This window comes from Oncorhynchus nerka, linkage group LG13, assembly GCF_034236695.1.
Source record: "Oncorhynchus nerka isolate Pitt River linkage group LG13, Oner_Uvic_2.0, whole genome shotgun sequence".
NCBI lineage: Eukaryota > Metazoa > Chordata > Actinopteri > Salmoniformes > Salmonidae > Oncorhynchus > Oncorhynchus nerka.
This window is the reverse complement of record NC_088408.1, coordinates 28,191,677-28,263,765: the sequence shown is the minus strand read 5'-3', so window position 1 is coordinate 28,263,765 and position 72,089 is coordinate 28,191,677. Positions and strand designations below refer to the sequence as shown.

At 42.8% G+C, this 72,089-nt stretch overlaps 3 protein-coding genes across 4 annotated transcripts; 1 reads left to right on the top strand and 2 right to left on the bottom strand.

Moving 5' to 3' along the window:
* Positions 1-10,048: 10,048 nt before the first annotated feature.
* fam110c (family with sequence similarity 110 member C) lies at positions 10,049-11,993 on the bottom strand. The gene has a single exon (XM_029678792.2). The coding sequence runs from the start codon at positions 11,796-11,798 to the stop codon at positions 10,737-10,739; it is 1,062 nt and encodes a 353-aa protein (XP_029534652.1). The 5' UTR covers positions 11,799-11,993; the 3' UTR covers positions 10,049-10,736.
* A 34,031-nt stretch (positions 11,994-46,024) lies between these two features.
* acp1 (acid phosphatase 1) lies at positions 46,025-58,812 on the top strand. 2 transcript variants are annotated; one of them, XM_029676425.2, is made up of 6 exons: positions 46,025-46,288; positions 47,387-47,460; positions 48,516-48,629; positions 51,856-51,917; positions 53,887-53,992; positions 58,515-58,812. In XM_029676425.2, exons 1-6 carry the CDS (start codon positions 46,246-46,248, stop codon positions 58,590-58,592), a joined length of 477 nt encoding a protein of 158 aa, XP_029532285.1. In that variant the 5' UTR covers positions 46,025-46,245; the 3' UTR covers positions 58,593-58,812. The 2 variants fall into 2 exon arrangements, with proteins under 2 accessions (XP_029532285.1, XP_029532284.1); XM_029676424.2 differs by lacking the exon at positions 48,516-48,629 and adding an exon at positions 48,698-48,811 and having other exon boundaries at positions 46,026-46,288.
* A 3,009-nt stretch (positions 58,813-61,821) lies between these two features.
* On the bottom strand, positions 61,822-65,991 carry LOC115140464 (ALK and LTK ligand 2b-like). Its single transcript, XM_065026308.1, has 6 exons — positions 65,103-65,991; positions 64,230-64,572; positions 63,881-63,934; positions 63,564-63,644; positions 63,335-63,409; positions 61,822-62,758 (listed from the first exon to the last, which is right to left on the bottom strand). The coding sequence occupies exons 2-5, from the start codon at positions 64,507-64,509 to the stop codon at positions 63,345-63,347; spliced, it is 480 nt and encodes a 159-aa protein (XP_064882380.1). The 5' UTR covers positions 64,510-64,572; positions 65,103-65,991; the 3' UTR covers positions 61,822-62,758; positions 63,335-63,344.
* Between the last annotated feature and the right edge of the window lie 6,098 nt (positions 65,992-72,089).

Genomic DNA, 72,089 nt, shown 5'->3' with positions numbered 1-72,089 from the left:
CGATGGCGGTTATGATATCGTTTAGTACCTTGAGCGTGGCTGTGACCAGCTCAGAAACCAGATTGCGCAGCGGAGAAGGTACGGTGGGATTCGAAATGGTCAGTGATCTGTTTATTAACTTGGCTTTCGAAGACTTTAGAAAGGCAGGGCAGGATGGATATAGGTCTATAACAGTTTGGGTCTAGAATGTCACCCCCTTTGAAGAGGGGGATGACCGCGGCAGTTTTCCAATCTTTAGGGATCTCGGATGATACGAAAGAACAGACTGGTAATAGGGGTTGCAACAATGCCGACGGATAATTTTAGAAAGAGACGGTCCAGATTGTCTAGCCCAGCTTATTTGTACGGGTCCAGGTTTTGCAGCTCTTTCAGAACATCTGCTATCTGGATTTGGGTGAAGGAGAAGCGGGCGAGACTTGGGCAAGTAGCTGCGGGGGGTGCGGAGCTGTTGGCTGGGGTTGGGGTAGCCAATGCTTCTTGAAATTCTTGATTATCGTGGATTTATTGGTGGTGACAGTGTTACCTAGCCTCAGTGCAGTGGGCAGCTGGGAGGAGGTCCTCTTATTCTCCATGGACTTTACAGTGTTCCAAAACGGAGTTAGAGCTACAGGATGCAAATTTCGGTTTGAAAAAGCTAGTCTTTGCTTTCCTGACTGACTGCGTGTATTGGTTCCTGACTTCCCTGAAAAGTTGCATATCGCAGTGGACTATTCAATGCTAGTGCAGTTCGCCACAGGATGTTGTTGTGCTGGTCAAGGACAGTCAGGTCTGGAGTGAACCAAGGGCTAGATCTGTTCATAGTCTACATTTTTTGAAAGTGGCATGCTTATTTAAGATGGTGAGGAAATTACTTTTAAAGAACGACCAGGCATCCTCGTCTGACGGGATTTGGTCAATGTCCTTCCAGGATACCTGGGCCAGGTAGATTAGAAAGGCCTGCTCGCAGAAGTGTTTAAGGAAGCGTTTGACAGTGATGAGGGGTGGTTGTTTGACCGTGGACCCATAGAGGATGCAGGCAATGAGGCAGTGATCGCTGAGATCCTGATTGAAAACAGTATTTGAAGTTGGTCACGATAATATCTATGAGGTTGCCCATGTTTACGGATTTAGGGTTGTACCTGGTGGGTTCCTTGATCATTTGTGTGAGATTGAGGGCATCTAGCTTAGATTGTAGGACTGCCGGGGTGTTAAGCATATAACAGTTTAGGTCACCTAACAGTACAAACTCTGAAGATAGATGGGGGGGCAATCAATTCACATATGGTGTCCAGAGCACAGCTGGGAGTTGAGGGGGGTCTATAACAGGCGGCAAAGTGAGAGACTTGTTTCTGGAGAGATTCATTTTTAAAATTAGAAGCTCGAACTGTTTGGGCATAGACCTGGATATTATGACAGAACTTTGCAGGCTATCTCTGGAGTAGATTGCAACTCCTCCCCCTTTGGCAGTTCTTTTGGACGGAAAATGTTGTAGTTAGTTATGGAAATCTCCACATTTTTGGTGGCCTTCCTAAACCAGAATTCAGACACAGCAAGGACATCAGGGTTGGCGGAGTGTCATAAAGCATTGAGTAAAATAAACTTAGGGAGGAGGCTTCTGATGTTAACATGCATGAAACAAACGCTTTTTCGGGTTACAGAAGTGAACAAATGAGAGTACCTGGGGACACGCAGGGCCTGGGTTAACCTCCACATCACCCGAGGAACAGAGGAGGAGTAGGATGAGGGTACGGCTAAAGGCTATCAAAACTGGTCGTCTAGTGAGGTTGGGGACAGAGAATAAAATGAGCAGATTTCTGGGCGTGGTAGAATAGATTCAGGGCATAATGTACAGACAGGGGTACGGTGGGGTGCTGGTACAGTGGAGGGAAGTGGGATTGGTTTTTACAGTAGTGTTGCAGTCCTCTGAATGCTTGGGAGTGTAGAGGCAGGATGATACTTGTCCCTGTGCTGCTGTCAGCCCCTTCTAGGGAACTCTGGAGGAGACATGGGTGTGCCCATAACATAGGTGAGGCTGAAAAGTGTGTACCTGCCTACAACAGACAGGAAACAGCACGTTTGTGAGTGGAGGGGGCGTTAATGATCGCCTGATTAGGACAATTGGCAAATAAACGTGTGTAATAACATCCCACTTGGCACACCACTTTATTTTAAAGTGAAAATGTGTGTCATTTGTGGTTGAGATGTTGATCAATAAGATTTAAACCTTTATTCACTCACTTAAAAAGACTGAAGTTTTTAAAATTCCCAATGTGTTATCACTAGGTTTACAACACAACCAAATATCAACATTTAAAGGCGATGTATCTAATGCTTGAATAGTTTCATCAGAACCACTGGCCTAATTCTATTCTTTAACTTTTATTTTTGGTTTAGTTGGAGACCGTTAATCCAACATATTATTTGATAAATTCTTGACAAGTTAATAAACTATTTACTGAATTGCAAAAGTGATATTGAATTGGGTTTGGTTGTCAACGCAACCAAATATCAACATAAGAAGAAGATGTATATTATGTGCCACTGACTTAGTCTGACTTTAATTCCAGTTTGTTTACAAAATAATATTTGATAAATTGGATTCTCCATTTCAACCAAAAATCTAAGTTAAAGAATAGGAATAAATCAAATCAAACTTTAACTGCATTTTAAATAAAGTTTGATTGATTTAGTCCTATTCTTTAACTTAGATTTTTGGTTGAAATGGAGATGTGAATCCAACATATTCATTATTAACATGAGGATTACATTTGACATCAATCAAAGCATGAAAACCCTAGGCTTACAGTGCATTCAGAAAGTATTCAAACCTCTTGATCTTTTCCACATTACAGCCTTATTCTAAAATTGATTAAATAAAATTCAATCTTCATCAATCAACAGCACTGCACCCCCAACAGCAACTCGCCCAAGCCTTCCCCATTTCTCCTTCTCCCAAATCCATTCAGCTGAAGTTCTGAAAGAGCTGAAAAATCTGGACCCCTACAAATCAGCCGGGCTAGACAATCTGGACCCTTTCTTTCTAAAATTATCTGCCGAAATTGTTGCCACCCCTATTACTAGCCTGTTCAACCTCTCTTTCGTGTCATCTGAGATTCCCAAAGATTGGAAAGCAGCTGCGGTCATCCCCCTCTTCAAAGGGGGGGACACTCTTGACCCAAACTGCTACAGACCTATATCTATCCTACCATGCCTTTCTAAGGTCTTCGAAAGCCAAGTCAACAAACAGATTACCGACCATTTCGAATCTCACCATACCTTCTCTGCTATGCAATCTGGTTTCAGAGCTGGTCATGGGTGCACCTCAGCCACGCTCAAGGTCCTAAACGATATCTTAACCGCCATCGATAAGAAACATTACTGTGCAGCCGTATTCATTGATCTGGCCAAGGCTTCCGGCGCCGACTGAGATGGCCGCCTCGCTTCGCGTTCCTAGGAAACTATGCAGTTTTTTGTTTTTTTACGTGTTATTTCTTACATTAGTACCCCAGGTCATCTTAGGTTTCATTACATACAGTCGAGAAGAACTACTGAATATAAGATCAGCGCCAACTCACCATCAGTACGACCAAGAATATGTTTTCCGCGACGCGGATCCGGTGTTCTGCCTTACAAACAGGACAACGGAATGGATCGCATGCAGCGACCCAAGGAAACGACTCCGAAAAAGAGGGAAACGAGGCGGTGTTCTGGTCAGACTCCGAAAAAGGGCACATCGCGCACCACTCCCCAGCATTCTTCTTGCCAATGTCCAGTCTCTTGACAACAAGGTTGACGAAATCCGAGCAAGAATAGCATTCCAGAGGGACATCAGAGACTGCAACGTTCTCTGCTTCACAGAAACATGGCTTACTGGGAAGACGCTATCCGAGGCGGTGCAGCCAACGGGTTTCTCCACGCATCGCGCCGACAGAAACAAACATCTTTCTGGTAAGAAGAGTGGCGGGGCGTATGCCTCATGACTAACGAGACATGGTGTGATGAAGGAAACATACAGGAACTCAAATCCTTCTGTTCACCTGATTTAGAATTCCTCACAATCAAATGTAGACCGCATTATCTTCCAAGAGAATTCTCCTCGATTATAATCACAGCCGTATATATCCCCCCCAAGCAGACACATCGATGGCTCTGAACGAACTTTATTTAACTCTTTGCAAACTGGAAACCATTTATCCGGAGGCTGCATTCATTGTAGCTGGGGATTTTAACAAAGCTAATCTGAAAACAAGACTCCCTAAATTTTACCAGCATATCGATTGCGCAACCAGGGGTGGTAAAACCTTGGATCATTGTTACTCTAACTTCCGCGACGCATATAAGGCCCTGCCCCGCCCCCTTCGGAAAAGCTGACCACGACTCCATTTTGCTGATCCCTGCCTACAGGCAGAAACTAAAACAAGAGGCTCCCACGCTGAGGTCTGTCCAACGCTGGTCAGACCAAGCTGACTCCACACTCCAAGACTGCTTCCATCACGTGGACTGGGACATGTTTCGTATTGCGTCAGATGGAAATATTGACGAATACGCTGATTCGGTGTGCGAGTTCATTAGAACGTGCGTCGAAGATGTCGTTCCCATAGCAACGATAAAAACATTCCCAAACCAGAAACCGTGGATTGATGGCAGCATTCGCGTGAAACTGAAAGCGCGAACCACTGCTTTTAATCAGGGCAAGGTGTCTGGTAATATGTCCGAATATAAACAATGCAGCTATTCCCTCCGCAAGGCTATTAAACAAGCTAAGCGTCAGTACAGAGACAAAGTGGAATCTCAATTCAATGGCTCAGACACAAGAGGCATGTGGCAGGGTCTACAGTCAATCACGGACTACAAGAAGAAACCCAGCCCAGTCACGGACCAGGATGTCTTGCTCCCAGGCAGACTAAATCACTTTTTGCCCGCTTTGAGGACAATACAGTGCCACTGACACGGCCTGCAACGAAAACATGCGGTCTCTCCTTCACTGCAGCCGAGGTGAGTAAGACATTTAAACGTGTTAACCCTCGCAAGGCTGCAGGCCCAGACGGCATCCCCAGCCGCGCCTCAGAGCATGCGCAGACCAGCTGGCCGGTGTGTTTACGGACATATTCAATCAATCCCTATACCAGTCTGCTGTTCCCACATGCTTCAAGAGGGCCACCATTGTTCCTGTTCCCAAGAAAGCTAAGGTAACTGAGCTAAACGACTACCGCCCCGTAGCACTCACTTCCGTCATCATGAAGTGCTTTGAGAGACTAGTCAAGGACCATATCACCTCCACCCTACCTGACACCCTAGACCCACTCCAATTTGCTTACCGCCCAAATAGGTCCACAGACGATGCAATCTCAACCACACTGCACACTGCCCTAACCCACCTGGACAAGAGGAATACCTATGTGAGAATGCTGTTCATCGACTACAGCTCGGCATTCAATACCATAGTACCCTCCAAGCTCGTCATCAAGCTCGAGACCCTGGGTCTCGACCCCGCCCTGTGCAACTGGGTACTGGACTTCCTGACGGGCCGCCCACAGGTGGTGAGGGTAGGCAACAACATCTCCTCCCCGCTGATCCTCAACACGGGGGCCCCACAAGGGTGCGTTCTGAGCCCTCTCCTGTACTCCCTGTTCACCCACGACTGCGTGGCCATGCACGCCTCCAACTCAATCATCAAGTTTGCGGACGACACAACAGTGGTAGGCTTGATTACCAACAACGACGAGACGGCCTACAGGGAGGAGGTGAGGGCCCTCGGAGTGTGGTGTCAGGAAAATAACCTCACACTCAACGTCAACAAAACTAAGGAGATGATTGTGGACTTCAGGAAACAGCAGAGGGAACACCCCTATCCACATCGATGGATCAGTAGTGGAGAGGGTAGCAAGTTTTAAGTTCCTCGGCATACACATCACAGACAAACTGAATTGGTCCACTCACACTGACAGCGTCGTGAAGAAGGCGCAGCAGCGCCTCTTCAACCTCAGGAGGCTGAAGAAATTCGGCTTGTCACCAAAAGCACTCACAAACTTCTACAGATGCACAATCGAGAGCATCCTGGCGGGCTGTATCACCGCCTGGTACGGCAACTGCTCCGCCCTCAACCGTAAGGCTCTCCAGAGGGTAGTGAGGTCTGCACAACGCATCACCGGGGCAAACTACCTGCCCTCCAGGACACCTACACCACCCGATGTTACAGGAAGGCCATAAAGATCATCAAGGACATCAACCACCCGAACCACTGCCTGTTCACCCCGCTATCATCCAGAAGGCGAGGTCAGTACAGGTGCATCAAAGCTGGGACCGAGAGACTGAAAAACAGCTTCTATCTCAAGGCCATCAGACTGTTAAACAGCAATCACTAACATTGAGTGGCTGCTGCCAACACACTGTCATTGACACTGACCCAACTCCAGCCACTTTAATAATGGGAATCGATGGGAAATGATGTAAATATATCACTAGCCACTTTAAACAATGCTACCTTATATAATGTTACTTACCCTACACTATTCATCTCATATGCATATGTATATACTGTACTCTAGATCATCGACTGCATTCTTATGTCACTAGCCACTTTAACTATGCCACTTTGTTTACTTTGTCTACATACTCATCTCATATGTATATACTGTACTCGATACCATCTACTGTATGCTGCTCTGTACCATCACTCATTCATATATCCTTATGTACATATTCCTTATCCCCTTACACTGTGTATAAGACAGTAGTTTTGGAATTGTTAGTTAGATTACTTGTTGGTTATCACTGCATTGTCGGAACTAGAAGCACAAGCATTTCGCTACACTCGCATTAACATCTGCTAACCATGTGTATGTGACAAATAAAATTTGATTTGATTTGATTTGGCTTTCGACTCTGTCAACCACCACATCCTCATCGGCAGACTCGACAGCCTTGGTTTCTCAAATGATTGCCTCGCCTGGTTCACCAACTACTTCTCTGATAGAGTTCAGTGTGTCAAATCGGAGGGTCTGCTGTCCGGACCTCTGGCAGTCTCTATGGGGGTGCCACAGGGTTCAATTCTTGGACCGACTCTCTTCTCTGTATACATCAATGAGGTCGCTCTTGCTGCTGGTGAGTCTCTGATTCACCTCTACGCAGACGACACCATTCTGTATACTTCCGGCTCTTCTTTGGACACTGTGTTAACAACCCTCCAGGCAAGCTTCAATGCCATACAACTCTCCTTCCGTGGCCTCCAATTGCTCTTAAATACAAGTAAAACTAAATGCATGCTCTTCAACCGATCGCTACCTGCACCTACCCGCCTGTCCAACATCACTACTCTGGACGGCTCTGACTTAGAATACGTGGACAACTACAAATACTTAGGTGTCTGGTTAGACTGTAAACTCTCCTTCCAGACCCATATCAAACATCTCCAATCCAAAGTTAAATCTAGAATTGGCTTCCTATTTCGCAACAAAGCATCCTTCACTCATGCTGCCAAACATACCCTTGTAAAATTGACCATCCTACCAATCCTCGACTTTGGCGATGTCATTTACAAAATAGCCTCCAATACCCTACTCAACAAATTGGATGCAGTCTATCACAGTGCAATCCGTTTTGTCACCAAAGCCCCATGTACTACCCACCATTGCGACCTGTACGCTCTCGTTGGCTGGCCCTCGCTTCATACTCGTCGCCAAACCCACTGGCTCCATGTCATCTACAAGACCCTGCTAGGTAAAGTCCCCCCTTATCTCAGCTCGCTGGTCACCATAGCATCTCCCACCTTTAGCACACGCTCCAGCAGGTATATCTCTCTAGTCACCCCCAAAACCAATTCTTTCTTTGGCCGCCTCTCCTTCCAGTTCTCTGCTGCCAATGACTGGAACGAACTACAAAAATCTCTTAAATTGGAAACACTTATCTCCCTCACTATCTTTAAGCACCAACTGTCAGAGCATCTTACAGATTACTGCACCTGTACATAGCCCACCTATAATTTAGCCCAAACAACTACCTCTTTCCCAACTGTATTTAATTAATTTATTTATTTTGCTCCTTTGCACCCCATTATTTTTATTTCTACTTTGCACATTCTTCCATTGCAAAACTACCATTCCAGTGTTTTACTTGCTATATTGTATTTACTTTGCCACCATGGCCTTTTTTGCCTTTACCTCCCTTCTCACCTAATTTGCTCACATTGTATATAGACTTGTTTTTTTTTACTGTATTATTGACTGTATGTTTGTTTTACTCCATTTGTAACTCTGTGTCGTTGTATGTGTCGAACTGCTTTGCTTTATCTTGGCCAGGTCGCAATTGTAAATGAGAACTTGTTCTCAACTTGCCTACCTGGTTAAATAAATGTGAAATAAAAAAATAAAAAAAATAAAAAAATCTACACACAATACACCATAATTAAAAAACGAAACAGGTTTTTAGAAATGTTAGCAAATCTATTACAAGAAAACCCCCAGAAATACTTTATTTACATAAGTATTCAGACTGTTTGCTATGAGAAACTGATGGAAGCCACTCCTCAGTAAAAGGCACATGACAGCCCGTTTGACAACGCAGGAGTGACAAGTCTCTGAATGTCCTTGAGTGGCCCAGCCAGAGATCTTGGGTGTTTCAACAAAGTACAAAGAAAAGGGTAAATGTGATATGTAAATGTGTTACTTTTCATTTGTAATAAATTTGCTAAAATGTCTAACCCTGTTTTTGCTTGGTCATTATGTGTGTGTAGATTGATGAGGAAAAAACCCAATTGAATCCATTTTAGAATAAGGCTGTAACGTAACAAAAATGTGGAAAAAGTCAAGGGGTCTGAATACTTTCCAAATGCACTGTATATGTATTGTCTATTTTTAGTTGAACCCTGGGGTTAAATGTAAAACAAGATCTGTTGATGACTTTGCAAATGCTACAGTATATAGGCCAAAATAGTATCATTGATGAAATACTGGATGATTTGTAAAGTCTGCTTACACTTCATTTGCTCTGTTAAGCCTTCCCTTTAGAATGACTCTGATAGCTACAGTGAATCTAGTCACTATATTTACATTTTAGTCCTTTAACAGGCACATTGACAGTTTTCACCTGGTGTATTGGAACCAGCAACCTTTCAGTTTCTGGCCCAACGTTCTTAACCGATAGGCTACCTGTTGCCCACTTATTAAGAGATCTCTCAATAATCATTCTCACGATAGCACATTGGTAGTAGTGGGTGACAAATATCAAAGATAAGTGGGGCAGGGCTTGGTTAAAACCCTGGAGGGGGGGGACATAATGGATAGATGTAGATAGCTCAATTCTCCAGTAGGAGGTACTGCTCAGCCTATTGTTTAGTTTTTTGATAGTGGATATAATGTTGAAGATCTGATGTTGTTTCAAATGTACAACTTCAACATATTTAATACAAGGTTTGTCTATGTTAAAAATTGGTTACCATGATGACATAATTCTGGGGTTGAAATGTCACCCTCAAAACAACAGTTAACGTTGATTACTTTTTTCAAATCAAATGTATTTCCCACATGGATTCCACATCACAAAACATTGACAAATGACATTGAAACAACATTGATTCAACCAGCTTGTGCCCAGTGGGATGTGTGTGCTAACAGATGGACATGTGTATAAAGAATGTATAATCCATATACACACAGGAGTGTGTGATTCTGTGTTCTCTCTCCCCCTCACTTGTCTTCCTGTCATGTTACTGCCTGTGACCTGTAATTACAGGGAGTGAAGAAGGTAGGGTTGAGGGGAGAACAGAGAGAGAGGGAAATTGAGACGAGTGCTAGTGACGGAATGTGCAAGGAAAAAAAAGGAAGAGATATTCAGTTACATTCCATCATTGACCTTTAACCTAATACATTTTCAAATGACCAGGTGCACTCTCTCATGGCTGCTTCATGACTACCTGCCCGAGAGACAAGAAACTTTTGTTCCGGTTGCCTCGAGCTCAGACAATGATATTTATCCCCAGTATTGAGTGACCTGTTTAATGATTCTACAATGTGGCAGTAACTAGATGTGCTTTGGCATTCCAATAGAACTGTTCATGAAATTGTACTCCGGAAGAGGTTAACGGTTTAATTGACATAAGAACACATACTGTACAAAGGTCTATTTCCACCAGAAATACAGGTCATTGTCTATAGAAAAATAACAGCAATAATAAAACCTAGTCCAAAGATAGACCTCACAGATTGTCTTGGTTGACTATTTGGACTTGTAACATTTGTACTAACACATAAGCATTCACACACAACCAATAAACGTGTTTTATCAGCGAAGTAGTGATCAGTGAAATCACACACACATGTTTGTTTTTACTATCCTTGTTGGGACCAAACAATTGATTCTCATTCAAAATCATATTTTCCCTAACCCTAATTGTAACCCAAACACCTGTGTCTAAAATGGCCTTTTTTCTTGTGGGAACAAGCAACATTTCCTCCACTTACCTGAATTGTCCTTATTTTACTATCCTTGTGAGGACTTCTGTTCCGCACAAGGATAGTAAAACAAACACACACACACACAAACATATAACCTATTGTGCAATAGCCAAGAAAACATTGTGTGAAGGCCAGGAATGTCATGTAGTATTTCAGAGGCAGACGCAGTTTAACATTTTAGTGGGTAAGGAATAGCTAAGGTTATGTTGTAGGACTAGGCCTAAAACAGGCAGCCTATAGGCAGAACCTAATAGAGAGGCCTACACTGCTAAATAAGCCTATATGTAGGCGTTGAATACAGAAATGTCAGTTTAGATCTCGTAATTTCTTCCCAGACTCTTTGGCATTTTTACAGCTGTACAGCCATTTTATAATCCTGGCATTGCGCTCAATGACCGATGTCCCCTGTCGAACAGTTTCATGCATCTCCTCTTCCAGTAATCCTTCGTTACTGTCCTCGCCACTATTCCGTGTGAACCCGTCATCTGACGTCGAGATGCTGACGCTTCGGATTTTATTGACACGTTCATCCGAACATGCGGAAAAGTTATCTTTGCCCAGGGATTCTATGACTTCGCCATTCAGTCCGCAGTATTTGAAGAAGGCATCAAAGTCGGCAAAGTTTTTGGAATATCTTGAGCTGATGTCAGAGTGAGAACGGCCGACCCCTTTGCGAGTCCTCTGAACTTCCGCTACTCTTTTGTGAGTGGGTCTCTGCATCACACCTGGGGACACTTTTATGTCCGTCCATTCTTCATCTGTGGATAGAGATTGTGTTTCTGGCTGTATGGGTTTCGAATAGCCAGCCTTTGAATCACATTCCTTGGCAAGTCCTTCGGGTGTCGTAAATTTGGTATACATTTCCTCTGCCTCACATTCCTTACCTGATGCCTCAGGTAGTAAACTTGCCTTATCCAGAGAGCTGAGCAACAACCTGCGCCCCAAATTCAGTTTATTTTTTTCACGCGTCGATGCTTTCACAAGTTCACATTTCTGTCGGTACAGTAAAAGTGAGTCTCTTCTTTTGGAGCTCGTCCGATGCACCGCATTTTTGTCCACTGGCGGCGAAGGCCCTCCTTGCACACTGCTTGTACCCGCAGGCGAATTCCTCCCACTGTTCCTACAGTTCATGTTGGAGCTCCGATTAGACGATCCGTTACTACTAACAGAGGCAGATCCAAAACTAACCACGGGCTCCTGTATCGAGTTGAACACCTGTTGACTTTTGACATACTGTTTTTTACTTGCGGCAAGCATCTCCACTGCGCTCATGCGTCCCGTCTCTTCGCTCTCCAGTTCCATCTGTTTCCGAAGGTATTCCGGACCCTTCTCTAGAATTCTAGTGGCATCTACACCTTTGTTAGTCATATTGTTGGTTTTTGCTTTCAAAACACTACCCTAGCAGGCATTCCAAAACTGTATTCAGGATGTAAAGGGGTCCCACGTTACCAATCCATGTTCGCGCAGTGCTCAAATGTCCAGAAGCTCGAAGTAAGAACAATTCAATGTTCTACTGTACAAACAAGCTCGTGCCTTGTCCAAGCACGTACTAAAGCGGGAGTGTTCACCTTTCTGCTTAAACACATTGCACAACCCCTTCCCGTCTTGCGCAAGACCAGGTTGAACCAAACAAGTGGTATGCAAAGTACACCTGATCATCACCACAGTTTTTGATATGCACCCCCCAACATTTTTTCAACTGGTTACAAGTAAATAAGTTATTTTTTGTTGTTGAGTAAACCTAACTACATTTGTTGAAACCAAATTTATGATTGAATGCCAACTGTTATATTTTATTATTAACAAATCTATATTTCATGTCAACACTCAACTTGCTTTCCCATTTGGTTAAACCTAACAAACAACATTGATACAAACTAATATTTAATGTTAATACAACCCATTTAAAAAAATATTTTTTAAATGTATTTTTATTTTTTATCTCCGCAGGAGGCCTTTTACCTGTTGGTAGGCCGTCATTGTCAATAAGAATTTGTTCTTAACTGACTTGCCTAGTTAAATAACGGTTAATAAATAAAAGTAGATTTTTCACTTTGGAGTTACCTATCCACATTTCTTTAATTGGGTTACAAGCAATTAGATACATTTCCTGTAAATAAAGATATTAAGTTGGTTCCATAACATGAACTAATTTCACGATTTACCAAATACATTCTTTATAATAGTTCAAATTTACTGGCTACAATATTGTAACCAAATGGTGGCAATCTCGACAAATGGAAACCTTTCCATGGTCTTTCATATCACATGCACTTATACAAATATAATTTGTGATTCAGTGCTGGCAGAGTATAGGTATAAGCTTGATAATATTAAAACATAACACTTTAACTGTAATGACATTCACACACTGAAAGCCACGCCTCCAACTCTTCTAATAGGATGCCTCTGCTTTATTGCCCCCACTGCTACGCAATGCAAATTAGCATGAGGTATTGAAAGCAATGTCACTCTTTCTGTGAAAATGTTATCACCTACATTGCCATTGGATGCAATGAAACCACCCGACTTTATATCCGGCAAATCCCATGCAGCGACATTAGAAGTTCCTGCAGCCATGTTACAAGTACAAACACTTGAAGGCGTGATGTTCTGTTGTAGGCTATAGACCCTAGATTGACAGATTTTAAATCCCCCCCATATCATCGTTTTGAACTTCTAACTTGGTAGGAATAATAACTCATTGGGCACAGACCTCAATTCAACGTCTATTCCACATTGGTTCAACGTCATTTCATTGAATTGATGTGGACACAATGTTGATTCAACCAGTGTGTGCCAAGTGGGAAGGAAGGGAGTGGTTTGTGACACACAAGAGCAACCGCGGGGTAACGCTCAATCTGATTGAATCAAGACCCTAATTTTAGAAAGATTAAAAGGGCTGGAGTACAGCAGAGTCTATCTGGAAACTAGTGACGCGTTGCCACTGATCAAACCAATCAAGTTTTTTGCATGGGTGTACTTGACTGGCAGCAGACTGGGCTGTGGGGGAAGTAGGCCAGGTACTGGTGGCAGCAGACTGGGCTGTGGGGGAAGTAGGCCAGGTACTGGTGGCAGCAGACTGGGCTGTGGGGGAAGTAGGCCAGGTACTGGTGGCAGCAGACTGGGCTGTGGGGGAAGTAGGCCAGGTACTGGTGGCAGCAGACTGGGCTGTGGGGGAAGTAGGCCAGGTACTAGTGGCAGCAGACTGGGCTGTGGGGGAAGTAGGCCAGGTACTGGTGGCAGCAGACTGGGCTGTGGGGGAAGTAGGCCAGGTACTAGTGGCAGCAGACTGGGCTGTGGGGGAAGTAGGCCAGGTACTGGTGGCAGCAGACTGGGCTGTGGGGGAAGTAGGCCAGGTACTGGTGGCAGCAGACTGGGCTGTGGGGAAGTAGGCCAGGTACTAGTGGCAGCAGACTGGGCTGTGGGGGAAGTAGGCCAGGTACTGGTGGCAGCAGACTGGGCTGTGGGGGAAGTAGGCCAGGTACTGGTGGCAGCAGACTGGGCTGTGGGGGAAGTAGGCCAGGTACTAGTGGCAGCAGACTGGGCTGTGGGGGATGTAGGCCAGGTACTGGTGGCAGCAGACTGGGCTGTGGGGGAAGTAGGCCAGGTACTGGTGGCAGCAGACTGGGCTGTGGGGGAAGTAGGCCAGGTACTGGTGGCAGCAGACTGGGCTGTGGGGGAAGTAGGCCAGGTACTGGTGGCAGCAGACTGGGCTGTGGGGGATGTAGGCCAGGTACTGGTGGCAGCAGACTGGGCTGTGGGGGATGTAGGCCAGGTACTGGTGGCAGCAGACTGGGTTGTGGGGGAAGTAGGCCAGGTGTGGTGGCAGCAGACTGGGCTGTGGAGGAAGTAGGCCAGGTACTGGTGGCAGCAGACTGGGCTGTGGGGGAAGTAGGCCAGGTACTGGTGGCAGCAGACTGGGCTGTGGGGGAAGTAGGCCAGGTACTGGTGGCAGCAGACTGGGCTGTGGGGGAAGTAGGCCAGGTACTGGTGGCAGCAGACTGGGCTGTGGGGGATGTAGGCCAGGTACTGGTGGCAGCAGACTGGGCTGTGGGGGAAGTAGGCCAGGTACTGGTGGCAGCAGACTGGGCTGTGGGGGAAGTAGGCCAGGTACTGGTGGCAGCAGACTGGGCTGTGGGGGAAGTAGGCCAGGTACTGGTGGCAGCAGACTTGGCACTGGAGGAAGCAGGTTGGACTGCAGTGGGAGCAGCCTGGGTGGGGATTGCAGCAGAGAAGTCGGCAGTAGTGGTGGTGAAGTCATCCAGAAGACTACCAACTGTGGGGTCCATTGCATAGTCCTCAAAATCAGTCTCCTCCGATTCAGGGTCCATGTCCTGCATGGCCTTCTCAGTCTGCCTGAGCAGATAGTCCATACACCAATTAGCTCTCCTGAAAATGAAAAAGACAACAGAATGCAAAACGAGACAAAAATAAATGAATATGATTACAATATCTTCATCAAAACACTGACACATAGTTTTGTTTCTGCCATGTTTTAATGGATGTAATGCTATTCGTTAAGAAATGACAGTGTGTTATGTACTGAGGTTCCTCTTCAAGGCTATAGCAGAAGAGAGCACTTACAGAAGCTCTACTAGAGCTGTTGGTGCCCTGAGAGACAGCAGAGACAGTGGTGGTCTTCACAAAGGCTGTAGCAGAGGGGGTCTGGGAGAAAGGTGAGGTGGTCTTCACAAAGGCTGTAACAGAGGAGGTCTGGGAGAAAGGTGAGGTGGTCTTCTCAAAGGCTGTAACAGAGGGGGTCTGGGAGAATGGTGAGGTGGTCTTCACAAAGGCTGTAACAGAAGAGGTCTGGGAGAAAGGTGAGGTGGTCTTCACAAAGGCTGTAACAGAAGAGGTCTGGGAGAAAGGTGAGGTGGTCTTCACAAAGGCTGTAACAGAGGGGGTCTGGGAGAAAGGTGAGGTGGTCTTCACAAAGGCTGTAACAGAAGAGGTCTGGGAGAAAGGTGAGGTGGTCTTCACAAAGGCTGTAACAGAAGGGGTCCGGGAGAAAGGTGAGGTGGTATTCACAAAGGCTGTAACAGAGGAGGTCTGGGAGAAAGGTGAGGTGGTCTTCATAGAGGCCCGTAGCAGGGCTGGAGAGGGGCCGGTAGAAAGTGCAAATGGCTGATTATTATATAACCTAATATGAAAATGATTTATGAGTAAACAGTATTAAAAACAAATATATAGGTAATCAAAAAAGCTATTTTGATTTAACTAGGCAAGTCAGTTAAGAACAAATTCTTATTTTCAATGACAGCCTAGGAACAGTGGGTTAACTGCCTTGTTCAGGGGAAGAACAGCAGATTTTTATCTTGTCAGCTCGGGGATTTGATCTTGCAACCATTTCAGTAACTAGTCCAACGCTCTAACCACTAGGCTACCTGCCGCCCCCTATTGGCAGGTTAAGCTATATAACATTTACACGAACAGGCTTTCTAGGCACATCGTGCTGAAATGATTAAGGAAATACAGAAGAATATTGATATGAATACCGACAATTTTCTTTCTCCATCATGTTTTGATTGATGTACAGTGCCTTCGGAAAGTATTCAGACCCCTTGTCTTTTCCCACAATTTGTTACGTTAAAGCCTTACCCTAAAATAGGCTAAAAAAAACAACTTTTTCCTCAGCAATCTAAAATACCCCACAATGACAAAGTGAAAACAGGTTTATATATATTTTTTTGCAAATGGATAAAAAATTAAACAGAAATACCTTATTTACACAAGTATTCAGACCCTTTGCTATGAGACTCGAAATTGAGCTCAGGTGTGTCCTGTTTCCATTGATCATCCTTGAGATGTTTCTACAACCTGATTGGAGTCCACATATGATAAATGCAATTGGACGTGATTTGGAAAGGCAGACACTTGTCTATATAAGGTCCCACAGTTGACAGTGCATGTCAGCGCAAAAACCAAGCCATGAGGCCGAAGGAACTGTCCGTAGAGCTCCGAGACAGGATTGTGTTGAGGCACAGATATGGGGAAGGGTACCAAAACATTTCTGCAGCATTGAAGGTCCCAAAGAACACAGTGACCTCCATCATTCTTAAATGGAAGAAGCTTAGAACCACCAAGACTCTTCCTAGAGCTGGCCGCCCGGCCTAACTGAGCAATCGGGGGAGAAGGGCCTTGGTCAGGGAAGTAACCAAGAACCTGATGATCACTCTGACAGTGCTCTAGAGTTCCTCTGTGGAGCTGGACAACCTTCACTGCAGCACTCCACCAATCAGGCCTTAATCGTAGAGTGGCAAGATGGAAGCCACTCCTCAGTACATGATAGCCCGCTTGGAGTTTGTTGAAAGGCAACCAAGATTGAACTCTTTGGCCTGAATGCCAAGCGTCACATCTGGAGGAAACCTGGCACTATCCCTACGGTGAAGCATGGTGGTGGTAGTATCATGCTGTGGGGATGTGTTTCAGCGGCAGGGACTGGGAGACTAGTCAGGATCGATGCAAAGATGAACGGATCAAAGTACAGAGAGATCCTTGATGAAAACCTACTCCAGAGCACTCAGGACTTCACACTGGGCCAAATGTTCACTTTCCAACAGGAAACCCTAAGCACATAGCCAAGACAACTCAGGAGTGGCTTCGGGACAAGTCTCTGAATGTCCTTGAGTGACCCAGCCAGAGCTTGGACTTGAACTCGATCGAACATCTCTGGAGAGACCTGCAAATAGCTGTGCAGCGACACTACCCATCCAACCTGACAGTGTCACACCCTGATCTGTTTCACCTGTCTTGTGATTGTCTCCACTCCCTCCAGGTGTCGTTGATTATCCCCTGGTGTATTGTATCCCTGTTTCTCCTGTCTCTCTGTGCCAGTTCGTCTGGTTTGTTTTTCAAGTCAACCAGCGTTTTTCCCGTACTCCTGCTTCTATTCTCTTTTGGTAGTCTTCCCGGTTTTGACCCTTGCCTGTTTTCTGGACCCGCCTGCCTGACCATTCTGCCTGCCCTGACCTTGAGCCTGCCTGCCACTCTGTACCTCTTGGACTGGTTTTGACCTTTTGCCTGTCCACGACCATTCTCTTGCCTACCCCTTTTGGATTGTTTAATAAATATCAAGACTCAAACCATCTGCCTCTCGTGTCTGCATCTGGGTCTCGCCTTGTGCCCTTATAGAAAGAGCTTGAGAGGATCTGCAGAGCAGAATGGGAGAAAGTCCTCAAATGCAGGTGTGCCAAGCTTGTAGCGTCATACCCAAAAAGACTTGAGGCTGTAATTGCTGCCAAAGGTGCTTCAACAAAGTACTGAGTAAAGGGTCTGAAAACGTATGTAATTGTAATATTTCCATCCGTAAGTTAGCAAATATGTAACAGTTTTCTTCCTCTTCTGAGGAAGAGTGGGAAGGATCGGACCAATATGCAGCGTGGTAAGTGTTCGTCATTTTATTAAACTGAACTGAACACTACAATACAAAGTCAACTAAAAGAACAACCAAAACAGTTCCTTCTGGTAACTAATACAAAGACAGAAAACAACTACCCACAATCCATAGTGAGAAAACAGGCTGCCTAAGTATGGTTCTCAATCAGAGACAACGATTGACAGCTGCCTCTGATTGGGAACCATACCAGGCCAAAAGCAGAAATACAAAACATAGAACAAAAACATAGAATGCCCACCCCAACTCACGCCCTGACCAAACTAAAATAGAGACATAAAAAAAGGAACTAAGGTCAGGATGTGACAAATTATTTCTAAAAAACTGTTTTGCTTTGTCATTCTGGGTTATTGTGTGTAGATTGATGAGGGAAAAAAACATGTTTAATACATTTTAGAATAAGACTAACGTAACAAAGTGAGAAAAAGACAAGGGGTCTGAATACATTCTGAAGGCACTGTAAGTTCTAGGTATTAGTTCTAAAATGACAACATTGCAAGATGTAGTAGGCACAATATCAGACTCACAGAGGCCAGAGTATGGGTTGAGGCACTCACAGAGTTTGTAGACAACTTGGCTGGGCTACGGACAGTTTGTGTGTGTAAAAATATGTAGTTGCATGAAGATTATTTAAGGTTATACTGTTATCAACACAGATCAATACAAACCCAGATTTGCAACAAACCAAAAAATCACCACAATTTCAATCTTGTCTCATCGCTGCAACTCCCCAAAGGGCTCGGGAGGCATGCGTCCAGATGACGCTCTACCAATTGTGCAGCACCCTACGGGACTCCCAATCACAGCCGGTTGTGATAAAGCCAGGGATTGAACCCAGGCTTGTAGTGACACCTTTAACACTATAATGCAGTGTCTTAGACTGCTGCACCACTTGGGAGGCCACAAACCAAGCTTTTGACAAGTTAGCCTGCATTTAATTTACCCGAGCAGGCTTCCTTGCCAAGTTAAGGTTTGTTCTTGCTGCAGTCACATGAGAGCCCCCAAAACCTTTGCCTTTTGAACTGCAAAATATATATTTTTTAAACTCATAGTCACAATGAACAGAGGTAACCAAGTCCCCTGTCAAAAGGATTCTCTGAATCGGTGTTCTATCATTGCGGCAGAGCCACTGTAGTTGAGGAAAATGTTGTGACAAAGAAGTTTATATTTACCAGTGACAACAAGTTGAATGCAGTCCTCAATGGAGTAGTCTGAACAGCAGACCCAGAAGCAGGCGCTGGCAGAACTGTGGGTGCTGAACCAGCAGGTCCCCTGGTAGAGTCGTGCTTCAAATATAGGGGCGGGGGAATACAAAGACAACAAACACTACAGTATGGTATCTAATTTCAGTAAATCAGAAAAGAGAATACATGTTGTTTAAGCTTCTCCCCTAGCAGAGTTGTCCACGAACCTGCATTGTACAATTCTCTATCTGTAACAATACATAAGGAAGCCTGTGTTAGGAAGTCCCCTGCTGGTGACTGCACCATCTCCCAGCCCACTCAAACAGCTCATCCCCAACACCTGAAATCGGAAGTCAAGGGCTGATGAACGCTAGCGCTCTCTGGACCTTTCCTCAACCTGTTGTTATTGGTTGACAAGATCACAGCTTGTGACTTTGACACAGTGTATAGTCTCTTTGTTACAGTAGGCAATGACAATTTGATGGCCAAATATTATAATAAAGTTTCTGTTTACCAGTAGTAAAGACCTACATTTAGTGACAGGTATTTCTATTGCAGTAATACAGTATGTTTTCCAGATGAACACAACGTTCATGTCATAGGGCCTATGCATCTTTTCCCATTATCTTGTGTCATAATACATACTGAGACTCTAAAGGAATAACATGTTGCCACTGTAGCATTTGATTGATTGATACCAGCGAGCATTTGTCTCCCTTGATACAAGAAATAAAACATAATTAGCCAATCAGTTGTCCCTGGGTTGCAGCAGAACGCCCCCCAAGGGAGGTCAGTTTGGAATTGACTGCATACCAATCAAATCACTTCCTTTGCAAAATGTCATTTTCAGAAAAGCGTATCTGTTTCTGGTCTGCTTGTGTTGATGTCCTGCAGTAGATAGCTTGCTAAATCGTCCCTTTCCTAAGCCATGGATGGAGATGGGGATTTGGACTTAATTCTCTGTACAGGCCAATGATTATGATGCCGATTCTGATCTGAACCATAAATGAATATGTTGTGCCACTGGCCTGAGACGATTGAAGTTCAATATTTTGTTGTCTCTGCCTTATTGTATATCACGGTGGCGTATAAACGAATGCGTTATAGGGCAAACAATGCAATTATCACAACATAGGTTGTAATATGGCTTTTTTACTGGCTTGACTTCCCTAGTGATTTTACACACACACACACGCACACACACACACACACACACACACACACACACACACACACACACACACACACACACACACACACACACACACACACACTACTACTGAGTACTGTACAACAATAGTGCATAGTTCTGACTGGTCATCTATAGGTCATATCTCTTCCCATCCCTTCTAGAGGTCAAAACTTCACCATGATACGATGGGAACGTTGTTGAGGTCAAAACAAATGAGTCCAGGAGGGAGCCACCAAGCAGACTGACTAACCCCCTGATTAATTTCAGCACTCCCTTGTTAGACAAGATGGAGTTCTTCTTTCTGGCTCTCTTTCTCTGGGCGTTGACCCATTCCAGTGAACGTCTGTTTGATGCCAGTAAACCTTCATGCACTCCCTATGGAGATCTGGAAACTCTCTCTGTGTGTATGTGTGTGTGTTTGTAGTGTGTGTTTCTTTGTCTGTATTTGTGTGTTTGAGTTTATAATCCTATTCACGCCAGAACCTGGCTGTAAAATGTAATAAAAACTGAACACGATTCACTCATTTTGTAATGTACAGTAAGTATTTCCAGGAATCACTGTTACGTTCTGATTTCCCTGCTTGTTTAACATCTGACCTATGTGGGTACACAAACAGGCCTAGTGAAGCACTGTACCCTGAGTGATAAATCCTGCTTTCACCCTCTAAATGTAATGTCTGGACATTTAAAAGGAAATTGGCATTTACATCCACTATTACATCCATTATGTTAGGAGACAAAAACTCTTTCACCCTCCTGTAATTGAAAACATGGATTCAATCAATTTAACCACAAACATGTGTATGTGTGAGTCAAGCTGGAGATATAGGCTGTCAGACTTGAATTAACAGTCAAAACAGTAGATGGCAGCATGTTCATGGTTTGCATAGTTTGAAAACCATTAATGTGTTGTTGCATTATGATTAGTTGAAATACATTATCTGATGTTGGCCAGGCTGTAATGTTTGTTTGCTCACCTGACGGAATACCTTCCCAAGAGCAATATTAGGGAGGACACATATTTTTCCTATTTTCTTTCAATAATAAACTGCTTACAACACATTACTGTATATTTTGATTTAGGTCATTGTTGTAACAGCCTGTTACAAAATTGCTGCCTGCTCAGTTTGCACACAGGGTCATTGAGAGGAATCAATCAAAAAAAGTAAAGGTGTTATTTCATTCAACTCATTCAATTAGAGAAACTGAATTTAAAATAATTGTTTTCTCAAAAAGTCTATTGACTTGTACTACATGTTCTAGCTAGCAGTTGATTGGTTACAATTACAGTCACCCTTTCACTTGATTGGCTGTCTTGGCTTGTAGAGCCTCACTCTCACTATTCATTGGAGGTTTTTGGTGTTCCTCTGTACTGTGTCCTCACTTTCCCCGTGAATAATGACCTTGTCCTGAAGAAATCCCCAAGAACATGTAGTCCCTGGCGAGGACAATGTACAGCAATGAGAAGTGTGTGATTTCTCACAGGGGCCTCCACATAACAAGGCTTTAATCTATTACTCTTTGAATGTTGTTTTAGTAGTTAACCGTCGAATTAGATGGCCAGAGACTCCATAGAGTATGACACAAACATGCTTATAGATGCTCGCACACACACACACACACACACACATTCCGTCTAGAGGATTACAGAGTTAGAATCCAGTGATGACTGTGAATAAAATAGTAACATCCATATTCATTTATAATAATTTTAAAAAGATAACGTTGTTTCTTGGCTTTGTGTTGACAGCCAGATCTATATTCTCCTGGCTTCTCTTTATGATATAAAATGTATTCTTCAATAGAGACATTGTGATATGTAGCATATGTAATTTTTCAGTTTTTACTGTCATTTAAATATTTGAACACTTTGTATGTAATGTTATCGCCCTACTGAATAAGCCCATTGGTCCACATCAAGCTCCCAATTTACTGAAATTAGATTTCACAGGAAACTCAGTTGCACAGATATTTTGGTTGGTAATTACTGTAGTATTCAACCTATTTATGTTTGCAAAACTAAATTAAATGTCTCACTTTCTCTCCCAACATAATTTAACAGGGTTGGTTCTAGACCAATCGCAAAGCCACAAACCGCCTCAAATTCCAGACAACCTGTGGAGAAAAACAAAGCTTTAGTGAGTGAAAACTGTCCATAATCTACTGTAATTTAACAATGTCCTCTAAAACATAAAAAAATACTGGAAATCTAGAGGAGAAGATGAGAGGTTAGCCACTCTGCTAACACTGGCGGAGCCAAGCACATTCCACATGAGCGCGTGCCATTGGAGTGAAGATGCCCAGAAAGGGATATTGAGCGTGTTGCAGGGAGGCAGCTCAGACCACAGCATCATCCTCCTTGCCAATCTAAAAACTGGTAATAAGACCACCCTATAATAATGGGCTCTATGTAGTTAAACTTGCCTCCTCACACAGATGTGCTGTCAGTGGAAATGATAACCAATCAATCAAACGCATCCTTCCCCCCCATAAGATTTGTGTTAGGCTTGGTATGTCAACCGTTTATCATGCCACGAGGAGACATAAGCCTATAGATTTACATGTGGTTCACATGATAGAGGATCTTGGACACAATAGGGGGGCATTTGGAACACAAAAGAAAATTGAAAAGTGTTTTATTCAGGCTTTTGGGGATTAATCTCTTTGGAAATTACTATTTTTGTTGCACAACAGCCACAAAAGTTCAGTACGTGGCAATATTTCCCCGACGATCCTTCCAGTTAATACATATGACAAATCTCAAAAGAAAGGACACCTACACCACCCGATGTCACAGGAAGGCCATAAAGATCATCAAGGACAACAACCACCCGAGCCACTGCCTGTTCACCCCGCTATCATCCAGAAGGCGAGGTCAGTACAGGTGCATCAAAGCTGGGACCGAGAGACTGAAAAACAGCTTCTATCTCAAGGCCATCAGACTGTTAAACAGCCACCACTAACATTGAGTGGCTGCTGCCAACATACTGACTCAACTCCAGCTCACTTTAATAATGGAAATTGATGGGAAATGATGTAAAATATATCACTAGCCACTTTAAACAATGCTACCTAATATAATGTTTACATACCCTACATTATTCATCTCATATGTATATGTATATACTGTACTCTATATCATCTACTGCATCTTTATGTAATACATGTATCACTAGCCACTTTAACTATGCCACTTTGTTTACATACTCATCTCATATGTATATACTGCACTCAATACCATCTACTGTATCTTGCCTATGCCGCTCTGTACCATCACTCACTCATATATCTTTATGTACATATTCTTATCCCCTTACACTTGTGTCTATAAGGTAGTAGTTTTGGAATTGTTAGCTAGATTACTTGTTGGTTATTACTGCATTGTCGGGACTAGAAGCACAAGCATTTCGCTACACTCGCATTAACATCTGCTAACCATGTGTATGTGACAAATAAAATTTGATTTGATTTGATGTCTGATGGTCCCACTTTGTTGGGTGACTTGCGCCAAAGTACAGACACAGTCTGCTGAACCCTAAGCAGATCCTTGGCTCAGATGTGTCTTAAATGTGAAATCCAGATGTGACAAGTATCTATTCAAACCGATTATACGCCCGTCCACCTTTCCCTTTAACACGCTCTCTCTCTTCCTCTCTTTCCGTCTCTCTCTCATTCACTCCCTCCATTCTGGATCTCATAATGGTTCGGGGACAGGGGTCCAAAGAATTCAACAGATTCAAACACACAACCTCATTAGTGTGTTATATTGGTGAAAGGAAAATGGGTGGCACACTGAGAGATGACCCCGGCACACACCCTGGGCCAACCACCACTCCCCCTCCATACGGCCTGTCAGCATGGGAGCTCACTATAATAGCAGTCTTGGCACCCGCCATAGACTGGCTCACATTGTAGTCTCTGATTCATGAAATAGAGATTTCTGAGGTCTGTTTGTGATTATGAGCAAGAATAGCTTAATGGTGAGAGAGAGAGGGGGAGAGATGAGAAATAGAGGCAAGACATATATATAATGTACAAAGAGACAGGGGTAGAGAGAAAGAGACAGGGGTAGATAGACAAGGGTAGATAGAAAGAGACAGGGGTAGATAGAAAGAGACAGGGGTAGAGAGAAAGAGACAGGGGTAGAGAGAAAGAGACAGGGGTAGAGAGAAAGAGACAGGGGTAGAGTGAAAGAGACAGGGGTAGAGTGAAAGAGACAGGGGTAGAGAGAAAGAGACAGGGATAGATAGACAAGGGTAGAGAGAAAGAGACAGGGGTATATAGACAAGGGTAGAGAGAAAGAGACAGGGGTAGAGAGAAAGGGACAGGGGTAGATATCCAAGGGTAGCTAGAAAGAGACAGGGGTAGATAGACAAGGGTAGATAGAAAGAGACAGGGGTAGATAGAAAACGACATGGGTAGATAGAAAGAGACAGGGGTAGATAGAAAGAGACAGGGGTAGAGAGAAAGAGACAGGGGTAGAGAGAAAGAGACAGGGGTAGATAGAAAGAGACAGGGGTAGAGAGAAAGAGACAGGGGTAGAGAGAAAGAGACAGGGGTAGATAGACAAGGGTAGAGAGAAAGAGACAGGGGTGGAGAGAAAGAGACAGGGGTAGATAGACAAGGGTAGATAGAAAGAGACAGGGGTAGAGAGAAAGAGACATGGGTAGAGAGAAAGAGACAGGGGTAGAGAGAAAGAGACAGGGGTAGAGAGAAAGAGACTGGGGGAGAGAAAGAGACAGGGGTAGAGAGAAAGAGATAGGGGTAGAGAGAAAGAGACAGGGGTAGATAGACAAGGGTAGATAGAAAGAGACAGGGGTAGATAGACAAGGGTAGATAGAAAGAGACAGGGGTAGAGAGAAAGAGACAGGGGTAGATAGCAAGGGTAGATAGAAAGAGACAGGGGTAGATAGACAAGGGTAGATAGAAAGAGACAGGGGTAGAGAGAAAGAGACAGGGGTAGATAAACAAGGGTAGATAGAAAGAGACAGAAAGAGACAGGGGTAGATAGACAAGGGTAGAGAGAAAGAGACAGGGGTGTAGAGAAAGAGACAGGGGTAGATAGACAAGGGTAGATAGAAAGAGACAGGGGTAGAGAGAAAGAGACATGGGTAGAGAGAAAGAGACAGGGGTAGAGAGAAAGAGACAGGGGTAGAGAGAAAGAGACTGGGGGAGAGAAAGAGACAGGGGTAGAGAGAAAGAGACAGGGGTAGATAGAAAGAGACAGGGGTAGATAGAAAGAGACAGGGGTAGAGAGAAAGAGACAGGGGTAGAGAGAAAGAGATAGGGGTAGAGAGAAAGAGACAGGGGTAGATAGACAAGGGTAGATAGAAAGAGACAGGGGTAGATAGACAAGGGTAGATAGAAAGAGACAGGGGTAGAGAGAAAGAGACAGGGGTAGATAGACAAGGGTAGATAGAAAGAGACAGGGGTAGATAGACAAGGGTAGATAGAAAGAGACAGGGGTAGAGAGAAAGAGACAGGGGTAGATAAACAAGGGTAGATAGAAAGAGACAGGGGTAGAGAGAAAGAGACAGGGGTAGAGAGAAAGAGACAGGGGTAGATAGACAAGGGTAGATAGAAAGAGACAGGGGTAGAGAGAAAGAGACATGGGTAGAGAGAAAGAGACAGGGGTAGAGAGACAAGGGTAGATAGAAAGAGACAGGGGTAGAGAGAAAGAGACAGGGGTAGAGAGAAAGAGACAGGGGTAGATAGACAAGGGTAGATAGAAAGAGACAGGGGTAGAGAGAAAGAGACATGGGTAGAGAGAAAGAGACAGGGGTAGATAGAAAGAGACAGGGGTAGAGGGAAAGAGACAGGGGTACATAGAAAGAGAAAGGGGTAGAGAGAAAGAGACAGGGGTAGCGAGAAAGAGACTGGGGTAGATAGAAAGAGACAGGGTAGATAGAAAGAGACAGGGGTAGATAGAAAGAGATAGGGGTAGAGAGAAAGAGACAGGGGTAGATAGAAAGAGACAGGGGTAGAGAGAAAGAGACAGGGGTAGAGAGAAAGAGACAGGGTTAGAGAGAAAGAGACAGGGGTAGAGAGAAAGAGACAGGGGTAGAGAGAAAGAGATAGGGGTAGAGAGAAAGAGACAGGGGTAGAGAGAAAGAGACAGGGGTAGAGTGAAAGAGACAGGGGTAGAGTGAAAGAGACAGGGGTAGAGAGAAAGAGACAGGGATAGATAGACAAGGGTAGAGAGAAAGAGACAGGGGTATATAGACAAGGGTAGAGAGAAAGAGACAGGGGTAGAGAGAAAGAGACAGGGGTAGATAGCCATGGGTAGCTAGAAAGAGACAGGGGTAGATAGACAAGGGTAGATAGAAAGAGACAGGGGTAGATAGAAAGAGACAGGGGTAGAGAGAAAGAGACAGGGGTAGAGAGAAAGAGACAGGGGTAGATAGAAAGAGACAGGGGTAGAGAGAAAGAGACAGGGGTAGAGAGAAAGAGACAGGGGTAGATAGACAAGGGTAGAGAGAAAGAGACAGGTGTGAAGAGAAAGAGACAGGGGTAGATAGACAAGGGTAGATAGAAAGAGACAGGGGTAGAGAGAAAGAGACATGGGTAGAGAGAAAGAGACAGGGGTAGAGAGAAAGAGACAGGGGTAGAGAGAAAGAGACTGGGGGAGAGAAAGAGACAGGGGTAGAGAGAAAGAGATTGGGGTAGAGAGAAAGAGACAGGGGTAGATAGACAAGGGTAGATAGAAAGAGACAGGGGTAGATAGACAAGGGTAGATAGAAAGAGACAGGGGTAGAGAGAAAGAGACAGGGGTAGATAAACAAGGGTAGATAGAAAGAGACAGAAAGAGACAGGGGTAGATAGACAAGGGTAGAGAGAAAGAGACAGGGGTGGAGAGAAAGAGACAGGGGTAGATAGACAAGGGTAGATAGAAAGAGACAGGGGTAGAGAGAAAGAGACATGGGTAGAGAGAAAGAGACAGGGGTAGAGAGAAAGAGACAGGGGTAGAGAGAAAGAGACTGGGGAGAGAAAGAGACAGGGGTAGAGAGAAAGAGACAGGGGTAGATAGAAAGAGACAGGGGTAGATAGAAAGAGACAGGGGTAGAGAGAAAGAGACAGGGGTAGAGAGAAAGAGATAGGGGTAGAGAGAAAGAGACAGGGGTAGATAGACAAGGGTAGAGAGAAAGAGACAGGGGTAGAGAGAAAGAGACAGGGGTAGATAGACAAGGGTAGATAGAAAGAGACAGGGGTAGATAGACAAGGGTAGATAGAAAGAGACAGGGGTAGAGAGAAAGAGACAGGGGTAGATAAACAAGGGTAGATAGAAAGAGACAGAAAGAGACAGGGGTAGAGAGACAAGGGTAGATAGAAAGAGACAGGGGAGAGAGAAAGAGACAGGGGTAGAGAGAAAGAGACAGGGGTAGAGAGAAAAGAGACAGGGGTAGATAGACAAGGGTAGATAGAAAGAGACAGGGGTAGAGAGAAAGAGACATGGGTAGAGAGAAAGAGACAGGGGTAGATAGAAAGAGACAGGGTAGAGGGAAAGAGACAGGGGTACATAGAAAGAGAAAGGGGTAGAGAGAAAGAGACAGGGGTAGCGAGAAAGAGACTGGGGTAGATAGAAAGAGACAGGGGTAGATAGAAAGAGACAGGGGTAGATAGAAAGAGATAGGGGTAGAGAGAAAGAGACAGGGATAGATAGAAAGAGACAGGGGTAGAGAGAAAGAGACAGGGGTAGAGAGAAAGAGACAGGGGTAGATAGAAAGAGACAGGGGTAGAGAGAAAGAGACAGGGGTAGAGAGAAAGAGACAGGGGTAGATAGACAAGGGTAGAGAGAAAGAGACAGGGGTGGAGAGAAAGAGATAGGGGTAGAGAGAAAGAGACAGGGGTAGATAGACAAGGGTAGATAGAAAGAGACAGGGGTAGATAGACAAGGGTAGATAGAAAGAGACAGGGGTAGAGAGAAAGAGACAGGGGTAGATAGCAAGGGTAGATAGAAAGAGACAGGGATAGATAGACAAGGGTAGATAGAAAGAGACAGGGGTAGAGAGAAAGAGACAGGGGTAGATAAACAAGGGTAGATAGAAAGAGACAGAAAGAGACAGGGGTAGATAGACAAGGGTAGAGAGAAAGAGACAGGGGTGGAGAGAAAGAGACAGGGGTAGATAGACAAGGGTAGATAGAAAGAGACAGGGGTAGAGAGAAAGAGACATGGGTAGAGAGAAAGAGACAGGGGTAGAGAGAAAGAGACAGGGGTAGAGAGAAAGAGACTGGGGGAGAGAAAGAGACAGGGGTAGAGAGAAAGAGACAGGGGTAGATAGAAAGAGACAGGGGTAGATAGAAAGAGACAGGGGTAGAGAGAAAGAGACAGGGGTAGAGAGAAAGAGATAGGGGTAGAGAGAAAGAGACAGGGGTAGATAGACAAGGGTAGATAGAAAGAGACAGGGGTAGATAGACAAGGGTAGATAGAAAGAGACAGGGGTAGAGAGAAAGAGACAGGGGTAGATAGACAAGGGTAGATAGAAAGAGACAGGGTAGATAGACAAGGGTAGATAGAAAGAGACAGGGGTAGAGAGAAAGAGACAGGGGTAGATAAACAAGGGTAGATAGAAAGAGACAGGGGTAGAGAGAAAGAGACAGGAGTAGAGAGAAAGAGACAGGGGTAGATAGACAAGGGTAGATAGAAAGAGACAGGGGTAGAGAGAAAGAGACATGGGTAGAGAGAAAGAGACAGGGGTAGAGAGACAAGGGTAGATAGAAAGAGACAGGGGTAGAGAGAAAGAGACAGGGGTAGAGAGAAAGAGACAGGGGTAGATAGACAAGGGTAGATAGAAAGAGACAGGGGTAGAGAGAAAGAGACATGGGTAGAGAGAAAGAGACAGGGGTAGATAGAAAGAGACAGGGGTAGAGGGAAAGAGACAGGGGTACATAGAAAGAGAAAGGGGTAGAGAGAAAGAGACAGGGGTAGCGAGAAAGAGACTGGGGTAGATAGAAAGAGACAGGGGTAGATAGAAAGAGACAGGGGTAGATAGAAAGAGATAGGGGTAGAGAGAAAGAGACAGGGGTAGATAGAAAGAGACAGGGGTAGAGAGAAAGAGACAGGGGTAGAGAGAAAGAGACAGGGTTAGAGAGAAAGAGACAGGGGTAGAGAGAAAGAGACAGGGGTAGAGAGAAAGAGATAGGGGTAGAGAGAAAGAGACAGGGGTAGAGAGAAAGAGACAGGGGTAGAGTGAAAGAGACAGGGGTAGAGTGAAAGAGACAGGGGTAGAGAGAAAGAGACAGGGATAGATAGACAAGGGTAGAGAGAAAGAGACAGGGGTATATAGACAAGGGTAGAGAGAAAGAGACAGGGGTAGAGAGAAAGAGACAGGGGTAGATAGCCATGGGTAGCTAGAAAGAGACAGGGGTAGATAGACAAGGGTAGATAGAAAGAGACAGGGGTAGATAGAAAACGACATGGGTAGATAGAAAGAGACAGGGGTAGATAGAAAGAGACAGGGGTAGAGAGAAAGAGACAGGGGTAGAGAGAAAGAGACAGGGGTAGATAGAAAGAGACAGGGGTAGAGAGAAAGAGACAGGGGTAGAGAGAAAGAGACAGGGGTAGATAGACAAGGGTAGAGAGAAAGAGACAGGGGTGGAGAGAAAGAGACAGGGGTAGATAGACAAGGGTAGATAGAAAGAGACAGGGGTAGAGAGAAAGAGACATGGGTAGAGAGAAAGAGACAGGGGTAGAGAGAAAGAGACAGGGGTAGAGAGAAAGAGACTGGGGGAGAGAAAGAGACAGGGGTAGAGAGAAAGAGATAGGGGTAGAGAGAAAGAGACAGGGGTAGATAGACAAGGGTAGATAGAAAGAGACAGGGGTAGATAGACAAGGGTAGATAGAAAGAGACAGGGGTAGAGAGAAAGAGACAGGGGTAGATAGACAAGGGTAGATAGAAAGAGACAGGGGTAGATAGACAAGGGTAGATAGAAAGAGACAGGGGTAGAGAGAAAGAGACAGGGGTAGATAAACAAGGGTAGATAGAAAGAGACAGAAAGAGACAGGGGTAGATAGACAAGGGTAGAGAGAAAGAGACAGGGGTGGAGAGAAAGAGACAGGGGTAGATAGACAAGGGTAGATAGAAAGAGACAGGGGTAGAGAGAAAGAGACATGGGTAGAGAGAAAGAGACAGGGGTAGAGAGAAAGAGACAGGGGTAGAGAGAAAGAGACTGGGGGAGAGAAAGAGACAGGGGTAGAGAGAAAGAGACAGGGGTAGATAGAAAGAGACAGGGGTAGATAGAAAGAGACAGGGGTAGAGAGAAAGAGACAGGGGTAGAGAGAAAGAGATAGGGGTAGAGAGAAAGAGACAGGGGTAGATAGACAAGGGTAGAGAGAAAGAGACAGGGGTGGAGAGAAAGAGACAGGGGTAGATAGACAAGGGTAGATAGAAAGAGACAGGGGTAGAGAGAAAGAGACATGGGTAGAGAGAAAGAGACAGGGGTAGAGAGAAAGAGACAGGGGTAGAGAGAAAGAGACAGGGGTAGAGAGAAAGAGACTGGGGGAGAGAAAGAGACAGGGGTAGAGAGAAAGAGACAGGGGTAGATAGAAAGAGACAGGGGTAGATAGAAAGAGACAGGGGTAGAGAGAAAGAGACAGGGGTAGAGAGAAAGAGATAGGGGTAGAGAGAAAGAGACAGGGGTAGATAGACAAGGGTAGATAGAAAGAGACAGGGGTAGATAGACAAGGGTAGATAGAAAGAGACAGGGGTAGAGAGAAAGAGACAGGGGTAGATAGACAAGGGTAGATAGAAAGAGACAGGGGTAGATAGACAAGGGTAGATAGAAAGAGACAGGGGTAGAGAGAAAGAGACAGGGGTAGATAAACAAGGGTAGATAGAAAGAGACAGAAAGAGACAGGGGTAGAGAGACAAGGGTAGATAGAAAGAGACAGGGGTAGAGAGAAAGAGACAGGGGTAGAGAGAAAGAGACAGGGGTAGAGAGAAAGAGACAGGGGTAGATAGACAAGGGTAGATAGAAAGAGACAGGGGTAGAGAGAAAGAGACATGGGTAGAGAGAAAGAGACAGGGGTAGATAGAAAGAGACAGGGGTAGAGGGAAAGAGACAGGGGTACATAGAAAGAGAAAGGGGTAGAGAGAAAGAGACAGGGGTAGCGAGAAAGAGACTGGGGTAGATAGAAAGAGACAGGGGTAGATAGAAAGAGACAGGGGTAGATAGAAAGAGATAGGGGTAGAGAGAAAGAGACAGGGGTAGATAGAAAGAGACAGGGGTAGAGAGAAAGAGACAGGGGTAGAGAGAAAGAGACAGGGGTAGAGAGAAAGAGACAGGGGTAGATAGAAAGAGATAGGGGTAGAGAGAAAGAGACAGGGGTAGATAGAAAGAGACAGGGGTAGAGAGAAAGAGACAGGGGTAGAGAGAAAGAGACAGGGGTAGAGAGAAAGAGACAGGGGTAGAGAGAAAGAGATAGGGGTAGATAGAAAGAGATAGGGGTAGATAGAAAGAGATAGGGGTAGATAGAAAGAGATAGGGGTAGAGTAAGGTCATGAGCACAAACATTAGTCTATCAACCCAAACCACTTCTCTCCTCCTGACCTGGAACATTATATTTCTTGCAATTCATATCAAATCTCCACCTGCTTGTTATAAAAATACATTCTACCCTTTAATGTGCTACTGTCTGTGTGCATCATCTATTAATTGTGGTTTTAGTGATTCATTCACAACAATTAACAGCACTCTTTAAGACATGAATGAACCCCTTTGAGTCATTCATTAAAACCGTCTCACAAATTACAAGATGTAATTGCTACAAGCATCTTTGCGTGTAACCCATCTTTAATGAGCCGTTATGCATACAGCACTAATTAACAGGCCTAAGGTCACTTCCTTGTCATTCAGCAGCTGATAAACACTGTTTATCTTCTTACACTAATTGTCAACTAATAACATCATCAGTGGAATAATTTAAGAGCATGTACGCAAAACAACACAATCGGCAAAAAAACGGTTGAAATGTAAGGTGCAGTCATTTTATAATGGTTATTTGTTTCTTCTTGTAGGCCTACGGTAGCAAAACAAAATAAGAAGTTGCAAAACATACATTTAAACATTTCCTTTTGGCTTTACAAAGCATTTTCACACAAAAATGCCCCAGGACAATTGCACAATGTCAATTATGACTTCTGACCACCTGTTGCCCTCCAATCATTGTAGTCCAAACACTGGATCAGAGGATAGTGTTTTTTATTTAGTTTGGCTTTTGTTGCTTTAGCAAATATCAACTAAGAGAATAACTCTCCCTTTCAAAATGGCTGCCATTTCAGGCAGACAAGAGTACACTTTTTTTTTTTGCAGTAAATTAGCCCACGTCCCGGAGACAGCTAATTTAGTGAGGTAGCTATCATTATCATGCACTTGAACAATAATTACTTGAATGTGCTGAGGAAATCTACAGATCAGTGCCAACCGTAATAATCTCCGCATGGCTGGCATAGACCATTGGAAGATATATATGTGGAAAGAACACATGTTTTCTTTATTCCACTTGAATAGACAAACTGATGGATGAACACCTGGTCAAATGTTTTAAAAAGCGATGAAAGGTCTAATTGTGATAATTCAGATTTATGTTCTTAGAGTTTTATTAATACCATTATAGATTAAAACCTCTTAAGGATCCGCCCCTTTTTAAAATGTTCTCCTAAAATGACATACCCAAATTTAACTGCCTGTAGCTCAGGCCCTGAAGCAAGGATATTCATATTATTGGTACCATTTAAAAGGAAACACTTTGAAGTTTATGGAAATGTGAAAGGACTGTAGTAGAATATAACACAATAGTTCTGGTAAAATATTTTTTTGTACCATCATCTTTGAAATGCAAGAGAAAGGCCAAAATGTATTATTCCAGCCCATATGCAATTTATATTTTGGCCACTAGATAGCACCAGTGTATGTCTAAAGTTTTAGAATGATCCAATGAACCATTGCATTTCCTTAAAGAAATCTGTATCAAGACTGCCCAAATGTGCCTAATTTGTTAATTAATAACTTTTCATGTTCAAAATTGTGCACTCCCCTCAAACAATAGCATGGTATTCTTTCACTGTAATAGCTACTGTAAATTGGACAGTGCAGTTAGATTAACAAGAATTTAAACTTTCTGCCAATATCAGATATGTCTATGTCCTGGGAAATGTTCTTGTTACTTACAACCTCATGCTAATCGCATTAGCCTACGTTAGCTCAACCGTCCCGTGGAAGGGACACCGATCCCTTAATGTATTCTCCCACATGAACCTCTGAGCTCTCTAAAACAACATGAAAAAGATAATGCTGATCTATGTGAACCAGTACGAATGGGAAATACAGTGTATTTTTTTGTAAAAATTACCAAAGGGCAGCTTGAGTTATGGGTCTATTTCCTGTTTTATTTTCCCTTGTTCGAATCAAAGTAAATAAAATTTAAACCGTGTTGAAAAATGACTGGCCCGAGTCAGACAGGGCCAAATACTGTCAGGGAGAGAAGCTGTGAACCTAATTCTCAACAAGAGCCAAACATCCCTTTAAAAATATGCACATATTTACTTTTATCCATTAAGATTCTTGCATGTGTGGCTCTCCAAAGCAGCATGACATGAATCACTGAGTATTGGTTTTCTGCTCAGCCTCAGAAATGGTTGACTCACCCTGGCTCTGATGCTGTATTTCTCTCTAACCAAACAGAACAAGACTGCCTGGTAGAAACGAGGTGATGTGAGATCCCCAATGGCCTCAACCAATCACAGAGCCCTAAAGATAGTCCATTTGTCTAGAAGAACCTCATGACAACCAATTACAAGACTTGAAAACCATTCTGGTCATTGTATTCAGAATCGGTCCAACTCCCTGATGGAGTATCAGAGTCAGAGAGAGTTTGGAAAAGTCACTCCTCAGAAATCAGAGCTCTTAGTTTTTTTATCTGACAGTTATAAGTGTGTGGGGAATAACACAGAGTAGGCCTATAGGTCTAATCTGCATGTGAGAGGAAAGTTCATAGTAAACAGGTTGTACAACAGCCAGAAAGAACAACAGCCTGTTGAAATAAACTCCATATTCAGTCAGGACTTTCTTATGATTTCCTTGTGACCGACATAGTTCCTACGGTACCTCAGAGCAACAGTCTCTCTTGTCTGAACATCACGTTACATTTACGCTATCTACAAAACGTTGAGGAATTCAATAAAATAGCCTACCTTTGGGTATGAAAAGTTCATCTGGTTGAGACGGCAGGCAAAGTACAGCCTAGGGCAGTGGTGTCACGCCCTGACCGTAGATTGCTTTGTATGTTTCTATTTTTCGTTTGGTCAGGGTGTGATGTGGGTGGGTATTCTATGTTGTATGTCTAGGTGTTGTGTTTCTATGTTTAGGCCTGGTATGGTTCCCAATCAGAGGCAGCTGGTTATCGTTGTCTCTGATTGAGAACCATACTTAGGCAGCCTGTTTTCCCACTATGGGTGTGGGTAGTTGTTTTCTGTCTCTGTACCAGAGAGGACTGTTTCTTTTTGTTCTAGTGTTCAGTGTAATTAAAAGATCATGAACACGTACCACGCTGCACCTTGGTCCTCTCCTTCTTCCACCTACGACAGTCGTTACAAGTGGTTTCCAACCTGTGGTCCGCGGACACTGCAGGTGGTTCATACCGATTTCATAGTTCATACTGTACCTCAAGCAAGCATAACTTTTCAGGGAAATAAAGTGGCGTTAAAAATAGGACAATAAAAACGTATGCTAAAGGAGATCTGGGGTGAACCTGAGGAGAAGAGTGGGATTGGTCCGTGCTTGAGCTGGACGTCACATACGGATCTGGAATGTGTTTAAACTGGGTTCATATTTGCAAACATGGATTTTTAGAGGAAAGGAGCCTGGTTGCCTTGCAAAGCTTATCCAGGCTGGCCGAACAAGACTCACAGGAGGTGACAAAAGATGATTTGCTCTAGCTGACCTTTCTGACCCTACTGTAGGCCTATACAAGTTTCTTTACATGTGAAAATGTAAGCATCCAGACTACATTGGCAACATCTTATTTTCTTGAGAAGTGGGATATACTCCTATTAATCTATCAATAGAATATGAATAATCACAGTGACTCACTCTTACTATTGGGTCATGAACCAAGTTTGCCCATTCATAGATGGTGATGCTAGACATTTACGTCTATTCACAAAGGGCAGAGCCCCAACACTCCGACGGTGTCCTGAAGCTCTGTCTAAACATCAATACGTCTCGCTTGCAATACGGTTTTTGAAATATTTGGAACTTTCATTTCACAAGATTTGTTTTCTTCAAAAAACAAAATAATAAATTACTACACCTTTATAGGGTTAGGTTTCCCGCAAGACCATATTTCCATATTACATCGCTTGTTTACGGAAGACAGACGGGAGACAGAGGCACCCACTTGTGCTAATTATCTAGTATGCTCCGAACACTTACATGTAACAGAAGGACGCCAGAAAAGGGCTGTAACTGAAAAAGACTGTTGACTGCAACTGTGTCAAAACCAGTTAAAACTGTCTACAGTAAGTGTATATTTTGCTTGTGGGAAATTATTTTGACGTGATATGAAATGAAAGGGCTTTTTTCAATTCTCAATTACAATTGAGAATTGATTCACGTTTAGATGGAGTATTTGGCTGTTTTGGCAGCAAGAGCAAGTCTACCTCAACATAATTTACAAGGTCCTTGGACGTTAAGGAGTAAAGGTAGGCTCGCCTATACTCCTTCACAGTACATTCTTGGGATAGAACCAAGTCAAAAGTCAGCCACAGGAAATGCATGATTGAACACATTCTTCACCACTGAGCAGATTCAGTCACCTCTGTTATCACTATCAACATTTAACACTGTGACTTTTGATTGAGTCATACTGAAAATATTTGGGTTAGTTTGTAAATAGATTTGACTTGAATAAAAATGGGCTAGTTACGGATGCAGGATCTTAATTTGAGCCAGTTTACTACAGAAAGAAACTAATCCAGCAGCAACAGGACATGTGAATTATTCTGTGGATTTGAATGAATTGACATTTATTTAGGGGTTGGTACATTTTTCTTAAGGGAAAATCAAGTTGTAATTTTTAAAGTGGAAATAACAGACTTCGGAAGTCTTTTTAAACCTCAAATACAGTACACATTTTAAAAATCTCCTGCAACAGGGCAATCAAGTTAAGATCCTACATCTGTAATATCCTCTTATTTCACTGAGTTGATACTCTGTCCACTAGAAGGTGCAACAGGTGTAATCTCGGCACTCAGAACCACAACAGGTGTAATCTCGGCACTCAGAACCACAACAGGTGTAATCTCGGCACTCAGAACCACAACAGGTGTAATCTCGGCACTCAGAACCACAACAGGTGTAATCTCGGCACTCAGAACCACAATAGGTGCAGCAACATTTTCTCTTTTCTGAGCATCACATTACATTTACTTTATTTACCTACAAAATGTTCATGAATTCAATAAAAAACCTAATCTCTTTCACCACTTCCACCTTGGGACGGAAGGCCAAGTATAGCCTAAGGTGCAAAAATTGTAATATTTATTAGGTATGCTAAAAGTAGTGGTAGGAGGGGTATGTAATAATTAAAAGGCTGGCAAAAATGACAATAATTGACTCACAAAACAGTCAAACAGGATCAACAATCTAAATCAAATCTTCAAATGAATTCAAGGTGGTTCTACCCACATAGATGATCTCAAACTAAATGTACAAATTACAGATGACATAATAATGTAATTACACAGGTATACATTGAGTAAATGAAACATTAAGAACACCTGCTCTTTCCATGACATACACTGACCAGGTACATCCAGGTGAAAGCTATGATCCCTTATTAATCTTACTTCAATCAGATCAGATCTTACTTCAAATCATTTTTAAACCTTGAGGCATTTGAGACATGAATTGTGTATGTGTGCCACTCAGACGGTGAATGGGCAAGACATAAGATTTAAGTGCTGTTGAACGAGTATGGTAGTAGGTGACCAGCCGCACCGGTTTGTGTCAAGAACTGCAACGCTGCTGGGTTTTTCACGCGCAAAAGTTTCCTGTGTGTATCAAGAATAGACCACCACCAAAAGGCCATCCAACCCACTTGACACGACTGTGGGAAGCATTGGAGTCAACATGGGACAGTATCCCTGTAGAACGCTTGACACCTTGTAGAGTCAATGCCCCAATGAATTAAGGCTGTTCCCGAGGGCAAAAGGGGGGGTGCAACTCAATATTAGGAAGGTGTTCTTAATGTTTTGTAAACTCAGTGTTTATACACCTAGCACCACCCCGGGCTAAACTGGTTTTATCTAGACAGGATACTGACTTTTCATAGCAGGTTAGAAGAACTTCCGCAGCAGGTTAGGATAATTAGGTTAAGGATAATAGGGAAAGAGTTAGGGTTAGCTAAAATGCTCAATTTGAGAAAAGCTGTATCCCGTGTAGACATGACCGGCTAAACCATAGCTTTAATGTGAGTTGACTATAATGGGCCATTACAATTCAACCGGTTACATTTCTCATAAGCACATTTCCCAAATAAACATAAATGACAAGAATATCGCTGGAAAAGAGCGCGCCTCTTTATTAGCAGATACACGCACACAGCAAGCAGGATTTCCTAGATTTTCAATCAGGCATGATATTTTCCAACCCAGTGAAAGTGACATTGACAGAGGGAGCCAGAAGCATAATGGGAGGTGGGAGGACGACTTGAGGCAGAAAGAATAGCACACATACCGTGTTCACGTGCTAGTCGGAACTAGGATCTTGGAAATGTCCAACTGGGGTGCTGAGGAGTATTTCTGTCTGTAATAAAGTCCTTTGTGGGGAAAAACTCATTCTGATTGGCTGGGCCTGGCTCCCCAGTTTTTATTTAACTAAGTCAGTTAAGAACAAATTCTTATTCACAATGACAGCATACCTACTATGAATTATTACTGTAAAATCTTAGAAATTGTTGCAAATATATTTGTGTTCAGTATACAGTCATGGCAAAACGTTTTGATAATGACACAAATATTAATTTTCACTAAGTCTGCTGCCACAGTTTGGATGATGGCAATTTGCATATACTCCAGAATGTTATGAAGAGTGATCAGATTAATTGCAATTGATTGCAAAGTTTCCACTGCATTTCAGCCCTGCCACAAAACGACCAGCTGACATCATGTCAGTGATTCTCTCGTTAACACAGGTGTGAGTGTTGACGAGGACAAGGCTGGAAATCATTCTGTCATGCTGATTGAGTTCGAATAACAGACTGGAAGCATCAAAAGGAGGGTGGTGCTTGGAATCATTGTTCTTCCTCTGTCTACCATGGTTACCTACAAGGAAACACATGCCTTCATCATTGCTTTGCACAAAAAGGGCTTCACAGGCAAGGATATTGCTGCCAGTAAGATTGCACCTAAATCAACCATTTATTTGATCACCTAGAACTTCAAGGAGAGCAGTTCAATTGTTGTGAAGAAGGCTTCAGGTCGCCCAAGAAAGTCCAGCAAGCACCAGGACCGTCTCCTAAAGTTGATTCAGCTGTGGGATCAGGGCACCACCAGTACAGAGCTTGCTCAGGAATGGCAGCAGGCAGGTGTGAGTGCATCTGCACGCACAGTGAGGGCTAAGACTTTTGGAGGATGGCCTGGTGTCAATAAGGGCAGCAAAGAAGCCACTTCTCTCCAGGAAAAACATCAGGGACAGACTGATATTCTGCAAAAGGTACAGGGATTGGACTGCTGAGGACTGGGGTCATTTTCTCTGATGAATCCCCTTTCCAATTGTTTGGGGCATCCGGAAAAAAAGCTTGTCTAGAGAAGACAAGGTGAGCGCTACCGTCAGTCCTATGTCATGCCAACAGTAAAGCATCCTGAGACCATTTATGTGTGGGGTTGCTTCTCAGCCAAGGGTGTGGGCTCACTCACAATTTTGCTTAAGAACACAGCCATGAATAAAGAATGGTACCCACACATCCTCCGAGAGCAACTTCTCCCAACCATCCAGGTACAGTTTGGTGACGAACAATTCCTTTTCCAGCATGATGGAGCACCTTGCCATAAGGCAAAAGTGATAACTAAGTGGCTCGGGGAACAAAACATTGATATTTTGAGTCCATGGCCAGGAAACTCCCCAGACCTTAATCTCATTTAGAACTTGTGATCAATCCCCAAAGAGGCGGGTGGACAAACAAAAACCCACAATTTCTGACAAACTCCCAGCATTGATTATGCAAGAATGGGCTGCCATCAGTCAGGATATGGCCCAGAAGTTAATTGACAGCATGCCAGGGCGGATTGCAGAGGTTTTGAAAAAGAAGGGTCAACATTGCAAATATTGACTCTTTGCATCAACTTCATGTAATTGTCAATAAAAGCCTTTGACACTTATAGAATGCTTGTAATTATACTTCTGTATTCTATAGTAACATCTGACAAAAAATATCTAAAGACACTGAGGCAGCAGACTTTGTGAAAATGTATATTTGGGTCAATCTCAAAAGTTTTGGCCACGACTGTACAACCAATTAGCAAATCGGAAATTTCGGAGTTGCCTAGTTCGGATTAGCACGTTAACCTGCCATTAGTACAAACCATACAAAACAACATCTCCCTAATACAAGCCCAGCTAACAATTATAGGTAGAGAGAACATTTATGTAATGTTACCCATAATGTTCCCCTAATGTTTGAGTGTCCAGTTTTCAGTTTGTTAGCAGATCATTAAATCTATTTTAGCAAAAACCTTTTGAGAACATTTTTAGCATGATTTGGTGTTAAAGTTAGGATAACATTGCCTTATTGTCAAGCAGAACCTATCTAGAACGTGGTTACAATGTCCTCAGAATATAAAACATGAATGTTCTAGATGCTTTTTATGGGACATTGCAAGAACATTAATGTGTCCAGTTTTCTAAGAGTTAAGGAGCCTACTTTTACTCCTTAAGGTCCAAGGATCTTGTTATTTTCAGAGGTAGACTGGCTCTGACAGTTAAAACGGCCAAATACTCCATCTAACGTGAATCGATTCTCAATTGCCACACTGTTCTATAAACATAAAGCCCTTTACTTTCATGTCACATCAAAATAATTTCACAAATGCAAAATAAACACTTACTGTACATTGTTTTAACCTGCTGTATCACAGTTGCAGGCAATAGCATTTTTCAGTGACAACACATTCTGGCAGTGAGAGTAAGGTGACTCGCCTAACAGGTCTAGAAACCAGGCCACCAGCACCAATGACAAACGCCCTACCTACTGTTCCAATATGGGATCTCTAGGGAATGTGCTTTTTGGGGCAATGTAGTTAAGCCCTGTCCAGAAGAAACCATTAACCCTCCTTCCTAGGCAATTGTGTAAATCTGAAACAACTTGATATTGTAGGTGTAAGCAATAGGGTTAATGCATTTCGAAGTAAATCTCAGCTCTGTTAAAAGTACATTCAAGAAAATATTTTATTGAACATAGTGATTCAAATAGCAGTGCTGACAGGTGGGGAGGAATTGGTGAGGAGTGAGCCAGCAACTGGAGGGGAGCTGGCATCAATCCTCAAGTGCCAGGGTTAACGAACTTAACCCCCTAAACTGTTCATTGGGCACTGCACAGCATGTGTGTGTGTTAAAAGCAGAAGACACATTTCCATGGCGTGGCGACACACAACAATTTAAAATATTTGAATGAGTTACAGTTCATATAAGGAAATAACTAAATTGAAATAAATGAATTAGGCCCTAATCAATGGATTCCCCATGACTGGGAATACAGATATGCATCCGCTAGTCACAGATACCTTTTAAAACAAAAGTAGGAGCGCCAATCAGAAAACCAAACAGTATCTGGTGTGACCATCATTTGATTCATGCAGAGTGACACATCTCCTTCGCATAGAGTTGATTAGGCTGTTGATTGTGGCATGTGGAATGTTGTCCCACTCCTCTTCAATGGCTGCGCAAAGTTGCTGGATATTGTGGGAACTGGAACACGCTGTCATACACGTCGATCCAGAGCATCTCGAACATGCTCAATTGGTGACATGTCTGGTGAGTATGCAGGGCATGGAAGAACTGGGGCATTTTCAACTTCCAGGAATTGTGTACAGATCCTTGCGACATAGGACCGTGCATTATCATGCTGGATCATGAGGTGATGGTGGCGGATGAATGGCACGACAATGAGCCTCAGGATCTCTTCACTGTAGCTCTGTGCCTTCAAATTGCCATTGATAAAAGACAATTGTGTTCGTTGTCCGTAGCTTATGCCTGCCCATACCATAACCCTACCGCCACCATGCGGCACTCTGTTCAAAATGTTGACATCAGTAAACCACTCGCACACACGGATCTGCGGTTGTGAGGCCGGTTGGGCGTACTGACAAATTCTCTAAAATGACGTTGGAGATGTCTTATGGTTGAGAAATTAACATTAAATTCTCTGGCAACAGCTCTGGTGGACATTCCTGCAGTCAGCATGCCAATTGCACGCTCCATTAAAACTTGAGACATCTGTGGAATTGTGTTGTGTGACAAAACTGCACATTTCAGAGTGGCCTTTTATTGTCCCCAGCACAAGGTGCGCCTATGCAATGATCATGCTGTTTAAATCAGCTATTTGATATGCCACACCTGTCAGTTGGATGGATTATCTTTGCAAAGGAGAAACATCTCACTAACAAGAATGTAAACAAATCTATGCACAAAATGTGAGAGAACTTAGCGTTTGGTGCGTATGGAACATTTCTGGGATTTTTAATTTCAGCTCATGAAACAATAGGCCAACACTTTATATTTTTGCTCAGTGTATATACACATTTCAAATCAAAGTTTATTTGTCACATATGGCAAATACAACAGGTGTAGACCTTACAGTGAAATGATTACGTACAGGCTCTAACCAATAGTGCAAAAAAGGTATTCGGTGAACAATAGGAAAGTAAAGAAATAAAACATTAAAAAGACAGGCTATATACAATAGCGAGGCTATAAAAGTAGTGAGGCTACATACAGACACCTGTTAGTCAGGCTGATTGAGGTAGAATGTACATGTAGATATGGTTAAAGTGACTATGCATATATGACCAGAGAGTAGCAGTAGCATAAAAGAGGGGTGGTGGGTGGCGGGACACAATGCAGATAGCCCGGTTAGCCAATGTGTGGGAGCACTCGTTGGTCGGGCCAATTGAAGTAGTATGTACATGAATATATAGTTATTTTTTCTTTGGACACATACTGCTTTACTGTGGATATAGATACTTTTGTACCGGTTTCCTCCAGCATCTTCACAAGGTCCTTTTCTGTTGTTCTGGGATTGATTTGCCCTTTTCGCAGCAAAGTACGTTCATCTCTAGAAGACAGAATGCGTCTCCTTCCTGAGCGGTATGACGGCTGCGTGGTCCCATGGAGTTTATACTTGTGTACTATTGTTTGTACAGATGAACGTGGTACCGTCAGGCATTTGGAAATTGCTCCCAAGGATGAACCAGACTTGTGGAGGTCTACAATGTTCTTTCTGAGGTCTTGGCTGATTTCTTTTGATTTTCCCATGAAATACATCCACAGGCACACCTCCAATTGACTCAAATGATGTCAATTAGCCTATCAGAAGCTTCTAAAGCCATGACATCATTTTCTGGAATTTTCCAAGCTGTTTAAAGTCACAGTCAACTTAGTGTATGTAAACTTCTGACCCACTGGAATTGTGATGCAGTGAATTATAAGTGAAATAATCTGTCTGTAAACAATTGTTGGAAATATTACTTGTGCCATACAAAAAATAGATGTCCTAACCGACTTGCCAAAACTATAGTTTGTTAACAAAAAATGTGTGGAGTGGTTGAAAAACGAGTTTTAATGACTCCAACCTAAGTGTATGTAAACTTACGACTTCAACTGTATATATTCTTGCAACGTTCCCATGAAGCGTGTCTACAACATTAATATCTTATGTTCTGAGAACATGGGAACCATGTTCTGTGTATGTTCGGTGGGACTATGATGGAATATTCTACTAACCCTCAGAAAACTGGACACATCAATGTTCTTCAAACATTCCCATGAAAAGAGTCTAGAACATTAATATATTATGTTCTAAGAACATACCAACCATGTTCTGTGTATGTTTGGTGGGATGTTGATGGAATATTCTCCTAATCCTCAGAAAACTGAACATGTAAATGTTGTTGCAATGGCTCCCGAGTGGCGCAGTGGTCTAAGGCACTGCATCTGAGTGCAAAAGATGTCACTGCAGTCCTTGGTTTGAATCCAGGCTGCATCACATCTGGCTGTGATTGGGAGTCCCATAGGGCAGCGCACAATTGGCCTAGATTTGGCTGGGGTAGGCTGTCATTGTGAACTGACTTGCATGGTTAAATAAAAACATTTATTTTCTAATGTAACGTGTCTACAACAATATCTTATATTCTGAGAACATGGCAACCATGTTCTGTGTATGTTTGGTGGGACGTTGATGGAATATTCTCCTAACCCAAACAAAACCAGACATATGAACATCTTGCAATGTTCCCACGAAACATGTCTAGAACATGAAAGTTCTGAGAACATGTTAACTACGTTCTGGGTAAGTTATATTTGACATGAACCGAATGGTCTCTTGGAAACATTCCATGCACATGGGAACATTCCTATAAAAATCTTAGCTACTGAACGAATTAGACGCTTAAGGGAATGTTATACAGTTGTTGGAACATTTGTTGTTAGCTGGGATGTTGCTGGGGATCAGAAATGTTGGGTGCAAGAGAGTTTGATATGCTAGGCAGTGTGGAAAGTAGAGGATGATGGGCAAAGGGTGAGAGAGCCTGAGAGGATCCCTATGAGTAGTAGTAGGCCAGTACAGAGTGACCCAAACAGTTTGTGCTTTAGTAAGGTTGGCATCTTGGCATTTATTGCTATGTTCATTAATTGTACCGCACAGATGGAACGGAGATCCCAGAAGATTGATTTGGTGGCAGCTGAGAAGTTTTTGGGTGTCAGAGATTTTAGTGCAGAAGATCTACAGGGGGTTTTGAGAGAAGAGATTCCATCCTCCCGGGCCGACAGCCTGGTGTAGGATCTGTTAGGGCAAAAGTAGTGGGAAGAGGTGTAGGGTTTGTTTGGGATAGTGGCATATACAGTTGAAGTCAAAAGTTTACATACACCTTAGCCAAATACATTTAAACTCAGTTTTTCACAAATCCTGTAATTTAATCCAAGTAAAAATTCCCTGTCTTAGGTTAGTTAGGATCACCACTTTATTTTAAGAATGTGAAATGTCAGAATAATAATAGAGAGTGATTTATTTCAGCTTTTCTTTCTTTCATCACATTCCCAGTGGGTCAGAAGTTTACATACACTCAATTAGTATTTGGTAGCATTGCCTTTAAATTGTTTAACTTGGGTCAAACGTTTGAGGTAGCCTTTCACAAGCTTCCCACAATAAGTTGGGCCCATGAATTTTTGCCCATTCCTCCTGACAGAGCTAGTGTAACTGAGTCAGGTTTGTAGGCCTCCTTGTTCGGACACACTTTTTCAGTTCTGCCCACAAATTTTCTATGGGATTGAGGTCCGGAATTTGTGATGGCCACTCCAATACCTTAACTTTGTTGTCCTTAAGCCATTTTGCCACAACTTTGGAAGTATGCTTGCGGTCATTGTCCATTTGGAAGACCCATTTGCGACTAAGCTTTAACTGATGTCTTGAGATGTTGCTTCAATATATCGACATCATTTTCCGACCTCATGAGCCATCTATTTTGTGAAGTGCACCAGTCCCTCTGCAGCAAAGCATCCCCGCAACATGATGCTACCACCCCTGTGCTTCACGGTTGGGATGGTGTTCTTTGGCTTGCAAGCCTCCCCCTTTTTCCTCCAAACATAATGATGGTCATTATGGCCAAACAGTTCTATTTTTCTTTCATCAGACCAGAGGACATTTCTCCAAAAGGTACGATCTTTGTCCCCATGTGCAGTTGCAAACCGTAGTCTGGCTTTTTTATGGCGGTTTTGGAGCAGTGGTTTCTTCCTTGCTGAGCTGCCTTTCAGGTTATGTCGATATAGGACTCGTTTTACTGTGGATATAGATACTTTTGTACCTGTTTCCTCCAGCATCTTCACAAGGTCCTTTGCTGTTGTTCTGGGATTGATTTGCACTTTTTGCACCACAATACGTTAATCTCTAGGAGACAGAACGCATCTCCTTCCTGAACGATATGACGGCTGCGTGGTCCCATGGTGTTTATACTTGTGTACTATTGTTTGTATAGATGAACTTGGTACCTTCAGGCGTTTGAAAATTGCTCCCAAGGATGAACCAGACTTGTGGAGGTCTACAATTTTTTTGGTCTTTCTTTTGATTTTCCCATGATGTCAAGCAAAGAGGCAGTGAGTTTGAAGGTAGGCCTTGAAATACATCCACAGGTACACCTCCAACCTCCAAGCACAGTCAACTTAGTGTATGTAAACTTCTGACCCACTGGAATTGTTAATTATATAAGTGAAATCCTTTGTCTGTAAACAATTGTTGGAAAAATTACTTGTGTGATGCACAAAGTTGATGTCCTAACCGACTTACCAAAACTATTGTTTGTTAACAAGACATTTGTGGAGTGGTTGAAAAACAAGTTTTAATGACTCCAACCTAAGTGTATGTAAGCTTCCGACTTCAACTGTATGTACAGTAGGGTTAGATGGCGGTGCAATGCATTTTTCCCATTCTCCTTTTCCCGTTTTTGTGAACAAATGTGAAATTCACACTCCAACCTGTAAACGCCAGCAATATGCAACAAAGCGTCTTGTCTGCCTGAAAACTAGAAGAAGAAGAAGAAGAAGAAGAAGAACGTGCTAGTGATGTGAACAAGGCTAGATGGGATACATTCTATGTCAAAATAACGTCAAAAGTTGATTTTAACCCTAACTATTTTTCTGACCTTAACCCAATTATCTCAAACTAATACGTAAACCTGCCGCGTAAATTCTCCTAACCTGCTCCGAAATATCAATTCTGACATAAACTGTATCCCTTCTAGACAAAATCGAGTGATACTGACATAATACCCTAAAAGCAAAATGGCAGCCAGCAGTGGAAAATCTGTTCTGTTCGTGTGTCTGGGTAAGAAACGACCAAGAAAAAGCCCACAGTCTCTTTGATTTCATGCACATAACGAGTCAATGGTGTGTCAAGGTGATAATACGTTCAAAAAATTGCTATACACTTGGAACTGACTGCCGTTTGTACATCAATGGCAAGTGATGCTAACGGGTGCTATGCTATGCTAGCGCCAGTAGTTACTGAGTAACTAGCTAGCTAAACCACTGAAAACGTTGGTACAATAACTATTGCAACCGCTATTGTAGTTAGTTAGCTAGCTAGCTAACTAAATTGCACATATCAATTTCTGTATCCAACTTGCAATACTAAAACCTTACATTCACTGCCATGATTTAGTTTGTAATCTGTCCATTAGTTCATGCAGTTGGGCCACGCAGTTCTTTCACATCTTCCTCTGAAAAACTAGTGACTACTCATCAAACTTGCCTAATATCCCTTACTAATATATCACCAGATTCTCTTTATCTGAAATGCAAAGGCAATGAAAAGGTTGCTCAATGATTCTATCACGGCCTAAGACCTTTGGACAGTAGAGTCCAATGTAAAATTATGTACGAAGATCATGTGCCATAGCCAGGCAGGCTAAGGTGATTATGAGAATTCATTTTGTAGTTAACAGCCAGCTATCAAAAGTTTCTCATGTTTCCAATATGTTATATTGAACTGTTAATTGGAAATTTCATTTCAACGACGATCCATTGTTCAGATTGCATAATGTAAAACATGACCACATTGTCATGTAATACCTCCAATCAAACACTGTAGTTGACTCACTTGGGTCTCAACAAGTTAAATTATTATTTTTCATTCAGAAATATAGGCTAGATATTCACCAAGACTCCAGGGGATATTGTGAGATAACCCATCTGCTACACTTGCATCAGCAAAAACGGATATCTCCATAACTTTTCTGTGGCTCGACTGGGTAAGACGCTTCAGGAGGGTGGTCATATGTGTTTGCGAGGCAGAGGTCCTAGGTTCGAGCCTCGGTATGAGCTGAGTTATGAGGAAGTGGTACTGGTGAAGCAAGCAGTGTGACCTAATTTAGCCAAGCACTCTAATGGTAGTCAGCTTATTATGTGTCATTTTTTTGAACAGGGAACATTTGCAGGTCCCCCATCGCCGAAGCCGTCTTCAGGAAAATGGCGACAGATGCTGGTGTTGTTGACAAGGTAAAGACTTATATATATGTGTGGTGTGGGTAGATCTTCACAGGAACATATTGACAGCTCTGTTACATAGAAGTAATGGGTAGAAGTAATGCATATATTATATAACTTGTTTTGTGTAGACTTTGCTCCACATATGTTGTACGTTTGTTGAGCTACTGTACTCTTTTGATTGATAAACTTTTGTTCCCCTACTGCATCATATTCCAAACTGTTAAAAAATATATATTTAAAAAAAACTTTATTTAACTAGGCAAGTCAGTTAAGAACAAATTCTTATTTACAATGACAGCCTACCAAAAGGCCTCCTGCGGGGACGGGGGCTGGGATTCAAAATAAAAATTAATTAAATACAAATATAGGGCAAAACACACATCACAACAATAGAGACAACACTACATAAATAGAGACCTAAGATGACAACACAGCATTGCAGCAACACAACATGGCAGCAACACAACATGACAACAACACAACATGGTAGCAGCACAAAACAGGGTACAGACATTATTGGACACAGACAACAGCACAAAGGGCAAGAAGGTAGAGCCAATACATCACGCGAAGCAGCCACAACTCTCAGTTAGAGTATCCATGATTGAGTCTTTGACTGAAGAGATGGAGATGAAACTGTCCAGTTTGAGTGTTTGTTGCAGCTTGTTCCAGTCGCTCGCTGCAGTGAACTGAAAAGAGGAGCGACCCAGGGATGTATGTGCTTTGGAGACCTTTAACAGAATGTGACTGGCATAACGGGTGTTGTATGTGCAGGATGAGGGCTGCATTAGATATCTCCGATAGGGGGGAGTGAGGCCTAAGAGGGTTTTGCAAATCAGCATCAACCAGTGGGTCTTGCGACGGATATGCGGAGATGACCAGCTCTGCAGTCTTCTGCTTCTAGAGATGGAGATGCATTTTTAACAGTATAGGCTAAGGAAACAAACAAATTAGACTGAACTCTATAGAACTCTTAGATTGCTCTAATGTCCTGCATGTGCTGAGTCATTGTGTGCATATGAATACATTTTGCTTTGTTGTTGCTGTTCTCCTGCTCTGCATAGTGGAGGATAGACAGTGCTGCCACCTCCACCTATGAGATAGGCAACCCTCCAGACCACCGTGGTCAAGCCTGCATGAAGAAACACGGGGTGCCCATGAGGCATGTAGCCAGGCAGGTACGACCAACCCTTTATCCTTCCTGTTAGCATTAGCTAGCTAGCTCTTGTGTTCTCTGTTGTTGCAGTGGGTCATAGACAGTGGTGCCACGACTGACTGGAACACAGGCAGCTCCCCGGACGCCCGTGGTCTGGCCTGCCTGAGGACACATGGCATTGAAACAAAACACAGGGCCCGACAGGTATATGATACATCAGTCACCCTGGGGTCCTTGCTGGGTCACTTTGGAGACTGTATAAAAATGTGTGTGGCATGGATAGTGTGTGTGTGTGGGGGAGAGTGTGTGTGAGTTGGCTGTATTAGCCTAAATCCCAGGAATAAAACACTCGAGCATAATGACTTTCCTTGCAGTACTAACTTTTATTGCCAATGCATAGTATTGCATCCTGATAGATGCTGCTAAATCAAACCAAGATGTTATGAAGTCTGGTATCTAGGTTCTCCAAATCTACTCAGTCTATTGAAAGAGACAAGCTTGGGGTTAATTCCATTTCAATTCCAGTCAATTTAGGAAGTACACTGAAATTTCAATTCTTGTCAACCCTTTTCATTTTGGAAAATGTGTAATTTGGTTTACTTTTTTAATTGACTGGAATTTAAATGGATTTCACCCCAACCATATTTGCCAACTGTGTTAGTGGGCCTCATGTTTTGCTGGTCTTTTTCTCCCCAAAGTTTTTCCAGCTCTCCCTGTCTCTCCTGCCAGCTCTCTGGTGCCCTCCCTGACCCAATGCTGGGAAGGGGAGCTGCCGTCATGTTGGTTTGTCTCTCATAACGGACAGAGGCCAACCCCGTTCTAATCTCCAGAAATAAGGGATGGGAGCTCAACGCTGCCCTGGCTCTGAGCCACCCATGTCTCCACGCAATGAACTTTGACAAGCTCTGAGTTTCTCTCTCTCGCTCTCTGTTCCCCCCCGTTCCCTGCTAATTTCAGTGAACTTTAACTCACTGTTTCTTGCCTCTAATGTAATGTCTCGGCTTGCCTCAGAAAATACTGTTTAGAGACAGAGGGTGCTCTGTTTAATCAAAAACGGGAGTTTGTTTGTTTTATTGAGAGACGACCGCAAGGGGATAGAATGTGGACTATTAGTTTTTCGTTTTTTTGAGTTAATGAATCCATAAGTGCATCGTCACAGAGAAAGATTAAGTTATTTTAGTCTTAACACTGGAAATCCCAGATAATTGATTTGATTGGAGGGGCCCCTGCAAGGGGTTGGAAGCGATATGATTTTTTGCCCTGAATGCAAATTGTCAGAATCAATAATAGTAATTGTTTTCAGTCTGGGTGTCATCCCAATTCCCATCACCACATTTTACTTACTGTAGCTTTAGACTGAGCTCTTATAAGCAGACAATTCCCTGCTCCACTCACTGCACACCAAGAGTCCTACAATAACTCAACAACCACACGGTTTCTGAACTTTTTATCTGTCTGCCCTCAGACCGGGTCATCGTTCTCCCTTATTTCTCCTTGTATCTCTCCCCTCCTACTCGTTCCTCATATAACAGCCTCCCTGACTGTCAGTCAAAAATTCCAGAAATCCAACCAGGCTCTATCGCTGCATCGTGGAGGGGGTTCACATGAGGATTTTGACCAGAGATTATTGCAAAGAGAGAAGACAAATATTGTGTGTGTGTGTTTGTGCTGTAAAGCCCAAGCGGGGAACTCCAGGGTTGAAATAGCAGTGGATGGAATTTGACATTTTGCCAACTTAACTTTGATTTTGCAAGGGTTTCTGGATACTACATACACATCACTTAGTTATATACTCTTATTATACAAATCTGGAATGGCCATGTTTTGGCGAGCTTTCATGTAAATTGCTCTTTCTCTCTGTCTTTACTCCCTCTACTTCTTTCTCTTCACTCTTTTAACCTCTCCATTCCCAAGTCCCACCCTTAACCCTTTCAAACCATAAGTGAGGGACTCTCTCCTGAGTCATGGCTGCTGAGTAAGTGTTGCAAGATTCACATACAGTGCATTCAGAAAGTATTCAGATCCCTTGATTTTTTTTTTGCCCACATTTTGTAACGTTCAGCCTTATTCTAAACTTGATTAAATTTGTTTTTTCTTCTCATCAATCCACACACACTACCCCATAATGACAACGCAAAAACAGGTTTTCAGAAATTTGTGAAAATGCATTACAATTATAAAAACAGATATTTAATTTACATAAGTATTCAGACCCTTTACTCAGTACTTTGTTGAAGCATGTTTAGCAGCGATTACAGCCTCCAGTCTTCTTGGGTATGACGCTACAAGCTTGGCACACCTGTATTTGGGGAGTTTCTCACATTCTTCTCTGCAGATCCTCTCAAGCTTTGTCAGGTTGGATGGGGTCTCTCCAGAATGTTAGATCGGGTTAAAGTCTGGGCTTTGGCTTGGCCACTCAAGGACATTCAGAGACTTGTCCCGAAGCCACTCCTGCATTGTCTTGGCTGTGTGCTTAGGGTCATTGTTCTGTTGGAAGGCAACCCTTCACCTTCGGTTCTGAGCGCTCTGGAGCAGGTTTTCATCAAGGATCTCTCTCTACTTTGCTCCGTTCATCTTTCCCTCAATCCTGACTAGTCTCACAATCCCTGCCGCTGAAAAACATCCCCGCAGCATGATGCTGCCACCACCATGCTTCACCTTAGGGATGGTACCAAAACAGGAAGCACCTGAGGTTAATTTCAAGTCTCATAACAAAGGGTCTGAATACTTATGTAAATAAGGTATTTCTGTTTTATATTTTTTATACATTTGCAAAAAATGTAAAACCGGTTTACACTTTATCATTATGGGGTATTTAGTGTAGATTGAAAATTATTAATTTAATCAATTTGAGAATAAGGCTGTAACGTAACACAATGTGGAAAAAGTCAAAGGGTCTGAATACTTTCCAATGCACTGTACTTGGAAGATGTACTGCTTTGATCCCTTTCATAACCCTGAACATGGAGGTACCCAGACACCGCTCCTCTCCATCTCTCTCTCGCTCCCCCTCTCTTTCTCCTTCCTCTTCTCTCTCGGAGTTCTCTGGAACCTCTCAATTTGACTCAACAAGAACCAGGGAGAGGTCTTTACCACTGTAATGGAACACATATACCAGGCAGAAGTTATATAGGGCCTAGTGCCTGACAGTTAAACTTTATAGAGAAATCACAACAGCCAGTCTTTTGTTGTCAACACACACCAGTACCAATGTTAACATTTTGTCTTCTGTGTTTTTTTTCTTCTAGGTGACAAAGGAGGATTTTATGTCATTTGACTACATTCTGTGCATGGATGAGAGCAATTTGAGGTATATGCATCTTAACCCTATGTTCGTGTGTGTGCATGTGTGTCCGTCCATGCGTAAATATGTGTGTGTGCTCGGTCTGCATCCTTTGTTCAAGAGGGGGGTGAACACAATTTGCAACATCTGCACGGACACTCTTGACTCACAGAACGGTGTTCTGTGCCATGACATCATGACAAGTCTATTCTATTCCGGGCTGCCATTCAAAATTATTGGAGTAAAAAGAAACATGTTTAAGTAAGTAACATCCTGGGGTTTACTTGTTCTATGACCCTATGGCACTTACCCAAACATGATTACCGGGGTCACAAACTAAGTCAGAGAAGAGCTTATGCGGAGTGTAGAAATGGCCCGGGATATTGAGATGGACAGAACAGACCGAGCAATAAAAGTACAATAGGAACGAGGTAATTGTCAGATCCAAATTTTATATCAGGAACTCGGGGATGGCTGTCGTCCATTGAAAATGTCATTGTATGTTAAAGTTAGGCTTTCCCTGCAACGGGTCAGGTAAGGGGATGCCTTGGACGATTGTGGAGAAGTATATTGTGTACACACACAGATGCATACGTGACATACAGGCAGACATGTACACCTCAAGGTCTATGTAAAGTGTAGGGGTAAAGTCTGTCTAACAAGTGAGTGTCTCTAAGCTGTTTGCATGTGAAGCCTGGGCAGGGGGAGGGATATTTCTTGCTACTTTGAACGTTCAGGGATCATTTAGAGATCACATGCCTAAGGCGGTGCGGTCTGTAAGCAGCTTACTGAGGTCTTTGGATGCCTCGTCTTTTCTGTTTGGGGGCGACTTTTCCCTTCCTCCATTCTGTTTCTCTCTCCAAGTATTTGGTTGGCTAGCGAGAGAAAGAGATTAACCTTAACTCCCCGCCAATTATTACCAATGACCTAATTAATCATCACCAGTTAGGTTTTACATGTGTTATTATTGTGTTGGATTATAGTGCTTTTACATTTCAGTTTAGTCAGTGGGAACCAAGAGCCCTTTCAGCTCCGCTGCATTCTACATTTACAATGCAGTGCTATAGAACTAACCTTAACACCCCAACCCCCCCCACCCCCCCCAATGAAATCGTCAGGGGGCCGTTGCTCTACCACAGGGTTAGGCTCGGGAGGTGGCAGTGGGGCGGTACTTCCCTGTTTTGAGTCCCATTCCCAGTATTGGAAGCCTCACAGCTTGGTCCCATACTCTCACTGTGGGGGAGTCAGTCCCCTCTCGGTCCAAGCAGTATGGCTGGCCATTTCATTTGAGCCATTACACTACTTACAATGGGAAGGACCTGGCAACCGCTTTGTTTTAGTGCCTGGGTTAGTAATAGTTTTTTTGATATCCATCCGCTACATTTCTAAACCCCTGTGGTCTGGTTTCCAGCCAGGCTTGGTGCATGGATCCTTCCTAGCTGCTTTTATTACTGTCTGAGTGTATTGTTGTATTTATAAGCCCAATTACCCAAGCATCAAAATAAAAGAAACCAGTAAAGTCAATAAAAGACTCATTTCCACAGTTGGATTGTGAGGACGTGTTTGAAGAAGTTGTGTAGCCTTTAAGTAACTGTTCTAGTAACTGTCAAAACAATTTAGTCACAAATAAATTCTCATATATTGATATTTGGTTTCAGAGTTCGACTTGTTTTGCACTGATAGCGTATACCACAGTAAGCCATTTCGAAAACTTGGAATAGGATAGATGTGTTGTCTGTGATAGGCTCTTGCGTGTAACAGAAACACCAAACCAACAAAATGGGTGTCTAAGACTTATTAAACCTTTTTTATTTGGTTCGATTTGTTATGGACAGATGGCCATTTATACCACAATAAAAGTTGGTCTATGAAATGGGTGGTTACATTTGTAAAAGTCTGTCAGATATATGGTCCAAAATAGCACTGGTGGTATTTGATTTTAGTATTGTCACAGGAACACATCCTAACCGTCTCTGACTTTTCTCTCTCTTTACAGTGACCTGAAAAAGAAGGCAAACTCTGTGAAAAACAGCAAAGCCAAGATTGAGCTGCTGGGCTCGTACGACCCAGAGAAACAACTGATCATCAAAGACCCATACTACGTAAGTCTACTGCACTGACAGCGTTTTCCCACCAGTACTAAGGAGCCTATCACAACTGGGTTACTAGGTTTAGACAAAAAAAACGATTCTGCTGCTCGCGTTGTGAACAAAAAAGAAACATGACTGCATATGGCTTAACCCACCAACATTATTCTAAAGTACTGTAGGCTACATGAATCCATAAACTTACAGCGAGATAAGGTAACACATTCAGTAGAACAATGTCCTGTTCTCTACAGGGTAAGTTTCCATGTTAACTCCCATAATTCAGAGTCCTTGTGTCCTCACACCAGCACTATCTATGCCTAAGCCTCACTCTGGACTCCCGAGTGGCGTGGCGCTCTAAGGCACTGCATCTCAGTACAAGAGGCGTCACAGTCCCTGGTTCAAATCCGGCCTTGATTGGGAGTCCCATAGAGCGGTGCACAATTGGCCCAGCGTCGTCCAGGTTTGGCCGCGGTAGGCCGTCATTGTAAATAATAATTTGTTTTTAACTAACTTGCCTAGTGTAAAAAAAAAAAAAGTAATCCCCAGTTAAAACCACTGTATGGAACAATTGGTTTCTGATGGGAAAACAGTAGCAAGATATTGTCTTCCACTCATGTCCTGAGATACGATATTATTACGATACGATATTATCACGATACTTTGGTGCCGATACGATATATATTGTGATTCTCACAATTCTATATGTATTGTGATTCGACAATTAGATTTTATTGCAATTTGATGTTCCAAACATTATTGCTCACATATGTCTGCTGCAGCGGGACAAGAGAGCCATGAGAAAGACTTGATCAGTTATGGAAATAAAACTGTTAAAAACAAATTGTCTCCCTACTTAAAAATATGGAGAACAAGCTATGAAGGAAAAATACTGGAGTTTTGGTGCAGTTACAGCCAACTAGCGCAAAAATAGTATTACGATATATCGTCAAAAATAATATCCTGATATGTACAGTACCCGTCAAAAGTTTGGACGCCTACTCATTCAAGGGGTTTTCTTTATTTTTACTATTTTCTACATTGTAGAATAATGGTGAAGACATCAAAACTATGAAATAACACATATGGAAACAGCATTCAGCAGCGATACGCCATCCCATCTGGTTTGCGCTTAGTGGGACTATCATTTGATTTTCAACAGAACAATGAGACAAGAAAAACCCTGGAATGAGTAGGTATGTCCAAACTTTTGACTGGTACTGTAACTATCGATTTTTGTTCCCCATCACTAATGTCCTGTGTCCTCAAGTCTCTCTGCAGCCCCTCCTTTACCATCTCACAACATGTTTAATGGCTTTGTTAACTTTTCCCAGCTTTAAATGCTTCCTATGCATTCGTAAGTCCTGCCAAATGGCATCGGAAGTGGAGGCCAGTTGGTTTGTGCAGAGTAGATGTGATGAGCGAGATAGGGAGGTGGGGGGGGGGGCCTGATACTGGGGGAGGAGACGGGCAGTTTGATAGTTGAAGTCCAGTTGTTGGTCTACTGCGGTCTCTGCTGTTGGTCTACTACGGTCTCTGCTGTTGGTCTACTGCGGTCTCTGCTGTTGGTCTACTGCGGTCTCTGCTGTTGGTCTACTGCGGTCTCTGCTGTTGGTCTACTACGGTCTCTGCTGTTGGTCTACTACGGTCTCTGCTGTTGGTCTACTACGGTCTCTGCTGTTGGTCTACTACGGTCTCTGTTGTTGGTCTACTGCGGTCTCTGCTGTTGGTCTACTGCGGTCTCTGCTGTTGGTCTACTGCGGTCTCTGCTGTTGGTCTACTGCGGTCTCTGCTGTTGGTCTACTGCGGTCTCTGCTGTTGGTCTACTGCGGTCTCTGCTGTTGGTCTACTGCGGTCTCTGCTGTTGGTCTACTACGGTCTCTGCTGTTGGTCTACTACGGTCTCTGCTGTTGGTCTACTACGGTCTCTGCTGTTGGTCTACTACGGTCTCTGTTGGTTGGTCTCTGCTGTTGGTCTACTGGTCTCTGCTGTTGGTCTACTACGGTCTCTGCTGTTGGTCTACTACGGTCTCTGCTGTCTCTGTCTCTGTTGGTCTACTACGGTCTCTGCTGTTGGTCTACTACGGTCTCTGCTGTTGGTCTACTACGGTCTCTGTTGTTGGTCTACTACGGTCTCTGCTGTTGGTCTACTACGGTCTCTGCTGTTGGTCTACTACGGTCTCTGCTGTTGGTCTACTACGGTCTCTGCTGTTGGTCTACTACGGTCTCTGCTGTTGGTCTTACTACGGTCTCTGCTGTTGGTCTACTGCGGTCTCTGTTGTTGGTCTACTGCGGTCTCTGCTGTTGGTCTACTGCGGTCTCTGCTGATGGTTGCGAAGGAAGATAATTAGAAAAAAGGAGGGAAATGTTTCAGGAATGTGAAAATGCAGGCAAACTGCATGTTTGGTTTGATGAGGAATGCTACATAAATCATATCCCCTGTCCTATATTCTTGTTAAAATAATTAATGAATGAATTTGTTGTGTGGTCTTGACTAGGGACATGCATGTTGCGGGTAGACCTCTGATCGCATAATGTCATGTGTGGGTAATTGAGATGTTTATATTAGGGTTTCAGGAAATACCCTTTTGATAGAATAATGACGGTAAAGTATTAATGTTGCGATGGTTGTGGTTGACCAAAATTAAGTGTCTGTGCACTCTTGCTCAATCATGTGTCTCTCTTCTTGGCGGTCTGTCCCTGTGTGTTAAAATCCCAGTGCTGTCAAAAATGTGATTTTTTCTATGTTTTATATATGTTTCCACACTGAGGTTGTAAAAATATTGTGAAAATGATAATATCCTTTTAGTGTAAGAGCTGTTTGGAAAAAAAAGAAAACGCCTGGAATTTCAGCCTGTTTTGGTGGGATGGAGTCTTTGCTTCACCAGGCAGTAAATGAGTTAATCGACCAATAATAGTTCTAAACCTCTCTGCCAATAACAGCTAGTTTTCAGTTTTCCCCTCCCCACTTAGACCACTACAACAGTCCTAGAAAAATTCTTGCTTGAGAAATGACTGTTTGCTAAGAAGCAATTTTTGTTTCGTTTTGATCATTTCAATTAGAAACAGTCACAGTAAGGTATCTAATTGTTACCCAGAAATAATTTGCTATTGAGATAAAAATGTCTGCATTGGACCTTTAACACCAGCTGTGAGTGTGTGGTAGCCAGAGGGAGCTTAGCCTTAAACATGGTTTCAGAGGCGAGTAAATAAATATTTTGGCGTGTTGACAGCACTGGGCTGTGGTCCGTCATCCGTCGCCACAACGCATGGCAGAGAAGCACAGTAAAGGACTAGAGCCAGACGGCTGTTTTTTAAATAAATTGAGACATAAATTCAGTCCAACCTTAGAGCCGATGACAAGCTCTGAGGAGGACGTAGCTGAATGGGTTTCCAAAGACTTCGTTTGGAGCCTTTTTGTTTGGATCAGAGACTGGGTTTGGGGGTTGGAGGGGGTGGAGGAACAGGGTGGGTGTTAAGAGTCTTCAGGTGTGGTTGGCTGTTCTCCTGCCAGCGAAGGAGTATATTAAAAGGCTAACTGTCAAATGTGTCCAAGTACATTTTGCACAGGGACTCATTTCTGAACGTTTCTGCTTTTTGATTTGAGTTCCAGTATGGTATAAAACCAGCAGTCCGTTTATAAAAAACAATACAATTTTCCAGACGTTTTTTTAACCTTTTACAATGGCCTGAACAAGTAAAAAACACTTTAAAATGTATTACAAAACGGCATGTGCACTCTACTCCTAGACCATTTCTGAGGAAAGAAAATATCTTTCATTTTTGGATGAACTTTTTAAAGTTAGTGTTACATGCCTTTGTCGGCCATCTTCCCTGGTTGTTACAGATATGATTTTTTATGAATATGAGATCATCGCTTTAGGAGTCCCCAACCGGACTCTACAATGGACTGTCTGTGTTTCACCAATGCATGTGGACAGATATTACATCTATTGTTGTTGTTTTTTATTGCATCTCTCTCTGTTTGGTATATTCTTCTGGAAAGAGTCTCTTCTTGATGTTTTAACATTACTATTCACACAGTGTAAATTTGAGTTTTAAATTAGTTTGCCACAACAACAGGAGAGAGAAATGCTGAACATTTCAAAGGACAAAACATGCCCTTTTGGCACTTTGGATTGGTGTTACAGGTCTCTGAAAGGTGTAACGTTATTTATGGTGGGCCTGGGCTGTTTTCTTCTCTATTATTGGCTAATGTAATCACGAGCCAATTAGCCAGAACTGTGTGGGTTTTGGGGGGGAAACGTCACTGAAGAAACCCCCCATCCAATGTCAGCTCTATATTCTACTGGGTTGGGAAATGATTGAGCTAGTAACTAGAGGCTTTCTGATCTAGATTTGGAGAAAGATGAACTGTTTCATTGCTCAAGGATAAGGCTCTTTCCTGCTGTTTTATTTTGATGGCACTATTTAAATGCCTTATAAAAACAATATTGGTGAACACATCAACTTAACTTTTATTTTATATCTTTTTTGGGGCAAAATGAATTGATTTCCCTTTTTTTCCTGTTTTATAGGGGCATGAGGAAGACTTTGAAAATGTGTACGAACAATGTGTGAGATGCTGCAAAGTGTTTTTGGAAAACAACTCGTAACCAGACCCAAGATCTGACCAAACACTAGATGGATAGTAAAGAAACGATCCTCCGTTATCGTCCATAGTTGTGCAGTTCCAATACTCATCTGCCAGGTCACACTAACAGTAGTTCCCATCAATATGGTGTAGCAATCAGTTGATTGTCACAATCTACAATATGTCTGTAAAACAAACGGTTTACTGTACTGTGTCCTAAATAAAATGCTTTTTTTGAGGAATTTGCAGATTGTCTGGTCCATTCAAATAAACAATACATACTCAGCAGAACTAACAATGCACTATTCTATCTTTATCTTATTTCTCTCTCTTTTACATTTTCTAAATTGTTGGTCTAATCTAGTCTAACATAGCCATCAACGTTTATAGAGATTAATATGGATGCATTATGGCATGACCAGACATTTTAGGGTTCAGAGGGGAAGGGTTAAAGGTTGAGACCAGGGTCAAAGTTAATGCTTGCCCAAATGATAATCTTGTTGGGTATTTGACACGGGTTTAGTTAGTTACTTTCATGTCACAATGTTTTTTTTAAATTGAGTCATTCTTCCATTTGTACTCCCATGACATCCTAATTCGAACATCAGGGCTTTGATAAAACAAAACCTATAAAATCACTTTTAATGAGTGTAATTGCTTTAGCTCAGCTATTGGTATTTTAGAGAAATGAGAGGACAAAAATAGTCTGCAGTGATTTTGTTCTCATAACTAGCTAATGATGCTACTTAGCCTCTTTATCTTACCACTGGCACCTCTACCATTATGTCTGATTTGGACCCTCACATACTCCTTATGTCAAAGATGATTAAAATCCCAAACCATGGCAGCCCAAGGTAGTGCAGAATGCTGCCTGTGAAAATAACCCTGAATTGTACGTTTTCAGGTGTATTTCACCGGATTTAGTTCCTAGGCTGTGATTGGCAGAAATTGGGAGTGGTAATACATAATAAACCAGATGAAGTAGATGAAGGCATTGATATATCGTGCCAGAGTGGAACGACCAAAGGAATGTCCCTCCACACACTGTTCCCTGCTAGTGTGGTCCAGTCTATCCTCTTAGGACTGTGCTCAATCCAAACCAGCAAGCAGAAGTTTGCCGTACTAGGGTAAAGCCAAAGCATGGTGAATTATTTATTCAGCATTGCACAAGAGAGTATTTGAATGAATCTAAAGTTGAGCGTCTGATTTTGATTGAGTAGGACTCTTACTGTAGTATCAGGCTGAAAAAAAAGTGTTACTTAGAGTTGATCACTTTGCCTGCTAGCTTGTACAAACATATGTTGGCACGGCGGAATGGGATCCACAACGCATAAATCCTGCAGTACAACAAATGGTTGATTGTTTGGTGACTTTGTCATTTGAACTTAAACAAATAGACATTTTCAGACAAATATTTACTCTCTCTTAGGTAAAGAGAACTTCCATTGACAGAATACATTTTCCCAGACGGCAAGTTCACTCAATGCTCATTAAGCAAAAACTACTTGGCTTTAAAGGGATACTTTGGGATTTTGACAATGAGGCCCTTTAATTCCCCAGAGTCAGAGGAACTTAGTTACCATTGGCTTGTGAAACTACATCTAACTTCCTTCATACTGGACACGGAGACATAAAAATAGTATCCACAACGTTATCTGACTTTGGGGAAGTATATAAAGGACCTCATTGCCAAAATCCCAATGTATCCCTTTAATGCTCATTGTCCATTACTATTACAGTACATAATGTGAATTTTAGATAACTGACTTTGCAAAGTGTTTTATTTGTCTTTTAATCTACAGTGAACAAATATATAAATGCAACATGCAAACATTTCAAAGATTTTAATATGATCAGAAAAAACATTCAGTATTGGGTGTGACCACCATTTGCCTCATGCAGCGTGACACATCTCCTTCACATAGAGTTGATCAGGCTGTTAACTGTGGCCAGTGGATTATTTCCCCCACTCCTCTTCAATGGCTGTGCGAAGTTGCTAAATATTGGCGGGAACTGGAACACGTACATGTCGAACCACAGCATCCCAACATGCTCAATTGGTGACATGTCTGGTGAGTATGCAGGCCATGGAAGAACTGGGCCATTTACAGCTTCCAAGAATTGTGTACAGATCCTTGCAACATGGGGCTGTTTCATTATCATGCTGAAACATGAGGTGATGGTGGCGGATGAATGGCACGAGCCTCAGGATCTCGTCACCGGTATCTCTGTGCATTCAAATTGCCATAGATAAAATGCAATTGCATTCATTGTCAGAAGCTTATGCCTGCCCATACCATAACCCTACCGCCCTCATGGGGCACTCTGTTCACAACGTTGACATCAGCAAACCACTCGCCCACATGGCGCCAAACACGGTGTCTGCCATCTGCCCTGTACAGTTCAAACTGGGATTCATCCGTGAAGAGCACACTTCTCCAGCGTGCCAGTGGCCATCGAAGGTGAGTATTTGCCCTCTGAAGTCGGTTATGACACCAAATTGCAGTCAGGTCAAGGACAACGAGCACGCAGATGAGCTTCGTGGAGATGGTTTGACAGTTTGTGCAGAAATCCTTTGTTTGTGCAAACCCACAGTTTCTTCAGCTGTCCGGGTGGCTGGTCTCAGACGATCCCGCAGGTGAAGGAGTGGGATGTAGAGGTCCTGGGCTGGCGTGGTTACAGGTGGTCTGCAGCTTTGAGGCCGGTTGGACATGCTGCCAATTTCTGAAAAATGATCTTGGAGGCGGCTTATGGTTGAGAAATTAACAATCAATTCTCTGGCAACAGCTCTGGTGGACATTCCTGCATTCAGCATGTGAATTCCCTGAAGACCTGAGGCACCTGTTGCAATGTGTTGTGTGACAAAACTGCACATTTTTTAATTGTATTGTCCCCAGCACAAGGTGTACCTGTGTAATGATCATGCTGTTTAATCAGCTTCTTGATATGCCGCACCTGTCAGGTGGATGGATTATCTTGGCAAAGGAGAAAATGCACACTAACAGGGATGTAAACAAATCTGTGCACAACCATTTCTGTGATCTTTTATTTCAGCTCATGAAACATGGGACCAACACTTAATTAACATGTTGCATTTATATTTGAGTTCAGTGTATTAATCTAGACCTGTAAGGAAGCCAGAGACCTGTGCAACCTACTGGATTCCTATAGATTCCAATTGAATCAAATTGCCTGTTATAGTCAGTGATGAACAACACCACGTACTTTAAGAAACAACAGAGAGAGGCCGCTCATGTTTGTACCAATCTTATAATTTATTTAAATATATTTCATGTTTTTGATATATATTTTTTAACACCAAGTTAATATACGTCAAACACTTTCATTTATGGTTGTTATGTGGATTCCTTTTATGCTTTTTACAATATGTACATATTGCACTCAGGTTAGAATGTTTATACATACTGTATGTATACAGAGGAAAACATATGACAACTTGAATATATAAATATACTATGTACCACACTCAGACTCACAGGAGGGTTTCTTCTTACACACAACTTCTGACTGCAACCAGTGCCTAATATATAGCGTCTCTTGTTTTAATACATGTCTTACAAAGACAAAAGGCAAAGAAATTGTCACGCAGTTAATAATTTAATCATACGTTTCAGTGTGGTCACAGGTAGGTGAGAGAATGTCCGAGATAGCCTTATATCCACTAATAGGTAGTGCTGCTGACAAAGATATGACGCCGAACCACAACAGAAATACAACCTAAAAAGGCATGTTGCAACCCAACCAAAGGATTTGATTGATTCCAATTGTTGTTGTTGGTTGTTTTTTTTAGGGGAGGGGGGGTTAAAAACAAACAAAAGCATTCCCTTTTCTCTTTTGGTAAAAACCAAGAAAGAAAGAAGAAAGTAGAGTTTGTCCAGCCAGCAGGACAATAATAACCACGAAATCTGTGGTTGCTGCCATGTTTTCCCCCTTCACCTTCCGTATCTTCTGTATAGTCTCTTGTCAAGACCCGCAGTGACCACAGACTGTCGGGTCCAGGCAGGCCTGTGGGTGGTAATCCATGCCTTTGTAAAATAGTGAACTCTGGTGACGGACACTGCGTAATGGTGGACGTGACTGGTTCCACTTTGTTTGGTTTCCCTGTTGTTGTCTAAGGCACTTTTTTTCAGGGCTCTGTCTTCTGGACAGCTCTGGTTTGGCTTCAACCTGCGAGAGAGAGAGGAAGTGAAATTTAGTGCTCTCTCGTACTTGGCAGCGCCCAGAAATTCTTTCCTCTCCAAAAGTACCATGAAAAATGGAGAAAGAAACATGATTTGTTACAGATCTGTATTTCATGCTGTGCTCCAAAAACTGTGTCGACAGCGTGCATGGCACTGATTAGATCTACCTATAAGGCTGAGAAAGACATTTTAACATTAGTTAACTTCTTCCTTTCAACTTAATGCTATGACTCTACGCAGTAAATTGAAACCATGTGAGGTGCAGTTCACCTTTACCAGGTGTTTTAGGTTACATTTCACTTTTGCAACAAGTATTTTTTATGTGGGAAAAGTACTATTGATTTGTGTCAGGTTTAACAATGCATATTATTATACATGTAACTGGTGTATTTGATTAACACTTTCTGTTTGACCTATGTAAAGCCCATTAGACTGTTATTAGTTTCACTGAATAGACAAGGACCTCCATAAACAAACATACACAATACTTAGGGCCCTGCGCTCTACCAGACCATGTGACCTGACTAGGAAAAACTCTTACAAAAATGATATGCACACTTACTTGATTTCTGCTACCCTTCTGTACATCGTGGGCTCCCTGCTAAGCGTGTGAGAAGCCGTGCGCATCTTTTGAAGTCTTAAAAGGAATGAAAAGAAATAGAGGGATGAATGAATGCCTGGGAGACAGTACTATGCCTCCCCTTATACATAACACGTGATGTGCCTATAAACACTGCTTTAAATCCAGGGAAAATGTATTCTTTGTCATATGAAGAGGTTGAGGAACTTACATGCAGGTATTGTGCAGTCTCTGGTGTTGTGATATAGTCTGTATACGTGCTTCCTGCATTTGGGATTGAAATACAGAGGACCTGAGGGACAGAGAAAGCCTTTGAATTAAAGCTGAGCAGTCCAACTACTATCACCTTTCTTTCCCTTTCTTGTCCTTTACATCCTGACCCACCACACTCAAATCTCCTCTCTCTCTCTCTCTCTCTCTCTCTCTCTCTCTCTCTCTCTCTCTCTCTCTCTCTCTCTCTCACAGCACTCAAATCTCTCTCTCTCTCTCTCTCTCACACACACACACATCATATGATATATATCTCACCTGTTAAGTGTTTTAAAAACTTTTCTTTCTTTCTGAGATCTCTAGGAAATATTTCTGAAAGACAAAAAAGAAGGCAGGGGGTGAGAACAGGAGATCAAAGTGCGTTTCTAACTGTAAGTCGCTCTGGGTAAGAGCATCTGCTAAATGACTCAAATGTCAAATGTAAATCACTTTCTTAAGATTCAGCAACTTCAACATTCCCCAGGCATAACATATTTGAATGATGTGCACCCAGTACCCTCATAGCGCGTTACATTCCGTGGTGGTCTTTTTACTCCACCACTTAAGACTGTTATACAACATATTTTGGAGTTCATGGTAACGCCCAGCTGTCAATGTGCGAACTCACCAATAATTTGATCGCCACTATCTGTTTTGAGGTTTCGTAAATCCCTTTTTGTCTCAACTGGGGATTCTCTCCTAGAAGTCGACTGTGATGCTGCGTTCGTGCCGTTCTCACCGCGGCTCTCCTCCACGTGCCTCACTATGTCTGCAATCCGCCTGAGTAGGCTCTTGTCGTTCCTCGCGACCGTGGGAGCCGTGGCTGGCGCGCTCTCCTCACAGTGGCTGGTAGTACTGCAGATCAGCAATATGAGTCCCATAACTACAGGCTTGCACAGTCCGCTCATTGCTACCACGGGCTGAGGAAAGGGATCTCCCTCTCTGACGCTGCCGTGAGTTTAACGAGACCCCTGCAAGAGTTAAGACTTGGGGTCATAAGTGAAGCCCTCTGACGCACAGAACCATTACATTGTGTTCTTATCTTCAGCATTTCTCCAACATCAATTATTACATTATATAACCCCACATCTACCATGCCTATATATCCTGTCCTCTTAGACAGAGTATTTCAATGTTAGTCTACACCTGTTGTTGAAGAAGCATGTAAAATACATTGTATTATACTATATATGACCTATTCACACCCATTCATGCAAGCAAATACGACATCTACTTTCTATAGGAGATTAACAGGCGACGAACCAACTTTCATCGATCAAATCGATCGATATTTGTTTATTCAAACAAAATAGACGGTCAACTTTGTAGGTTAGTTCCAAACAAGTTCACTTTTTCTTACAATTCCTTAAAGCAATTCCAATAGTTCTGCTTATGTTGGACAGTAATGTTGCCTTTATGAAATAAAGTGCTATAGTTAATCAGAATGCTGTCCACTTGAGAAAGTGTCAGAGAGAAGTCCGATGGAAAACTGTGAAATTACCTGCTTTGTCTCCGTTTCTAATATCCTCCAGTAAATCCGTCGATGTTTTAATGTCAACGCTATTGAACCGCGCCGGATAAATCAGTCTTCGGCACTGTTCTGCCCCATACCATTCCACGATTTAAAACACGACCACAGAGGAAAGGACAGAATCATCAGTTTTTATAAGAAGTGTATTTGGGCTGCAAGTGCGGTCATCTTCTGATCCTTCCTTGACCGACTTGATGGGAGAGAATGGAAAAGTAATTAAAAGGTCTGCTCCATATAGCCTAGAGGCTAACTTCTGTGTGCGCCTTGATGAAGTCTCAGGTTGTTTGCCAGGGTGCCACTCACTTTTTATTCTCGCTCTCATACGTAAGGAGCTGTCCCTCGAGGATCACCATGTCTTCAATTAGAATGGCGTTATGAACACTCGTAAATAGGAAATATCACTCAAATTTCCCGATCATCCGCTCTGCCTTGTCAATTTCTTTGCGCTCTCCCTTTTTCGTCACTCCACTTATAGCCTATTTGCAATACGCGCTTACCAGGAAGCTTTTTTAAATTGTTTCCTTGAACTGAAATTCCAAATGACTGATGTGAACGTTTGCAGATAACCGCATCTCGTCTTGAATATACTCATAATAACCTCCAATAACCTCGTCACTTTACAAATCAATAACAAATAAACTGAACGACAAAACAATTACCCACCATGACACAAGCTTTCGTAATTATTATATTATTTGCGTAATTCCAACATCGATTCATGAATAGGTGCCAACGGACTGAGAGGAACAAGTGAACTGAAGCCTTCGCCCGGTTTAAGATTCGTTTTGTTTACTTTCGTTGGTACAACTCCATCTAAGCAAAGCCTCATTGTGTAATTGGCTTGGTTTCACTGACCTACCTCCCCCTGAACGCTCATAATTGGTTTCAATCTGTTGGATGGAATTTGAGATCTGTTAGATGATGACCAATAGCCTACTTATCAACTTGTTGCAAAACCTTCCCCTGTTTGAAACTTTCCCCATGTGTCTCTTTATTTGTGTTTATGGGGTCTTCATGACAGCCGGTAACACATGTTGCCAAGACTCCTTCGTTTATCGGATGTTCAAATGATAGCAGGCCCATATAACGATAATTGACACGATATCTGGTGTCTTTCGATAAAGGCAACGCCCAGGTTAAATGTTACTGCCGTGCATAAGGACGGTGTGGTGCTGAAAGGACAGCGCTCACCTGCAGTGCGCACCTTCGAGAGTAGCTGCTGCTACACCAGAAGGGAGTGGGGACTGGTGTGTAATCATACAATTTGCTAGAGGGTTGTGTATAATAATATATTGTTATTATTATATTTCACTTAATAAATCACTTTCAATCTTTCTGCCTATTATCAACAATGTAAATCAATCAAACATGTCTGAGTGTCCATTCCGTTCGTCTTCATCCCTATAGCTTACTCACTGGCATGACATCAACACTATACCTTTAACACACACCGGCATTGTCTCTTGGGGCATACAGATACAGGCTATCGATCTACTAGGGAGGGAAGGAGAGTTCTGAAAGAGAGAGCGTGTGTGTCAGAGATATAGAGAGTGCCTCTGTGGAGGTAACATTAATATATAACGTTAATCGGTTCTAAACTAAAACTAAAATCTACTGCTGTGAACGCTGTGTCAAGTCTGTGACTAGCGAGTGAGGTCTATAATAAACGAAGGCGGGCGTTGAAACAGAAACGCTGAATGCTCTCATGCGATCCTGAAACACCTTGCATACTGGGCGTATCTACCACCACCAACAACCACAGCGAGTCAACTCAATCAATCGAAGAAGAGTGCGTTTAGCCTTTCTCTGTGTGAGCCCTCGTGCCTTTCCCTATAACAAAATGTCGTATTCATATCCCCTCCACAAATATGCCTTACACGCGCTGATAACACCACATCTCATGTCACATTCCGCTGGAACTTTTGGCCAGGCATATCACCCACCACATATCACAATGTGACAACTACCTGTCCTGATGAAGAGTGAGTGATAAGGAGTAAAAACGACACATACAGCCAGCCAGCCACATGCCATGTCTCAGTCACAAGGCCTTTGTCAATGCATAAAGAGATGGAATATAGAGGTCAATTTAGGCAGTTGGTGTCTCAATCTGCTATGATTTGAATGAATAAAAGTAGCCTATCATGGAGTGTTTGCCTGTAGTGAAATACCCTATTTAACCCTGTTAAGGTTCAACTCTTAAACATTCTTCTGACTCATAGGAATTAGCAGGGGCACAACTTTGGTTTTAGAAGTGGGGGGCCATGAGGATTAGTCATTGTTCACCTTACTTGCCCACAAATGTTCCCTTTCTCAATTTGTCTGTTTTTTATACTCATACCACAGTGATGAATGATTTTTATATCTTCTTTTAGAGTGATGACCTACATGTCCAGAACATGCTGAATGTATAAATCACTATGATTAACCTCCGTTCTCACAATATGTGACCTCTGCTGGTCACCTGATTTTCTGTCTGGTGGGTTTTGTGGGAGGTCTCTAATTTCTTCTCCTTTCCCCCCTCTCTCTTTTCTGTGCTGTGTGTGTTCTTCCTGGGTGATGATATAATACATTTGATATTATACATTACACCTCTGTCATGCACCGTTCTCCTCAGGGTGTCCCGTCAGTTGGTTTTTACTTCCTCAAGGTGATATTTGAGATGATTCTCTGTTCTTTGTCAGAATAATGAATGAGATGTCCTCTGCACTTGGCGCCACAGCAAAGGAACCCATGTTGTCGTAAACAGGAATGTTGGAATATCTTCAGTTGTGCGGGTTGGTGACACTTTTTAGATTTAGGCTTTTGGAATCCACTAACTGTTACGTTAGGGCCCAACTCAAAAACCGGTAACTGGATTTCCAGGCTGATTTGAAAACGTGTGAATGTGTAACCGGTGTGAAATGGCTAGCTAGTTAGCGGGGTGCGCTCTAATAGCGTTTTAAATCGGTAACGTCACTCGCTCTGAGACCTTGAAGTAGTTGTAACCCTTGCTCTGCAAAGGCTGCGGCTTTTGTGGAGCGATGGGTAACGATGCTTCGAGGGTGGCTGTTGTCGATGTGTGCAGAGGGTCCCTGGTTCAGGGCAGAAGCGAAACTGTTACAAAAGCAAAACAGTAATTCAGAAATTAATCTAGATAACAAATTACACATTCATCCTCTTAGTAATTCAGTGCAAAAAAGAAACTGTCCCCCCCCTCGTTTTTATTGAATAGGGCTCTTAAGCGCTGATAAATGCAGGAAGGAAAATGGCATCCACCCTAAAACATATGTGTGCTTTTGGGATGTCTTCCTCCCCCTTTCCACACGTACGCCTGTTATCTTAAATATTAGCCCCATTTCCTATCCCAAATTACAAACTGCTGTACACACCATTGTAAACTATTACAAGACCTTCTCTGCATGTGTTTCTGGTCAGTCTTAATCCTGTTCAGATATAATACAGACTCCTGTTGCTGTGTCTTTCCCTCCCTCCCTCCCTCCCTCCCTCCCTCCCTCCCTCCCTCTGTCTCCCTTCCTCACCCTATACACAGCTCTTTCTCGCGCTCTCTCTCTCGTTACATCTTATCTATTCATACATTTTCCACTCCTTGTTCACACTAGGAATCCTCTCTTAAAATCATCCATAACCCCCAGATGTTGGTTTCTTACTGTGATAACCGTTCCCACTCCTCCTTCTGGATCTCATCATCTCTCCTTAATTCCTGCTTTGGTCCTCCGCTTAGGTGAAAATGTTTTTGGGCCAGCCAGCCATCTCTCTCTCTCTCTCTCTCTCTCTCAATTCCATTTCAATTTAATGGGCTTTATTGGCATGGGAATTATATGTTTACATTGCCAAAGCAAGTGAAATAGATAATAAACAAAAGTGTAATAAACAATAAAAAATGTACAGTAAACATTACACTTACAAAAGTTCCAAAAGAACAAAGGCATTTCAAATGTCATATTATGTCTATACACAGTGTTGTAATGATGTGCAAACCCTCTTCCGGAGGGTTTGTCTTTGGCACTGTCATCTCAGGCTATTTAGGAGTTTGATTTGTGTGTGTGTGGTGTGCTTACACGCACACCGTTCACTCTTACGCTTTCCTCTGATGTACATTTTCTTCACATCTTAAGCAGTTGAATCACATTTTTATTTATTTTACCTTTATTTTACTAGGCAAGTCAGTTAAGAACAAATTCTTATTTTCAATGACGGCCTAGGAACAGTGGGTTAACTGCCTGTTCAGGGGCAGAACGACAGATTTGTACCTTGTCAGCTCTGGGATTTGAACTTGCAACCTTGCAACTCTCTAACCACTAGGCTACCCTGCCGCCCCGGGAGGGTAGTGGGGGTGGGGGGATTAGATTCGTAGATATCAAATTGTATTTGTCGCATGTGCCGTATACAATGAGCTGGCTTACGAGCCCTTTCCAGTGATGCAGCGTTTAAAAATTACAATAATAAATAAAAAATAGTAGCACAAGAGGAATAAAATACACAAGAATGAAGCTATATACAGGAAGTACCAGTACCAGATCAATATGGAGCTATATACAGGATGTACCAGTACCAGATCAATGTGGCGCTATATACAGGAAGTACCAGTACCAGATCAATATGGAGCTATATACAGGAAGTACCAGTACCAGATCAATGTGGAGCTATATACAGGAAGTACCAGTACCAGATCCATGTGGAGCAAAATACAGGAAGTACCAGTACCAGATCAATGTGGAGCTATATACAGGGAGTACCAGTACCAGATCAATGTGGAGCTATATACAGTACAGGGAGTACCAGTACCAGATCAATGTGGAGCTATATACAGGGAGTACCAGTACTAGATCAATGTGGAGCTATATACAGGGAGTACCAGTACCAGATCAATGTGCAGGAGTACTAGATGAGTGTGCATGAAGGCTGAGGGTAGGGGGTAGTGGGCTCCCCAACTAGGCATTTGAACAGTCAATCACCTGGGCCCAGTTTTTCAAAGTTATCTGGATTTCGCTTATCAGATTGAATTAAATGCATAGAAAGTATTAATAGAACGGACAAATAATTGTCCTGAATGGGGACTCCCATTCTATTAATTACATGTATATGCATTTAATCCGATAGGCGAAATCCAGATTGATAACTTTTTTTAAACTGGGTCCTGAGTATTACTATAGAATCTTGTGACCCTGCATATTCTCTCTAGACATACTTCACTGCTGTAAAGGTCGCATCCAATATTCTCCATGTATGATCATATAAGTACTTATAATGTTAACTTTAATACACTACATCACAAAAAGTATGTGGACACCCCTTCAAAATATGTGGATTTGGCTATTTCAGCCACACCCGTTCCTGACAGATGTATAAATCTGAGCACACAGCCATGAAATCTCCATAGACAACATTGGCAGTAGAATGGCCTTACTGAAAAGCTCAGTGACTTTCTACATGGCACGGTCATAGGACGCCACCTTTCCAACCAGTCAGTTCGTCAGATTTCTGCCCTGCTAGAGCTGCCCCGGTTAACTGTAAGTGCTGTTATTGTGAAGTGGAAACGTCTAGGAACGCAAAGTGGTAGGCCACACAAGATAACAGAACGGGACCTCCGAGTGCTGAAATACATAAAAATCAACTGTCCTTGGTTGCAACATTCACTACTGAGTTCGAAACTTCCTCTAGAAGCAACATCATCACAAGAACTGTTTATCGGGAGCTTCATGAAATGGGTTTCCATGACCGAGGAGCCGCACACAAGCCTAAGATCACCATGCACAATGCCAAGCGTCGGCTGGAGTGATGTAAAGCTCACTGCCATTGGACTCTGGAGCAGTGGAAATACATTCTTTGGAGTGATGAATCCCACTTCACCATCCCGCAGTCCGACGGACGAATCTGTGTTTGGTGATGTGTGTATTATTCTCCAATATACACTACATTACAAAAAGTATGTGGACATTATATGCTGTAGTGTTAAGATTACAGCACATAATGTCCACATACTTTTGGTAATGTAGTGTATATTGGAGAATAATACACTGGGAGAAGAATTCAAGAAATCGAAGGATAATGCTCAGTATGATATAGTGAATGATCAATGTTTAACTACTATCCGATAAGGAATGAATGGAATACATATTTCACCCCCCACCCCCACCCCCACCCCCAAAAAAGAAAACTTGACATGAAACAAATGCTTTTCTTCCATGTTAAACACACATGTTTGTTATCAGGATTTGGAGACCGGGAGAGAAAAAGCTAGAGAAAGTGTAGGATGTGGGTGAATTGGCCATAATGCATTTCACATGTGCCCTGGTGTCCTCATACAAACCCGGGCACAGCAACCTGCACGGGAGGCTAGGGCGACTGGATGCCATGAGCCACAGTCCCCCCTGTCTGGATCCAGCCTTGTACCCTCTCATCCACCATGCAGAACTAACTCTGCCCGTGTGTAAAACAAAAAGGAAGCAGCCTCAGGAGAAACATACGTAAATGATACACTTTATACAACTGCATTTCATATGATGTGCAATAGCCTGTTCCATATGCAAAATACCCTGGACAAGGCACAGTGATGCCGAAACATTGGTGTTTTACACAACAAATAACTGGGAGTTTATATAAAGAGTGTGTAACTCTCTTTATTTTTTTGTAGCTTACAGTTCATTCACTGTTAGTCAGTACCTCTACACTAAATAAATGTATCTGGGTGTGCGCCAGCTCATGCTTTTTATTAGACCATATGCAAAATGGAACAAATTAAACTGTGCAAACAGTCATGCTGTAAACACATGCAGTATCATACTGTAAACACACGCAGTATCATGCTGTAAACACATGCTGTATCATACTGTAAACAGATGCAGTATCATACTGTAAACACATGCAGTATCATACTGTAAACACACGCAGTATCATGCTGTAAACACATGCTGTATCATACTGTAAACACATGCAGTATCATACTGTAAACAC

Bases quoted from the DNA above. Each gene is read 5' to 3' on its own strand.
- LOC115140464 (XM_065026308.1), bottom strand. From the start codon at position 64,509: ATGAGCGGACTGTGCAAGCCTGTAGTTATGGGACTCATATTGCTGATC. The intron at 63,935-64,229 runs GTGAGTTCGCAC...TTTGTCTTTCAG, and splicing joins TAGTGGCGATCAAATTATTG to AAATATTTCCTAGAGATCTC. The intron at 63,410-63,563 runs GTAAGTTCCTCA...ATTCCTTTTAAG, and splicing joins AGACTGCACAATACCTGCAT to ACTTCAAAAGATGCGCACGG.
- fam110c (XM_029678792.2), bottom strand. From the start codon at position 11,798: ATGACTAACAAAGGTGTAGATGCCACTAGAATTCTAGAGAAGGGTCCG.
- acp1 (XM_029676425.2), top strand. From the start codon at position 46,246: ATGGCAGCCAGCAGTGGAAAATCTGTTCTGTTCGTGTGTCTGG. The intron at 48,630-51,855 runs GTACGACCAACC...TTTTTCTTCTAG, and splicing joins TGAGGCATGTAGCCAGGCAG to GTGACAAAGGAGGATTTTAT. The intron at 51,918-53,886 runs GTATATGCATCT...CTCTCTTTACAG, and splicing joins ATGGATGAGAGCAATTTGAG to TGACCTGAAAAAGAAGGCAA.